The 58,155-nt window shown below is 37.1% G+C and overlaps 3 protein-coding genes across 6 annotated transcripts in view; 2 read left to right on the top strand and 1 right to left on the bottom strand.

Annotated features, from left to right (window-relative positions):
* Positions 1-1,361: 1,361 nt before the first annotated feature.
* On the bottom strand, positions 1,362-11,862 carry tank (TRAF family member associated NFKB activator). 4 transcript variants are annotated; one of them, XM_015370426.1, is made up of 8 exons: positions 11,681-11,862; positions 10,725-10,841; positions 8,610-8,718; positions 8,418-8,488; positions 5,299-5,357; positions 5,081-5,199; positions 2,368-2,759; positions 1,362-1,812 (listed from the first exon to the last, which is right to left on the bottom strand). In XM_015370426.1, the coding sequence occupies exons 2-8, from the start codon at positions 10,821-10,823 to the stop codon at positions 1,654-1,656; spliced, it is 1,008 nt and encodes a 335-aa protein (XP_015225912.1). In that variant the 5' UTR covers positions 10,824-10,841; positions 11,681-11,862; the 3' UTR covers positions 1,362-1,653. The 4 variants fall into 4 exon arrangements, with proteins under 4 accessions (XP_015225912.1, XP_015225910.1, XP_015225913.1 ...); XM_015370424.1 differs by having other exon boundaries at positions 10,725-10,856; XM_015370427.1 differs by lacking the exon at positions 11,681-11,862 and adding an exon at positions 11,448-11,618.
* Positions 11,863-29,798: 17,936 nt separating this feature from the next.
* LOC107081998 (RNA-binding motif, single-stranded-interacting protein 1-like) lies at positions 29,799-48,943 on the top strand. Its single transcript, XM_015370404.1, has 13 exons — positions 29,799-30,156; positions 33,594-33,757; positions 35,704-35,762; positions 40,049-40,140; positions 42,391-42,548; positions 45,313-45,392; positions 45,931-46,046; positions 46,925-46,974; positions 47,068-47,155; positions 47,362-47,412; positions 47,982-48,092; positions 48,629-48,709; positions 48,791-48,943. Exons 1-13 carry the CDS (start codon positions 30,106-30,108, stop codon positions 48,860-48,862), a joined length of 1,173 nt encoding a protein of 390 aa, XP_015225890.1. The 5' UTR covers positions 29,799-30,105; the 3' UTR covers positions 48,863-48,943.
* Positions 48,944-57,516: 8,573 nt separating this feature from the next.
* The window catches only part of cd302 (CD302 molecule), a 13,298-nt gene continuing 12,659 nt past the window's right edge, over positions 57,517-58,155 (top strand). The window contains exon 1 of the mRNA XM_015370417.1: positions 57,517-57,672. Within this exon, the coding sequence (XP_015225903.1) occupies positions 57,594-57,672 (79 nt within the window). The 5' untranslated portion in view covers positions 57,517-57,593. The remainder of the gene's footprint in view (positions 57,673-58,155) is intronic.

Genomic DNA, 58,155 nt, shown 5'->3' on the forward strand with positions numbered 1-58,155 from the left:
CCTGCCACCAACATACTTTACTAATTATTTCACATTTAAATAAATTTAGGGAAAAACAAATTACATATTTTACACACTTTCAGTCTCTTTATCACAATAACTGTTTCACCCCTCAATACACTCCTTTATCTCCAAATGGGAAAAGTCTTTGGCAAAGCAAGGACTTTCAAATTAAGAGATCTACATGTATTATTTCATGAGATTAATTTTTCTCATGCAAAAAAAAAAGGAGGTCTGCTTTTTCTGGGCATAACTCTTTGAGCTATTCTTTTCCTTTTGAGCAGCTGTATTTTTTCTTATTGTATAAAAAGTGACATTTTTGGTGGGATAAAATCTATGTGACACAGCTTAGATATTAGGAAACAAAAAAACAACCATATACTTCAATAACCTTTGTGATACAGGTTGAGATCCTTACAAAACCCATTTCAATCTATTTTGATTTTTTTTATAACTTCTGTTATATTTTCATTCTTATTTTAAATCAGATCTTCTAGTTTTCTTGCTTTAAACCCTTTAAAGTTTCCTCTTCCTTTAATATCACTTTTAAATGCTTTAAAATAATTCAACTGTTTTATTTCTGTTTAATCATTTCACACTACCTTATACACTTATACTACAACTCTAAATTTTTAGGATGTTTTTTGGTATTGTTCTTAACGTCGTCCTCAGTGTACGTGGTTGTAAAATTAAGATTGATCTACTTCCAGCCATGCCTGACAGTTTCAGTTTTATTTTTTTCAAGGATATGAGCAAGTTCTTGCTGCTTCATGATTAATGAGTAAACACATATATATATACTTTTCTTGCCTTTCCAATTTTGAAGAGCGAGTTAAATAAATGGCTTTCTGAGGCATGTCGTGTATCCCAGGGAAACAGGAAAGCATAGATTATAATGCTACAAATCTTTCTTTAAAGTAAACTTTAAAAAAAATTATACTTTCAGTTACACCTATGTTATAAAAATCGGGGTATTGCTTTAAATCACACATTAACATGTTTTTTTCACTAGATTGCTCAATGACAAAAGCTAAAACGTTCTACTTTTTGCAACAAAGAATTTACCTAATGCTGAAATAAGACTTAATTTTAAACTTTTCTGCTTATTTCTGTCAATGATTAAAAATACATTTTGAAGGCACTGCTTGTACAATTTGCTTAATTAAAAAACGTTTATCTTTAGTGATATTCTCAACATGTTATCATAAACTTGCCTACATTATTTTTATTTCGCAACAACAAAATAACATATATCATGCGTTTCAAAACAAGTATCTGCTCCGTTACAGATTCACTCTTTCCTATTATTTTTTATTTTGCACACATAAATCTTGCTTTAATATATTTAAAAACAAGTCAAAGTATAAAAGCTGGCAAGAGTAAATATATAGTTTATTTGCTCATATATACCATATGCATCACTGTAAATTCTCAGTGTGATATTAGAAAAATCATTATGGACAAGAAAGTGTACCATTAAATTCTTCAGTATTAAATAAATGGATTCAAGTCTTTTAGCAGTGTAATTTTTCCTGTACAGCGCCTTGGACTTCGTGTCAAGCAGGACCACGCCTGTGAAGACCATAAAAACAGTAAAAAGTTCTTGAAGTAAGTGCGGACCTTTGCCTGTCAGTCTCTGGAGTCAGTCCATTGTCATTTCTCTGCTTCCTTATTGGGTGAGAAGTGTAAGTAGAGGTGGCTTGTCATGAGGTTCTGGGGAACTATGTCGGGACAAAAAGCACATTTAATCGGACTGCTGCTCGGAGGCTCCTGGTTGGCTCCGAGGTCAAACAGTTCAGGGGTCCAGAAGGACTGCAGAATGGGATAAATAAAGGAAAATTATTATTTTTATGACTCATTAAAGTACTAACCATCTCAATAAGATATGACTTCATGTTGCATTGGAAAGATAACACAAAGAGCTGCACTGAAGTAAAAGAAAAGCAATTCTCAAGTGTTTAATTATCTCCCTCTTTATCTGCACTAACAAAAAAAAATCTCTGTCTACCATATATGCATTTGTTGGGGTAATATTACATTAAACTAAGGAGCAACTTTTAGAGCTTACAGTACAGCATTCACAATTACGTTTAAGCATTTACACATCAGCAGTGAAACTAAGCAAACATCATATTTTATCTAAACTGCTTCCATCTGGCTCTCAATTCCAAACAAACATGCCAATTATAAGCAGAGCACCCATGCTCAAGTTTTAAAAAAATGGAATCGGCACACATTACACGGTAATATGTTTAGCCAGGGAGATATTTTTGGACTTCACACTGTTTTACTCCTCCATTAGCAGAGACCAATCAGAAACTGATAATTTGCTACTACTTTTCTCAGACCTTCCTCTCTGTTTCTCACCTGCTGGGGTCCCCGCACGCTCTCATGGGAGGGTGAGGAGGACGTAGAGTGGGAGGGGGACGTGGGGTAGACAAAAGGCAAGGGCAGTTCCACGGGCTCCTCCTCTGGCAGCGTGGGGGAGCCGAGGGGCTGCTTTCGAGGCACCGACAGGGCAATGTTCCTCTCCGGAGCACTGTTCAGGAAGTCATATTCACTGTCCGCAGGGGGTGGGAATTTGACACTGAGTTTGGTGAGAGAGTCTACCAAGTCCCTGTCCTCCTGACTGGCGCCGCGGGACGCCAAGGATGCCGGCAGGTGGGGGATGTTTACGGCTGGCCTCTGTGTCGAATGGAAAGGCCTCTCTGCTTCTGCAGTTCGGTCTGTGCACTGGATCGGCATGGAGAAGCGCTGGTCTGGAAGATGATAGGAAAGCAAGAAATCATGAGCCTCTCTCTTATGTCAGCAGGATGATTTCTAAGTATAGAGATAAAATCTAACTAAAAATCATCTGTTTAAAATTTGTGGCATTGGCTCTTTAAAAAAAAAACAAACAAAAAAAAAAAAACACACACATTAAAGACTCCATCAAATCAACTTTTCTCCATTAGTTGGCTCAAAATAAAGATCTTGGAGTAATTCTTTCACTATTATTTAATTGGCTTACCTTGCCAGAACCTCATTACCCTTTTTCCTGGTGTGACTGTACCACATGGTTGAAATATATACGAATCTTGATTTTAAAACTAAATCTTTAAGAAAATGTAAGTTATTTATTTGCTTACCTAATAAATATCTTAATTGCCACGACCTTCGGAAGTCCCTTAACTATAAGTGAAGTAATTTTGTTAATTTTTTACACTGTAGACTTCTTCAAATCTAGACTTGTTAAAGAACACTAGTGAATAAACAGCATCATAAACAGCGTTATGAAACACTTTTCTAAGCTATGATCAATCGATCAATTGTCAGAAAAAGGCTAAAGTATAGTGCAACTGCATTCTTAGCACAACTTCAATATGCATCAAGTATGCCAGTAGCAAGTATTTTCACTCCAAACAGACACAGCAGATCTACAGATCTGCTATCAGGACAACTATTTGTTGTCCACTTCACAGATCTGTCCTTCTTGGAAGAAGAAAAAAACACATTTTTAAAAATCATTCAAAAAATGATCCTGTCTGTAGCCATGAAAAGTACACGGCAAACATTTTGAAGATGACGATTTGATAAGATCAGACCAAAATGCAACTTTTAGGCTGATTCATGCAAAACTATATGTGGAGCAAAACTGCATATTACTCTAACTACAACATCCCTGCAATAAGGCATGGTGGTGGTAGCATCTTGCTGCCAAGGATGGCTTTCTTCGGCAAGGACAAGGGAAGTGATGAAACCAATTTTCATGGATGCAAATCTGGCTAATCTTATTTCACAGAGAATAGGCAACATTTAGTCTCTAAATGAGCAACGCTGGTAGAAAAAAAGATGAGGTTCTAAAAGTATTATGTGTCGGGTTGCAAATTGCACTCCATTGTTATTTGTCAGATATTTTCAAAAGGCATGTATCATCATCCCTCCAATTCACAAGAAACTTTTCGTCTGTGATATAAAGATGTGATAAATCATTAAAGTATATATTTCCATGGCCCTGTACTGGAAACTGTTGAATTTAATCCAAATTTGAGCTTGGAGGGGATTTACTGGGATTTCAGATTCATTAATCATTTATTCAGTTGATAAAAAAAAATAAAAAACATTCCCATTTTTTTTTTCCTGTCGTTATTTTGATAAGGTCATAATCATTTTTTTGAATCTTGCTACTTAAAATAAAAAAAGATTTTAAATTGGAAAATAACTCGCCAACAGCAAATTAAACAGCGACCCTTCCTGTTAGGTCCAAAGCAGAAAGCAAAAGAAAACTTGAAGCATAAATTGGTCCCATTTAAACAAAATGGAGAGCGAGTTATCAGAGGGGAGAGTGAGCCATTGCCTCCCAGCAAAAAGGAGGAGACAAAGCTGGATTTTAACTGTATGAAGGTTGAGGCTTTAAAGAAGAAAAAAATGCTTGTGTTTAAAGTTTTGACTGCTTTTATTAATTTTATTTTTATTTTTTCACTAAACTGTTTTTATGTTTAAAAATTATGTCTCTTTTATTCAAAATAGAAATATCAGTAATGATGCATTATGATTACAATTAACCAAAGAGCCACAATTCAAAGTAAAGTGACATCATTTGTCCATTGGGATGATTAGTTTAATTTTCTACACAGCAAAAATTTGTATATTTCAATAAGTCATTTTTTTCTGTCTTTCTTGAATTGAGAAGGTAAGTGAGACACGTTGCCAATGGAACAAGACAATTTACATTTAAAATAAGAAAAAACAAACACATTGTCTTATTTCAAGTGCATATTATGTAATTATCTTATTTTAAGAGTAAAAATACAAATTCAATTGGCAAATAACCTTATTTACCTCCTCAAATAAAGGGTAAATACACTTAATTTAAGACATTTTTACTCATTTTTAGATTGTTTTTGCAGTGTACAATACCTTCTGGCAATAACAAGCTACTTCTATTTATTGAGTAATTTAATTAAAAAGGAGAGCGAAAGCAAATACACTCATCAGCTGATATGACATTTACAAGCAAAATTATTTTATGACCTATACAACCCAATTAAGATAAAATCATATTTCAGCTCACACTGTGCAAAGCCACTGTCAATACTACCGTTTGAAGCATCGTAACTTCCGTTGAACCTTTTCAGATGATGTTTCTGTTTCGCCGTCAGGTCCTGGATCTGTCGGAATTTGCCCTGAATTGTTTCGAAAGCCACCAGCATGTCCTGACTAAATCCCACCCGAAAAAAAGAGTAGATAAGAAATGTCAAAAAAAGAAAGAAAATAGTAAAAAAAAAAAAAAAAAAATGTTCCAGAGTAGACACGTACTAATCAGTGCTGTTGTTGACTGTCAATTTTGGAGCACCAGTAACAGTGGCCATATTCTCCTAAAAAAAAAAAAAAAAGACACATTTAATTTTTTAGTCATCATTAACAACAATTATCCAAAGGGCAGGCTGTTGATGCATGTGCCGTTTTATTTATGCATCACAAGTGTGGGAAAAAGAAAAAAAAAAAAAAACAGTTTCCTGGCTGGTTGAAGAATCCCAGTAAAGAGGAAACTGCTGCCTCGATATTATCCTCTAGCACCATCTGGTGAAGTAAAACCATACAGACAGGGCCCGAAGCATGCAAACACAGGAAAACAACTAATTTACAGTGCTGTGAAAAAATGTGTCCACGTACAGCCATATTTTATTGTTTCAGACCATCACAAACATTTTAATATCAGAAACGATAATAAGAGTAAATGAAAACAGGCATTTTATTGTTGAGTCTTTCATCTGTCCAAACAAAAACAAAAAAAACACATATATGTATTTGGCTTTTATTTTGCCAATAACCATAATTAACAAGATTTTTTTAAACACTGATGGGAATTACATTAGCGGTACTCAGACTTGATTAATATATTAATATAGATGAAGAAATCCTTTATTCAGCAAATGTCTGACATGATGAAGAAGGCTAAAGGATTTCCAAAAGCAGGCCAAGCCGCCCCAATCTACAAGAATTTTGGGGGTTTTTTTTGAGTTACTAGTGGCTCGTTTTTATGGAAAGTAGACTGACAGGAAAGGGGGTATGAGAGAGGGGAAGAGACATGCGGGAAAGGACCACAGGCCGGATTGGAACCCGGGTCGCCCACGTCGAGGACTAAGGCCTCCATACATGGGTCGTGTGCGCTAACCACTGCACCACCAAAGCATGCCCAATCTACAAGAATTTAAAACAGGTTTAGAAGTTGCTTTGAGAAAATGTAGAACATCTAAAGCAGTGTTGGTTATACTTGGCTGATTCAAGATCAGCACTCCAGGTTTAGCAATAAGAGAAGATTGGACAATAAATTCTGTTTCATATTTGCAACAAAACAAATAAATAATTTTAAATACCTTCGAGAAAATATTTATTTCCTCACAAGACAAAAGTGGAACTTTTTGGAAGGCTTTCACAATTTGACAAAATAAATAATTTAACTATTGTGGTCATATAGCTGCTTTGTAAAGTTTAAGGTTAGACCCAACTGAGATGTTGTAGCATGGCATTAAACAAGAAGTTCATGGTTAAAAAAAAAAGTCAGATATGACCTAATTAAAATAATTCTGCAAAGACGAGTTGGTAAAATGTCACCTAGGGTGAAGTCAGTGGATGGCGCACTGAAATTTACGGGGTAATTACTTTTTCCAGAGGATAGCTCGGGATAGCTTTTGTTTCCCTTCAACTTAAATCATCTTTTGAAGTCTAAATTTTGGATTTTCCTTTATTTATCTTTGTCTGACATTAAAATTATTATATAGTCTGAAACATATAACTACGCCCCCAAAAAGTGTAAGTTATGGATCAAATCTGAAAGGGAGCAATATTTTGTACAGCACTGTAAATATACATGGGCAAATATACATGAGCAAAACAATGTCCTGTTTTTCTTCCAAATATAACAGTTTTTATGTAGGTAATCTCACTAACACAGAGGGGACCAGGCGTCTGCAGCCTGTGGCCTATTAACCTCTCCATAGACGTTCTATTCAATAATAAATAACAAAAAAGGATATTGCTTTATTCTGAACAATGTTTGTCATCATTCTTTATTCAAACGCAATAAGGTAGTTTTAGCTGTTTCTACTCTATGAATCATCGGCATAGAAAACCTACCGAAGAATGGCTCTAATGTTACATGGGTTTTACAGTCATTTTATGGCATTTCAGTCATTTTATACTTAACAGAAATCAGCTAGTTTGAGTTTATGGAAAGACATTGCATGAATTTATTCTTTAACTTGAAAAAAAAAAAAAAAACGTGCAAAAAAAATTATTCTTGTACATATATCTTTTCAAAGTGTCTATGATTTTGAGTCTTGACAATTTTAATTAATGCTGTTTATTACCCACTAAGATCTACATCTGTTGTGAAAGTAATACGAATACTTCAAATTAAGGGTGAAACATTTAGTCGGATTAATCATGATAAATCCTTTATTGAAATAAACATCAACTAATTTAGTAATCGATTAATTGATAACTAGAGTATGAAGACTTGAAAGCTGACAGAGCAACCCACTTAGAGCAGTAATTATATCAAAATTGTAAAAAAATATATAAATATTTTGCATTTCAGATAAAATAAATTTTTTCGTCCGTCAATATGCTCTATCCGTTTTAGTTTAACCTTGCTTAATTCTGTAAAACTTCTTCTTTAAGGAACCTTTTACTTTCCGATTATTACTCGGTTAATTGAAAAAAAAATAATCGACAGATAAAACGATTAGCAAAATAATCGTTAGTTGCAGCCCTACTACAAATATAACAACTTCAGTATTACCAAATAATAATAATAATATCTATTCATTACCTCAACATAACATTTTTAGTATATTGTAATGTTAGTTTAGAGCTCAGAAACACCCAGTATTAACCTGAGTAGCTCATCTCCAACAGCTTTAAAAAGAAAGGTAAAATCCGATAAGATGATGCTTACATGTATCACTTTGGATAATTTGCTGACTGTGTTCTAAACATCTTACTGATGACGCTGCGGTTTGTGTCTCTGAAAAAAATCATACCTGCATGCTGCAAAGCCAATGGCAGAATGAAAGCGATTGTCCACTGTTGCTACATGCTCACCCAGGAGGAGTGAAAACTGCAAGTTAATGACTCAATGCAATCAGCTGCGCTTTCCTTAGATGAAAAAAAATTTATTTTTATTAACAATGTTTGAGCTGATTGAACTCATTCTGTTTAATGCCTTAAGATGACATATTAGGAGGTAAGGCTATATAAATAAACCAAAATGGAATTTTAAATCAGCTCGCATAAAAGCATGGGGAAATTTTAAGCTGAAAACCCTTAATGTTTTTTGTACACAAAAATTGCAGGTGACAGGATGCAAAAAATGAATTTTACAAAGAGAAGATGTAGAAAAAAGGCAATAAACATTGTAACTGTGAACATACCGAGCACTGTATCTTCCTATAAGAGCTGGACGCTTTGGGGAGATGGTTGCAGCGCTCACATTTCATCTCTCCTAAGAATCAAATAAAAATGATCGGTTCCACATAATAAAATAATCAAATGTTAATTTTCTCACAGTGTTTGAATACTTGAAAAAAAAAAACATCCAAAAGTAAATGATGACACATACTAACCTGAGGGATGCCTTGTCGCCGACAACTTAGCTTCGAGATCAGAAATCAAACGCTGCTGGTCTTCTATCTGCTTTATAAGTTCTTGAGTGTATTGCTCATAATGTTCCTTCTGTAAAAGCATATATGTTATTTTCTTAGATTTAAAATAAAAATACACAGGATGTCAGTTATTGCATGAATGAAGCCCTGGATGAACTCATCCTTGGCCAATTGTTAAATGAAATACATGATCCCCATATTCTGATGCTAATGCTACCATGCTTAATACATTCCCTCAGATCAAAATCTCTTTCATTCACTTTGAGAAAAGTCAACTTTTACTAATGTTACTGCTGTTGTATAATCTTCCACCTACTGATAACTGTCTTTGATGTGCCATTGTAAATAAGCTGAGCCCACATCTTTCATACCCCTGGCACATTTAGATTTTAAAATGTTCTAATTACACCAAAGAGATGAAAGATACATTTACTCAAGAACAAGAAAAACAGTTTAGACTAATGAATATGTTTTTTGTTTTTTAATCATCATTGAAATTAATGTGTACCGCTATATATAATTAGTTGAAGAACTGGCATTAGAGTCACAACAATCAAACTCTTACTATCACAGCTAACCATTTTTTTTTTTTTTTTTTTACAGTTTTCCTGTTATATCTGAACAATTGATGTTGGGATAAAGTTGAAACAGGATTCTAACATTGTTATAACTACAAGTTAATAGAAAAAAGTTAGTAAAGTCAAACATATACTTACTAAATCTGCAAAAAGCATAAATATTTTCTGATTAACTATAAGTAATAATGTGGAACTGTTTGCTTTTTTGTTTCCTCTTCCTGACTTAAATCTGTTCACTATATGCTGGGGAAGATTCTCAGTCATCCAGGTCATAGTTACTCCAAAAAAAAAAGTTAAAAACAATCCAAAAACAATAAAACAGTCATAGTCCAGTGGATTATTATTTTTTTTTTTTTTGTATGACCTGTTAACGATGAGAACCTTTTCTTTATTTGAAACCTCTCTGCAAACTATGGCTATAGCTAAAGGGCGCAAATGACTAACTAGGGCAGCATAGCTTTATTTCAGACTCAGCAAAATATAATAGTTTTTGGTAGGAGAAAAAATATAGAAAATAACTCAAACGATACATAAACACGATATTACTTTAAAGATGTACACTTTAACGCAGGTGGATTATTTCAAATTATATTTTTTACACTTTTCCTATCAGATTACCTTAATTTTAAGTTGAATTTTACAGTATGTATCAAATAAAAAGTCGAAAAACAATTTTTAAAAGTCTTGTATACTATCACAACTCCTCAAATTGTTACAAGTTTCCTTTTATATCTGGACAATTGATGTTTGGATAAAGTTAAAACAGGATTCCAACATTGTTATAACTACAAGTTAATAGAATCAAGGTAGTGAAGCCAAACATATACTTACTAAATATTTTCTGATTAACTTTAAGTAATAATGTGGAGCTGTTTGCTTTTTTGTTTCCTCTTCCTGACTAAGATCTGTTCACTATATGCTGGGGAAGATTCTCAGTCATCCAGGTCATATTCACTCCAAAGAAAAAGTTAAAAACAATCCCAAAAAAATCATGTCCAGTGGATTGTTTTTAATTATTATTATTTTTTTTTTTTTTGTAAGACCTGTTAACGATTAGAACCTTTTCTTTATTTGAAACCTCTCTGCAAGCTATGGCTATAGCTAAAGGGCGCAAATGACTAACTAGGGCAGCATAGCTTTATTTCAAACTCAGCAAAATATAATCGTTTTTGGCAGGAGAACAAATATAGAAAATAACTCAAATGATGCATAAACAATATATTACTCTAAAGATGTACACTTTTATGCCGGTGGATTATTTCAGCTTGTATTTTTTACACTTTTCCTATCAGATTCCTTTCATTTTTAGTTGAATTTTACAGTATGCATCAAATAAAAAGTAGAAAAAAGTATCACAATTCTTGTATACAACTCTCCTTTTTTAAACACAAAAACCTGGCAACTAAAAAGAGGTATAAATACTTCTGACATGCTGTTTCACACCACCCTCCTGCTGCAGAGGCAATGACCACTTCATCACATCCAAACATTTGCCTACCATTTTCTTCAATTCCTTTTGAGCATTGTCTTTTTCGATGGAGACCTGGCGATAAGCTTCAAAAGCTTTGTTGAGCTGGTCTCCAATGTTCCTTTCCATGCCTTGTCATCACTGTCACTGCAGACATGAGCCCTACATGAGTGGACACGCAACAACTTTTAACTGCTTTACAAACAATTTCTCAAGTAAAACTTGCAAATGATGTGCCATTTTTCTTGCTTTATACCATTTAATTTGCATCTGTAGGCTATGAAATAACAAAGAATGGGGAAATTAACCTTTATAGTGTTGCCTAATTTCTGACAGGCTGAAATAAGCTAAAGTGTTGCAATAATAAAACGTCTACCAAGACTGATTGTGTAATCTTATTACCTACTAACTACCATGTAATTCTGAAGTTTGCAGGAGTTACATGTTTAAGATGCATGTAACATATAGTGAGTAACAGGAGCCTCAAAGTAATGATAAATAATTGATGCCACTCAAGAGTATGAGTGTGGTGTTGTCCATGAAAAGTGGAAATACATGTTTAACGATATTCCTCACAAGTCCAATCAACTTTGAGAGAAAAAAGGAGCTTTAAGATTAAAAATGCAGCTGGAAAATGACAATAATGTGAGACCTGTGAGAGTTAAAACCTGCCTATCAATGACACTCCATACAAACAGCCCTCAGTAGGAGCACCCACTGCAGCCTAAATGAGAAATAAACAACACAACTTACACTAAAGCAATCCAGGATACATCAGCGACTGGTTACAAAGTGACATTTAAACAGTGCTTTGCATAGTTCCGTATTCTTTGAACTGGATCGGCATTCAGCCGGTGTTTTCAGTAAAGCGACCGAGCCACAGCTCCGCAGATCCCTCCGCCGGTTAGTGCGCGCGCGTCAATGTGTGTGTGTGTGTGTGTGTGTGTGTGTGTGTTTGCCCGCGTGAGAGACAGCGTCCTCCTTACCTTCATTTGAGTCCCTTATTATTAAACTCGCATTTGTTGTTTTGACACCACCGCAGCATCGTCGCCCTAATCTTGAGATGCAAAGTTACGAAGCGCCGGAGAGGATATGGCGCTGTATGTTTTACATAGCCCCAGTTTGAGTTGGGAACTTCCCTCGGGGAATCCCCCTGCTCTGTAGACTTCCGCCTTGCTTCGGTCCGGGCCAATCACAGAGTGGTAAAGTGGCTGAGGGTTCTTCCAGCCTACGCGTCTGCAAACCGACTGTTGTGCATGTGAAAATTGGCCCCAAAGTCGACTTGTGCTTCGTTAACATTACTTAAAAATGCGCCGCTTATAAATGGCCTCAATCGTGCTTAGTTAAACGTTTTTACAACTGTTTTGTCATTGTTGTGAGCAATAGATCTATATTTTACATCTACATTATTTAGGGAGCAACTTGCATAAATGTGCAGGGTATTGGAACTAATAACTGTTCAGTGACTTCACTACCTTTCTCATACATAATCTGGAATGGTTGGGTTGTCCTGATCTATTTCTATATTTGTGCTGTTTTAAGTTTAAGCTGCTGGAGGGCCTAAGGAACACTTTTCCTAATCCTGCTTCATTCTATATATATTTCCCAATTCTGTAGTATTTATTTCCACCCATTGCTTTGTTTTTTTGCCTTTTCTTGTCATGGTAGCTTTGTCTGGTCTCGTCTGTTTCAGTTTAAATATCAGCTGGTCTGCTGCCATCATCACCATCAAATATAGATGTTGGAGTTGGGCCTGTTTTTCGATGTAGTCTTGTTTTATTTTATTTTTTTGTTTTTTTTTTTTACTGAGACTAACTGTATTTGTTCTCTTTTATCCTTAAAGAACTGCCTTGGAGCTTGCCCGACTGTGTCTTTCGTGGACTGGGTCACCTGTCCACGAAAGCTCGACTCTCTAGTCTGGCAAACAACTAGTCTACTGTTAAATTTTGAATATTTGCTTATTTTTGTGTATCTGCTTGTCTCTCCTTTAACCCCAGTCGGCCTCGGCAGATGGCAGCTCACACTGAGCCTGGTTCTGCTTTAGGTTTATTTCTGTTAAAAGGGAGTTTTTCCTCTCCCCTGTTGCTGCATGCATGCTTGGTGTGAGGGACTGCTGAACAGTCGACAACAAAATGCAAGCAAACATTGCCACCACAAGCTAATCCAGGAAGATATGTCTTGCAAGTCAATGATTTTCTTTTACAAAAACCTCCAACCAATCTGATTGTATTGTCTCTGTGAAGTGCCTTGAGATTAAATATGTGAATTGGCACTATATAGATAAACTGCATTGAATTGAATTCACACGAATAATATGTTAATTGTGCAGCTAGCTGGAAATGGGGTGCTCCTTCAATGCCTTGCAAAAAGTGTTAATTGCTCATGACAAACTGTAATGTTGTTTTTTAAGTTTATATGTGATAGACCAGCACAATGTGGTGTATAATTGTGAAGGGTGAAATTTCTAAATAAATAAAAAAAAAAAACATAAAAATCTGTAAAACATGCAGCACAGCCCTCTGACATACAAAAACTATGAGAATTATGTTTTTCTGCAAGATGTATGGCTTTTTGGGGTACGTTCCCAAAATCTAAAGCCTGAAATATTTACCTCTCCGAGGTCTGTACTTTGACCAAGCTATTCAAACAAATGAATATAGTTTGCATGTTCTCCCTGCATGCGTGGGTTCTCTCCAGGTACTCTTCCTCCCACGCTCCAACAACATGACTATTAGGTTAATTGGCTTCTCTAAAATTCTTCTTCGGTGTGTGAATGGATGTTTGTCTGTGTTGCCCTGCGTTGGACTGGTGACCTGTCGAGGGTGAACCCCGCCTCTCTCCTGTAGACAGCTGGAGATAGGCACCAGCACCGCTTGCGACCCCACTTGGGATAAGCGTGACGGAAAATGGATGGATGGATGGATAAGCCTGGCCAGGATAAATCTTCATCAGTGCAAGTATAATCCACCCAGGTCTCTGTATTCCTCCACATCCATATTATCATCAAATCTTACAAACCTCACAATTTCTGGAAAAAAAAAACAAAAACAAAAAAACACCATGTTGCCATCAACATGTTTCACATTTGGGATTGGTGCTTTCAGTGTAATGTGCAGTGTTTTTGTGGCAGCCTTAATTCATCACCACCCTTCCATTTGTGGATATTTTAAAGAGTTCAAACTAATAGTGGAGAATGCATTTGTTCTATACACTATAAGTTTATTTCAACAAGGGACTGAACTGGTGCATTAAACCCTTTTATTTCTTATAGAGGCCATTTTCATTTAGACAGGAGCAGGAACATTTAGGACTTGTCTTTTAAGCAACAACAGGGAAGAAGGCTGTTACTTTTTCATTAAGTAATATCTGTAACTGTAAACCATTTGAGTTTCAAGTGGGTGTCCATTACATAAAGGATTGCTTTGTTGAGTTTTTTTGTATTTCTTGTGCAAAAGCCAACATGGCCTTGACTTAGAGAGTCAGGAAACTAAAGCATAACCAGCAGATGGCAGCTTAGAGTGACTTTTAGAGGTGAAGTAAGAGTAGGGGATGACCTGTGGATTATTTTGCATTCTATCAAAACCTACTATGAAAACACGGTGTAGATGTTTTATTTAAATCAGAAGATACCTTTCTGAAGCATAGCCCTATAGGGGCAACATATGAAACTGACTCTTTTTGGGAAAAACACAGCTTTTGTATTTGATTTTACTAAAGTAAACACATGTTTTACTGTATAAAGTGAAAATGTGTTATTTCTCAGTCTGGTCATCAAATAGTTTTTCTCCAATAGTATGTAGAGCCAATGGAACAGGTGAATAAAGAGATCTTGTCTCAGTCATAGTCCTGAATTACACTCTACATTTCTTGCGATCAGTTCATCTCTATGTTGCTATAGGGAGAGCACTTCTCCAATAGTCCTGTCACTGAATGCTTTTCCAGAGGTTTCCATCTCTGACCCGACCCCAGCTGACATTTCAACTTCAAGGCTTCTCTGCTTTAACTGAGAATGGCTTACAGACCCAGAGCTGCCACAAACATCCCCAACCGTAAGAACTGCGCCCCTGTCCGAGGGAGCCGCGGGACATCTCCAGGGCTTTACTTAAGTTATTCTTGAGGTTGCTTTGAACTTGTGGCAATCTAACATAACCCCAGCCTTGTGGTTCAGTATAGAAAAATGTCACTCAAGTTGTGGTGTACTGATAAGCTGTGATCTTACAGCTCAACAACACTGAGCCAGGCAAATGAGTCATTTCAATGACCACACAATTATTCACGTCGATGATCATTTTTTGTTTTTTTCTCTGTTTAGTTCATAATTGTCTTTTTTTCATATGTCATGAGAAGGAAATTCTTTTATTCAGCTGGCTGCAAGACCTCTTATTTGTTGAAACTGGTAAGAAAAATTGCTTTCTTACTACAACCTTAATAGGTACTTATGGGATTGAGTGAAGACTACTCAAATTAAAAAGTATTGACATGAAGAGATGGGGATCTACGAATAATGCTCCCTTTTATAGAGTGTCTCTCTAAACTAACCATTGAATTTTATCCATATATCAATAAACAGGGGTCTTAAACCTTTTCTATCCACAAGTTGCAATTAAACTCATTTAGAGCTACTTTTAACAAAAGAAAAAATGTATTTCATAAAAGAAATCAACAAGAAAAGCATGTTGTACTTATTAAACAACACTAATTTATTTATTATTTTTAAGTTTTGTGATAAAAGAAGTTATTAACTTTAGCAAAATAGGATGGACATCTTTTCTTCTATGAGATGGTGACGTTTAAGAGGGAAACAGACCCATCTCAAAGCTAAACTTCATCAGTAAGATTACTGATGATTTCAACAGTTAAATGTGTTCGGTGACCTCCTTAAAAATTCAGACTGTGGAAGAACACGTTGCTGGTATTATTGGATCTCTGTGCAGCATTTGACACTGTAGATCACTTTTTTTTTTTTTAGAATGTCCGGAAAACTAGGTCGGCCTATCTGGTACAGATCTTGACTGATTAAAATCCTATTTAGACCGGGAGAGACTCACATGGAGAGAAGGTGCAATGAGAAAAGCTTTTTTCAATTCAATTACTTGCAAGTAACAGTCAGATTGGTTAAGATTTACTATCTAAGGAAAACCAGCTAATTGCATGGACTCATAGACACTCTACAATCTCTCCCACTGAGGAAGCCTGTAGGGACAGTGGAGAGGAAAACTCCTTTTTAACAGGAAGAACCTCCAGCAGAACCAGACTCAGAGAGGGTCCCTCCCAAGATATTTTTTTCAGTGTTTTATTTCCAGTGTTTTATTGTTATCACACTGTCACAAGTGCAGAGCAACGAAATTAGCTCTTTGCATTTAACCCATCCCTTTAGGGAGCAGTGGGCTGCCCGGGGAGCAGTGGGGGGATTAAGGGTCTTGCTCAGGGACCAAGAGTGGCAGTCCGTGGGAGTGGAGCTCTAACTCAGAACCTCAGGATTCCAAGCGCAATGCCCTTACCACTAGGCTGCCACTCCCTAAAGCAGGTATTAGTGGGAAGGGTCTTGCCAAAGGACCCACGCTGGCAGCTCATTCCCCCAATCCTTTTTTGCAGAATGGGTGACTTACCACTTGAGCTAGCCAGCCAACTATGAACCCATCAGAGCCTTTGCTAGATGCTTTGCAGGGGCGGACCGTTGAGCGGTCAACAAACTGTGCGGGCTTTCTAGGGGCTTTAGTCCAGAGACAGTCCAGGTTTGGTAATGGGGTCCAATAAAGCAGCAGAGGTACAAGAGGGTGTAATCCAGCAGATATTTCTGATTCCAGTTCCAGGTCCAATCTCCTGATAAACACAGAAAGTAAAGGGGGCAGGCAGGCTCAGGTACTCACAGGCAGAAAAGGGATCAATAGCACAGGTGGTCAATCCGGGATCCAGTATCAGGACTCACACAGGCAGACAAATCCAGAGAGTGATCAGGCAGGCTCAGAATCAGGGGACAAAGACAGGTCGGTAGTCGGTAGGCAGACAGACAGGTTCACAATGTTAAAGGCTGGAAGGTTCTTACTGAGTTGACTCGATACCATCTGGCACTGGACACTGATCAGGACAGAGCTTATATGCAGGTGGCGACAGGTGAAACCAGATATAATTGCAAAGAGGGTGGAGACTAAACCAGAGAGTTAATTGGAGACAGAATCAGCTCCAGTGCCAGGATCATCACACAGACAGCTACAGCTGATCCAAACACTGCTGCCCTTGTTCTCAATTGAACTAAGAAAGTAGAGCACATCTGCCAAGTTCTTACTTTAAGTCCTTACATTGGCCCCCTGTAGCTCAGAGAAAATATTAAAAAATCCTTCTATTAGTATGTAAATCACTAAAGGGATCAGCATCTCAATACATAAAAGATTGGTTATCAGAGTATCAGCCTCCCAGACCACTCCCTTTTTCTAATTATTATATAGCCTATTCTGTACACCCATAACTGCTGTAAAGCATTTACACTATTAAGATCCTGTATCTCTTTTTTATTCCTTCTTCTGTCTACTGCCAGAGTCTGAGTGACAAAGAATGTTTATTTTCATTTATGTAAAAAAAAAAAAACTCTTTTTGACTCCTTGTGATTCTCTCCAGGTTGAAATTACACTAGCCTGCTATGAGAGAGGGTTCTACATACACTGAACTGAAGCCTGGCTTAGGGCTAAATCTTGAAACAAATGAAGGGTCCATCCATGTTTCCTCCATGTCTAGAAAAATAAACATATCGCTGTAGGTCTGCAGAAACTTTAAATCTGACAGAGGGCAGAGATGAGGGCTCTGGCATGCACATGGGAGGAGGGGAGAGCAAGAATGCAGGGAGAAACACATAGATCAGATTTCAGCAGCCCATAGGGAGGTGAGTCCAAAAAAAAAAAAAAACTGGCTTCCAAAGGTAGAGAAAGTAATTTATTAAGATCAAATATATAGTTATAAGATAGTGAAAATGTTTTCAGAAACAAGCAGATGTAGTTAGGTTTCATTTCGTATTTTTTGTAATTGAAACAGATTTCTCAGTCAAGGAACAAATAATCTTTTGTTTTGTTTTATCTTCGATACCGTGAAGCAGCAGCAGTGAAGCTCATTTGAGGCCAGAGCTTCAGACAATGGTTATAGTAATAGCTCTAACCTCAGGACCCTTTTGAAGAGATTTTATGAGGGATATCTTGGGCAGACGGCTTCTTATACTGAAAACTTCTGACTAGAACCAATAGTAAAGAGAATAGTAAAGCTTGTTTCATTACCACTGCTTAGATTTTCTGTGTCATTGTAACTTCTCCAAAATCAAGAAACCTTTCAATCGAAATTCCAAATGCTAAAGTATGAAATTAATAAGCTAATATTTAAATACATGAAATTATAATTTATTTATTCCAGCATCACATAATCTTCTCTGTATTTACACAGTGTGTACAAAATACTGAAGATAGATTGTATAGTCATGGGGATGTGACTATAAGCCCTTGTAATTGGATTTTAGCTGATTTGATTTTTCTGCTGGATATCATTTTACTTAACATGAATGATCTACATGAGCCAACAGCTTTGTAAGGGTCTCCAGTTCACTAGAGACAAAGAGCACACAGGATCAGAATTTGATAGTCATGGGAAAAAGTACAGTCATGTCAATGTCTCATTCCCTCAAAGTGAAGTCGAGCTAATAAGAATATGATGGGAATGTTTAACTTTACTCTTAAATGTATGGGATTTATTTTAGGAAGAGGTGTTTCCAATCCAATTACCATTTCTAATACCCTCTAAGTACACCTGTATACAGTTGTGCCTTAAATGATTGCTGCAACCTGTTACTGTGGAGAAATAAACCCCTTAGTTTGGAGCATCTGCTGACAGAAGAACTACTTGTCATGTGCTTTGGGAATTTGGCCTTGTTTGAGAACTGGGGAAAAAGGGTGTATCCAAAAGAAAGCCAAGAGGATTTACATGCAAGGTTTTTGACACAAGTCAGACTACTAGCACTTCTCCCCAACCTGAAAACACAATTTCCTACCATACAACATGGCAGCAGCAGCACCTTGCTATGGAAATGCTTTTCTTTAGCAGACAGGGGGAAGCAGGTCAGAACTAATGGGAGAAAAGGTTGCATAAATCTTGACACTTGAGCAGAGATTCTCCATTTTCCAGACAGTGATGTTTCCAGAATTGTTCTGCTCAAGGTGTATTGGAGTAGTTCTGATAGTTTGTTCTGATATAATTTTTTTTAACAGAGCCTAAGTAGATTTTTTTTAGATGTATTGTACCTGTGTTGGATGCTGTGCCGCTGAATTTTTTTATTTATTTATTTTTTTGCCAGTATCTTTCCATTTTTTAGACGTTATGAGGCATAACCACAGCAACCATAACAAGTTGTATTTTAAACCAGGAAGAAGCTTATCAACATTACAAAAGACAAGTAATGCTTCAGCTACAACCGCAAGTCCCAGTTGAGTTGAAAAGGAGGCTTCCAGGATGCAGAGCGGGTTCAAGGTGAAAAGAGGAGGAAATTGAATCCATCTCTTCCATTAATAATTATTGGTTACTGTATGTGAAATATTTAGGAAAGTTAAGAATGTTAGAACTCTAAAGCCTAGAAGGGACCCAGCCTAATACCAGGGATACAGTATTATGTGTTTTAGTGAAACATGGCTGCAGGATCACATCCCCAACTACAGTGTCTCTCTTTGTGCCAGGCTATCTAACTTCATTATTTACCCTTAGAATTCATTTGTGTTGTTTGGCAACTGTTTGCATTTCATCCTATGCTGTTGCTGAAACTGCATCTGATATCATTGGTTCATTTCTGGGACTATAGTAACGAAAATAGGCTTGTTGCCTTGATATCCCATACTATGAAGTTCCTGGAGAGACTATTTTGGTTCTCTTGAGCAAGCAAACAAGCAACTACCTGTACCCCCTGCAGTTTGCTTATCCTCATGAAGTTGGACCTGAAGATGCCATCATATACTGAAAAATGCCCACTGTCATTTAAGCACTATGTGGATCATGCTCTGTTATTTCTCTAGTGCATTAGGAAAATATTCCACATGGTTTCCTTAGTCAGAAACAATAGAAATCTCAGATCGAGGCAATTAAAAATTACATGGATCAAAGACTACCTCACAAACTGCTGTTTGTTAGACTGGAGGGTAAATTGTTCCATCAGGTAGTCAGCAGCACAGGAGCACCAAGGTGGATGGTACTCTCACCATTCCTTTTAACTCTACAAACATCCTACTTCTAGTACAATACAGTCCTATGATCTGCAGTCTTTGGTTGCTTCAGAGATGGAACAAAGCTAAGTACAGGTAACTGGTGAATTGGTTAGGGCTAGGTGTTGAAACAATCATCTGTCATTTAAATCATTAATTATTATTGCTATTGGTGGAGGTGATGGAAGAGTATTAATACCTTCAAGCTTACTCATCTAGACACAACTGTTAAGGGACAGAACCTATTGTACATCTTAAGGAAGTTTAGGTCCACCAGTATTTGCAGCAAGACCATATAACTTATAGGTCTATTGTGGAAAATGATCTGCTTGATCAGAGCAAATGTGTAAAAGATGGTCAGCAAGCTAATAAAGAAGGTGTGTTCTGTTCTCTGGGGATAATGCATAAATCTGGAGATGAGCTGACAAAGGGGAATTCTTCATATAATGAAGAACATTATGGACAATCAAGAGCATCCTCATAAGAAGACTGTTAAATAGCAACAAAGTGTCTTCAGTCAAAGCTTCTACAGAACTGGTGCAAAACAGATGCTTACAGAAGATCCTTCCTGCCTACAGCTATTAACATTTACAACAACTTGTAAAAAAAAAAAAAAAAAAATTATATTATTTACAGCATTCATTTCCCTTTGGGATCAATGTTGTATTCATGAACGGCATTAAATAATGAAGAACAAAAGCTACACTGGAATTAAAGCTATAAGACCTTGTCTTTTTAAGAAAAATTAAAAAGAAGAAATAAATAAATGTGATAGAAATTTTACAAATGACTCAAAGATTATGTGTTTTTTGTGTTGTTCTATCATATAAAATGTAAGAAGAATCAGGGAGTAAATATACCGTACATTGGTAACACACTAAGCAGGAGATATTGCTTGTTTTTTTATTCAGTACAAAAGGTTTACCTAAAAATGTTTACTTATCTTGGCTTATATTAACTTAGATACTTGTTGGTCTAATATAATTTTTGGTCTTGATCATTCCACTTTAATAAGTTTCACCTATTTAGGACATCCTGCAAGATTGAATTTGAAAAAACAGATTTCTGAAACTGTGAAATGATTTAACTTGGCTGTATTTTATTTGTTGGCCCATTGAAATCTTAAACTTCAAAAAACATCTATAAGGTCAGTTTTTGTATTTTGTAACAGGGTTTTAGGCTAGTAAATTCAATCACTGCAAATGCTACAAAGCCAGAAGTGAAGACAGGCTGCAACAGACTTTCTGAGTTTGGAAAGTCCCTTGGTTTATGGTGGAGTACAATTTTAGTTATACAACAGCAGTAAAATTCTATCCATATGATTCTGAGTAAATACGATTCAAACCATTTTACAGACAAAAGCTTGTCTAAAAACCCATGTGTCAGGCCTTGGGGTTTTATTTTAGATGCTGTAACACAAGAGATGCCTGAAAGCTGTGGTGCTGTGAACTGATATGCTGAACAGTATGTTATTGTGATCCCCATAGGTTGTAGTCCTTTTTATATAGGTACATACAGTACCGTATATATGTTTTATACGTTTCTAATTTAGCATACATTTAGCAACTGACAATCGTTATGTACTGGACACAAACTTAAGGACATTTAGGAAGTATGCATTGCAGATTGTTTCCAAGTATAAACATTTATCACAGTTTCATGTCAGATTAATTCATTTCCTGCTGCATGGTCCATGTATGCAAAGGCGGTAAAGGCTAACAACACCATACAGTTCAATGTTTGCAATAAAGTTTGGAGAGTTGCCAGGCGGCAAAATGTACACAATGCGATAAGCTCGGGAGGAAGGGGTGTGATATGGCCCTGAGGACCAGCTTTGTGACTCTATTACCCCTGTGGGACAATTAACATTCACAAAGCAAAAGACCGAGGTATATCATTTTACATGTAACACCACTGTTTGCTGTTGTGGAGTTACGTCTTTTAATAAGTGCCTGAATCACATGTGTATTATAAAACATAAAAGTACAACAGCTTAAAACATTACATTTAAAAAGTCCTTTTATTATTAAACTAGCAGCCTTATGGATACATCCTTACTATATGGTAATTCGAAGTCAAATATAAGCCTTCCAAAGGGTAATCTGTTTTATCTTATTTTCCTAAGATTGTGATTTTAAAATATGTTTATACATTCATGTATAAGGGAAGCAGATATAAAGTCACATTATTCTGGTCTTCTAGATCTGACTGTATATTTCAGCAAGAGAAGAACTATTTCAGCTGGGAGGTATGGTGTGCTTCTTAGCCCTAAAAGATTCCTACATAATTGATCTGCATGGATGAAGGACGCCACTCATTTCCTATTAAATAGCTAAGAAGAATTTTCATGAACCGCTGCTAGGTTTGAGCTAGTACAAGATTCTCTCAGGGACATATCTTTGAGTGTGAATATGCCAGCTGTTATAGATGTAGATATGTTGTAAAAAAAAAAAATTATAGTATATCTGCGTATATTTAAAATATGAAAACAGAAGCTATATTCAGCTCCAACAGATGGCATGCTCACTAAATGTCTCAGACAATAGGGAACCGGAGATGAAATCCTGGAGGTTCCGTCATGGAGAGAAAAGCCCCTAAATGCTGTTTAGTACCACAGAAACATACCTGAAATGGCTGATATCAGGAAATCCTACTAATGGCTAGACAGAGCTGGTCTGAAGGACAGCACAGAGGCACTCATCAGTTCTGCACAGGAGTAGGCCCTGAGCACCAGAGCAATAGAGGCCCATAGCTACCACAACAGACAAGACCCCATGTGTAAACTGTGCAAAAAGGCCCCTGAGACAATCCAGCACATAACTGCAGGGTGTAAGATGCTGGCACGGAAAGCTTACATGGAGCGCCATAACTGAGTGGCTGGCATAGTGTACAGTAACATCTGTGCAGAGTATGGCTGGAAACCCCAAGGTCAAAGTGGGAAACACCTCCAAAAATGGAAGAGAATGACCGAACCAATATGCTGTGGGACTTCCAGATACAGTTGGACAGAATGGAAATGGCGAACAAACCGGGCATTGTGGTGGTGGACAAAGAGCGGAGAAAAGCTGTTGTGGTTGACATTGCAATACCAAGTGACTGCAACATCAGGAAAAAGGAACATGAGAAACTATAGAAATACCAGAGAAGAGCTGGAGAAGACCTGGAAGGTCAAGGTAACATTCGTGCCCGTGGTCGCTGGGGGACTCGGGGCAGTGACCCCCAAACTGGATGTTTGACTACAGCAGATCCCTAGAAATACATCAGACATCTCAGTCCAGAAAAGTGCACTTCTAGGAACAGAACTTTCCCCTAGTAGAGGACTTTATCTTGGGGTTTATTATGGACACAATGGACAAAAAATATGGATTAGCATAGTCAAAATTGTTGAAAATTTTTGTAGGCATAATGCAGATATAAAAGTTGGCTCAGCACTTGTTAAGTTTAATTTTCAAATTCTTTTCATGTCTGTTGTTGCCTAAATATATCTTCAGCTGGCTGGCAATATGCCGAAACAGGTAGTCGAGTGGATGCAACATCACTCTATGCTTGATCACCCTAGCACATTCACTAGCAGGCCAATATTCTAAAAAGGACTTCAAACCGCAGGCACAGTATAAATAACATGTTGACACTTCCCTGAAAACCATAGTGCACTTTGACAGAGCTAACTGTCCTAACCACAACCAACAGACCACAGCACATCCTTACATGAAAGCAGTATTGATGAACATGCCTTTGTTATGGGGGAAACAAATGAGTATCGATTTTGTTTCTGTCGTTTATTCCCTCTTTACAGTTGTTGTAACATGTTTTAAAATTTTCCTTATTGACCTAAAATGCATTTCAATTGCTACAAAAATAACATTGCGACAATATCTAACAAGGTCATCCAAACTCTTTCAGTTATACATGATGCCTTTTTTTTCATGATTCCTGTAACTAGTGCATGTTGCTTGATTTCATCAGAGAGAAGCGAAAGGCCTTATTTCTCATTCTGGACTTACTGGAATATAGAATCAAGCCCAATATTTTTGTTGGTAATTCCTGGAACTCTTTATTTAAAGTCAGTTTCATTTATTGAATGAGTTTATTTTCTAAATTCCTCTTGTGCTTTGTTTAGGTGCAACAAGGGAAATTAAAGAATAATGTATCCTTTGTTTTTGTTTTGTCTACTTTTCATCATTTGACCAACTAATGACATGTCGAAAATTACTCATTCCTTGCTCAATAATCGAGGGAAAATCCTCTATATCTACAGATATCACACACTTCTCATAATGCTGTCTTGATTTTGCGTGTTCCGGCTGCTATTTTTGGCCAATTGTTTTTTGCAATGCACTCAAAACCGTTGCCAAGCTTAGACAGCCTCCTTGACATTACCCTATGCTTTAGCTCCCTCTCTATCATTTTTATGTTATGTCTGTGGCTGAGCAACTCTAAAACTTTAAGACAAAACATGTGGGATGAATCTAAATCTACCAGGAATATGATTCATTTTTGGTCTCATTGTAAAAGCTTGCATAAACTGTGAGAACAGACACTCTTTTCATACAATTGTTTGCTGTTTTATGAGTTCATGGAAGAGTGAGAACAAGTAGAAAAGTAGTGCAGTGTCTTAAAAAAATAACCTTACCCGATTATTTCCCTTGGAAATACCCAGTGTGCGTATGTGAGTGTGAGGTTGTGTATTTGTGTATGCATGATGATCTTGTGAGCTCTGAACTGATGCATGTTTGTGCCTGTTTAAGTAATTATACAGATTCAATCTGAATGTGAAAAGGCAATATGTAAAGATCTCCTTCAGAGCAAAAGAAGTACACTGTATGAATATTGTCCCCTTTGCTGTTTATAATAGCATTATAACACCATTCAGTTTGATTTGGTAAAGTATTCCACTATCCACAACTTTAGTACATCTGTTAAAGTGGTCAGCTTGGGATGTTTTCTTTTAAGGTAGGGTATACTATAGAGCTACAAATGCCTGTTTGAGATAACCTTTTCTTTCACGCTTTCATAAATGGTGGTTCAATCACCTCTCTGTCTTCACCAAACCCCCTGCCAGCCCAGCCCCCTGCATCCTGGACAGAGTGCTGAATCAGAGCTCACTCCCTTTCCGCTAACGCCGACCTAATGACTCCGGTTGGCCTGATTAACTTCTCTTCATGACCTTTTGCTTCCTTTAGGTTGACTTAACACGTAGAAAGTGGCCTAAGGTGTTCATTAAACAGACACTGATGTCATTATCGACTCCTGAGGATTTTTTCTGTGACTCTTTTCTACAGACAATATATATTGTATTTAATTGGTTTAGCAGTGAAACAGAACAGCAAGCACATAATAACACTCAAAAACGGACCTAATTTGAAATCAGGAAGATTAACCTCTTGTTCCCAAAGCATCCTTTTATTAAATCTTCTTAAAAATTACAAGCCCAAAAAGAATTCTCTAAATCTTAGCATGGGAACTACAGGGTTTATTACAATTGTTCTGGTACTTAAATTAAATTAAAACTCCAGGGAATACCTCAGACATCTAAAACCCCACACTTGCTGAGTCAGAGTCAATCAATATGAAATACAGAGAAAATTACTACTAAAAATTCCATTAAAAATGCACTTTGTGAAGTGAATATTTCTTGAAAATATGCGGTTGCAATGCTTATTATCCAGAAAACCATAATTCAGGACCCGAGCAATTGCTCATGTAGAATTGATGTAGAATTGATTTATTTGTTTTTATTCAGCTTTTATTTTTCTTCTATTTCATTATCTAATTCATGTAAAGAACTTTGAATTATCCATGTACTGAATTGTGCAATACAAATAAAATTGCCTTGCCTTGCCATGTGAGCAATTTAAAGTTTCTTTCATTTTTTTCTTTTATTCTGTATTCTGCGCTTTTATCAGACCATAGAGTGTTTGCGCTCAGCTACAAACACTGCAGTTAGCTAAGTCTTGGTTGTTGTTGGGTGGTTAATGTTGTGTCCATCATTTAGCAGAGCCTTGTTTTTCCTTGTATATGAATGTGCCTCATGCATAACTTGGTTGTTGTTTAAGAACCAAGGAATATTATTTTCCAAAATTAGGGTACCCTTGTGTTCAAGGGGTTAAAGAAACTGATTTGGGCCCTTGGACACTTTATCCCCACATGTCTGTGTTCTGTGTGTTTTGTTCTTTATTGGATGGGCAATACCGAAACTTATTTTTGCCCTACTTCTCCAGGCTAGGTGACAAATAAAGTTCTTTGAATCTCTTTGAAGCCAAGAGAAAGATGACCTCCTATTGTGGAAGTGTTCATATGTACCCTATTACCCGCCCATTTGCCTTCTTTGAAAAGGAAACACCTATATTAACCTGTTTTTCTTCTACGGCCATCACTTCTATCAATAAGGTTATGATGGATGCTCTCAAAAGAAGTCACCTCTTCCAAAAAATTTTTTGCGTACAGCAAAAAAAAAAAGGAAATGTAACATTTTTACCAATTTCCTCTATGGTTTTAGCCTGATAAGTGTCTGTTTCCAGGGGTTCAGCTGTTAAAGGCATATTTTTGTCTCCACCCAAGTGATGAGGAAGTCAAGGTTAAAGTCTGGCCAACTGAAGCAACATTGGAGTCATTGGTAATTGAAAAACAACTGGAACATAGTTGCGGATTACCTAGGGTAGACATAGATCATAGGTAATAGATCTAACAGTCTGGTTTCTGCCTTAAGCCTCTGTCACACCTTGATTATTCTGCCAGTGTATGCCTGACCTCCCAGAACCTTCTAAAACTCTGACATACGCTGAACTTTCTATGTATTTTTTTCACTTTTGGGAGTATACATAGAGCATTCATAACGGGTCCAGAACTTATGTCCAACTTCAGCCTAATTTATGCATAATGCATGGCAGCGTAATGCCCATGAAATGTCACAAGCCAGTGTCCTGAGGGGAGTCAGCAATGCGCTAGCTGCTATTTACCGCAAGCCAAAAAAAAAAGAACAAAAAGGAATCAAAAGGAAAAAGAAAGAAGGTTCAGCAGATTCAGCATTATGTCTGCTAGAAAATTTGTTTTTCGTGGCCCTGAACGCAGTGAGCATCCATTACACTCACCTTCTCGCTCACCCTATGATACTCAGGGCTGGTTATACTCCCACAACAGTATGTCGCAGTGAGCTTGTCACAGGCATGACAGATTTATTTTTGATGTATGCCCAATTTTGAAGCATGGTCTGTGCTATGTTATTCCACGCCACAACGCAAGAGGGACAATCACGAACTAGCTGTGGGTCTGCATACGGCCAAGGCAGAGAGGAAGTGGAAAAAGGCAAGGGGCAAGTTTGCGTGACAACGGAAGGACATGCGAGCGAAAAAGAGTGGGAATCCAGGTGGAAAAAGGATCCCAGCGATTTGCACACCTCGTTCTTCTAGCTGGTCCAACTTCACAAGTCGTTTTCCACAGTGGCAGTTATACAAACAAAACAAACCGGTAAGGTACCAAACAGGAAATATGCATAGTGTAGAGTGGATATAGATTTGACCAATCAGAGGCCTCCAATCTGAGGCACTGTCTGCAGTCACCTACAATTTTGAAGAGGTGCACCAGAATGTCTGCGGAAGGGGCGGGGGCGTATCTGCATTGACTGCGATACACATGCAGACGACCTGGTTTGTGAGTATAAACCAGCCTGAAGTCTGGAGGAGAACAAAAGGTTTCCTCCTGTGAACCCCCTTTCATACCAAAACACTGCCAATATGCCATTATACAGTAGCTGTAAGTTACAAACATGTTTAGCAGTCATCTGGAACACATCAAATACTTGGATATTTGCATTGCATTGGAGATAAGTTCTTGATAAGTTACGCATAAGTTATGCACAAGTTTCTCAAAGGTTTTGGATAAACTAGACGGCACAACTTATAAGTAACTTAAAATTAACATATGTCAGCGATCACATAACTTACCTGTAACTAATGGCCCATGTATGAGTATACGCTGGCTCAAAATTTCTTTATGTACTCGCTGTATTTCGACATATGCCAGCGTGCTGCAGCATGCTTATAACTTATACAAAACTGACCCATAATTTATCCAACATATGCCAGTGTTTTTGCCAGGCATATGCTGGCTAAATCGTCAAGGTGTGACAGAGGCTTTAATTTAATTGAACTTTATTGATCTTACACTGGAGAAATTCACCTCTGCATTCAACCCATCCCCTTGCGGAGCAGTGGGCTGCCAATTGCGCGGCGCCCGGGGAAAAGTGTGGGGTTAGGGGTCTTGCTCAGGGACCCAGAGTGGGAGTGGGGCTTGTACTCAGAACCTCTGAATTCCAAGCACAATGCTTAGGATATAATTAATTGCATAAAGTGTTGACACACACACACAAAAAAAATAAAGATTTGCTGCTATGATCTTTAGTAATAATGAGGCACTCAATCCTTATAAAAACTCCATAATGATGAAATCAATAAAAAAGTTCCTTATGCTATGCTGGGTTTTAAGAATAGCTCCAGTTTAGTGAAGAAGACTTGATTGAAACAATCAAGCCTTCTAAATAAACTTTGAAACACTTTTTGTTTGCTTTTCTTATTTCTTTGTTCATTTTCTAAATTATTTTTACAAACTTTTTATCAACACATAATTTTCATGCAATTGACCACACTGTATAATACGTTGTACTGAATTAGACAGAGTGTATTGGACTGAGTGTCTGAACCTGTTTTTTTTACTCGTTTGCATCGCACGAATAATTAACTGTAACCATTTATGAATAAACTAACTTTGGTCATTGATTTTCTTAACCTTAACCCTTAATAGGGCACTCAGTGAAATACTTTGAAAATCAAAACTTCAAGCCAATAGTGTTATTGGAATCCAGGAAAAGATTGTATTACCTTTGTAACATTCAAAAAATATGTATATTTTGATGGCAAAAAATGAATGTCAATGTAATAATAAGGAACGCCAACTTGCCCGAATATATTAAGAAAAATAACAAAAGTGCTTCTATAAGAAATTCATGAAAAACACTCTGAGAGTAAAATATTTTTTTTTTGGTACGACATAACCTTAGAGGTATTAATGCTGGTAATGGCACTTACATTTTTTACTTTATAAACCTAAATATAATTGTTAACCAGGCTTATTAACTTTTTAACTTTACCTTTCAATTAGCTTTTTATCTTTTTTTCATTTTTTTCCAACTTAATTTGCAGTAGGTAATATATCATTCAAGGGCTCATCTAATTGATCAAATGCCAAAATAAGATGTACAGCCATGTAGCAGTATAGATCTTGTGCTTCTAGACCTCACTGAGGGATGGGGGGGAATCCATTTGTAAGGGGTATGCAAGTGATCAAAAATGGTATCTTGCCCCATAATGGGTTAATACAGCTGTTGAATGTACATTTATTGGGATAAACCAGGCTGAAATAGATTTGATCGGTTTAAAATGGATTGGGATCAATGCGCGTTTGTTTTAAAAATTTTGGGATAAAAATAATGTCTGCCATTTCCTCTAGTGCGTTAAGTAGACTTGTGGTGTATATTAGCATAAAACAAAAATTATGAACTTTTAGAAGATCAACGAAAACATTAGCTGCCAGGTGTTCATTACTTATAAAAAGAAATACAAATGAAAAAAAATCAATGGAGGAGTATAGTGGAACGTTTGGTATGAATAAACAAACAGCAGAGGTAGAAGCGTTGCTTCTTGTAAAATGTTTTAGCAAAAACAGAAAGTAAGCTATTATATTTTGATTCTTTATTTTCTGCGTGACATCAAAACTAACCTCATAATGTGGACGCATCATATAGAAGATTAGTTAATATGTTTAGACTACCTTTGAAAAACGTCCCACCCCCTACAGCAAAAACCGAAATGGTTTCTCCCACGGTAGCAGCCGTCGGCCCAGACCAGCGCTCAGCGATGACTGCAAATCAATGAACCCGCCTGAGAGACAAACAGGACGCGGACCGGTCGACCGAAGTTTGGATCATTTTCAGAGGGGTTTTAATAACAACCGGACAGTTGAACCCGGGACATGGATACAGCAAATATGGACAAAAAGCTATTTCCGTCTTCTTTCTCTGACTAAAGAGGTCGCCCTTTTTTCTCAACTAATATTCAACCCACAAGCGAAATTTGATGATTTTTTTTTTTTTGCTGACTTAAAGTTAAAGTAACATTTTGTTCACATTGAGAATGATTTTTGCAAATACAGGAAACCCATTAAGGACTCCGTATCGCAAGCAGGTAAACCTCCTCAGTCTATATTTAAAAACTATAATAAAATAATAATAATAAAAAAGAACTCCCAGCTCCTCTAAGCTGACTATAAAGTCGCAGATCGGGGTCGCAACTTTAGTGCAATAATATAGAGCTTTAAAGTTGCATTAGAGAACCTTTGTTCATTTAAGTCAATTTCTTGATCATAATTTGAGTTGAATTGCGTATAAGAAATATTCATTTTATTTGGCTCTAGTCCAGGATACGGGACTCAGACAGTCGGGACACTTTGTTACATAAACACCAGTCTCAGACTAAGAGTTAGTTCTTATGTTTTGTATCGTTTTAACAACCAACTACCCTTAAAAAGCAAGATTACATATAGGAAATGATACTTTGAAGTAGCTGGTGTTAAAAGTGGGTTTTAGTTGCGTTCAAATGTGCTGTTTCCAGATGTTTTAAGTGAGCAAATCAAACATTATGATTATTATTATGCTGATATTTCCATTTGGGTTTATATTATTCAACCATGCAAAGCTGATAAACTCTTTTTCTACAGTTTCTTGTTGATTTTTTTTTAGATTTATTTATTTTTTTTATGGGACGCATTTCCTCGGCATTGCTCATGGTATTTTATCCTGTGGCTGGAGCTTCATGGGCGAGGCCTGTTACTGGAAACCCTGCGTATATTTCCGGCGAGCCTATGACGGCCCTGCTGGTCTGGTGCTGGCTGATAAGATGCCATCCTATCCCTCCCTCCACCGCCACTATTCCAGCGCTGCTGCTGTTGCTGAGCTTTCTGCCAGCTGTGTTAAAACAACAACAACAAAAAAGAGAGAAAAACTTCCTCGCAGTTTCACAGGAAAAAGGGGATGTTGTAATTCCAAAGGCTGGAGGGAGAGAAAAAATAAGGCTCAGGTTTCTTTGGTTCTTCTTTTTCAACTACTTTGGCATTTGTTATGACCTGCCTGTAAAACTTTTTACTTCCACACATTTTGTTCATTTGTCTTTGCTTCAATGGATTCCTTTACACATTTCCTTTCTTATCTGTACTCCAATATCACATGATGCACACTAATACAATGACTTTGAAATCTATATGATTTATATTTGAGTGAATTTATAGATTCCTGAGTATTGCTAAAAATCAGCTGGAGACAATCACAAGACATCGGTTGGTCAGGCTTGTTTCATGCTCAAAGGCATGTGAGGCACTTGACCGTTCGGTCACAAGAGAAGATCTTCTGGGCCGTAGTCCCGACTTGGGTTGCTCAATCCTGTCACCACCTCATGCTTGGGATTCCATGAGCTTCCTCTCGGCTCAGGATTCCTCAGAGAAGTGGGGGTGGGTTGGAGATAATCAGTATCAGATAGTAAGAAGGAGGACAAATCCCTGAAGGGGAAAAGTTCCACCAGACCAGGACATCTGGGTTTGTTAAACAGAAAGCACAAAGTTGCACAATTACAGCTCTCTCTCACCCACATGGAATAAATACCCAAAATGCATTGCTGAAATGTAGAAAAATCTTAAGATATATGAAACCGGACATACGTGGATAAAAAAAAACACAATGGACTTTTGCTTCTACTTGTGTAACATTAAAAGAGACTAAAGATTTCCTGTTTTTATAATGACTAATTCCGGTAAATGCCAGAATAATAGGCAGAATTGGTTACAGCATTGTTCCTTTTCTTTCTTCAAATTCAGAAGTTTGTTTCAGGCTTCTTTGTGTTCATTATTACTGCTTTTTAAACCCTACCAATCATGTTAGGTAAGTCGGCTCTAAGGTTTCCTTTCCCTTGCTTCTAATCCTCTGGTTGATGTCTTGAAGATGTTGCTTTAGTATTTCCTCATAATGTTCTTTCCCCATGATGCTATTTTAGGAAGCACACCAGTCGCTCCTCCTGCAACCCATAAAAAAAAAAACCCTACTACGTGATACTAATAGTCACTATGCCCAAACACTTCCATTTTCGTTTCGTCAAACCACAAGACATGTCTCCAAAGATAAAGGTGTATCTCTGAGTGTGGTCGGACTCTTTCCTTTGCTTTTGGAGTAATGGAGTAGTGGCTCTTCATGCAATGTCAAAACTTAACAGTTTTTGCTAAAAATTTCACTAGGTATATAGCTTTTCTTCTGTTTTTTTTCTTCTTTTTTTTCCACCCAAACATGTTAATCTCAGGAAGAAAAAAGATGTCTTCTTTTTGAGCAGCATTATGGCTGGAAGATCTCGTGCTCTTCAGACTCGTGTATAAATGAACAGATGCTATCTAAACACATCTCTTGGATTTTCTTCGATGATGTAACACAAGGCGGTATTGTATTTGAAATGTTGCCTTTCAACATATTCATAGGTGTGTGACCCAGGACTGAGTGATCAATTTAATTTGCTGTTTATGAACAGTACAGTCTTTGAATTTTTCTTTTTTTAAACCAATGGACTCTTTTGCTACCTTTGGACAGTGTGATGTCATCACTTTTTGTGCTGATATGTTGACTCATAACTGAGAGACTTGCACATACCTCTAATACCTTTCTATGAAAACATTTTGCACCTCATATTTTCTTTTCCTTTTTAAAAAAAGCATGTGTCACGGTATGTGTTTAGTGGAATTCAGGTCAACTCTATGCAAGGATGATTAAAATAAAAGCAAGTTTTTGGAAGTATTTTCTGTCCATATTAGATTGAATTTGGAATGAAAAAAACAAACCCAAAAAAAGCCCAGTTTTACATTTCACTCAAATATTGTGAAGCTTACAAAGGCCATGAAATCATCATTCAAGATTTTTTTTTGTTATTATAATAAGATCTTTACCACTAAAAAGCTCTGACTTTTAAGACATTATCAAGGTAATAACACTCAGTAATTCTGCCATTTTGTAAATATAAATCATTTAATCCATCCTATCTAGACTAAAAGAGATACAATTTAGTATGATATTATGTTAGACAGTCAGAAAAAGTTGTATTTTATACACATCTGTATACATTTATCTCAGCTTTAAACTGTTAGCTAAATTTAATGCAGGCTAAGTTTAAAAATAATGCCTTGAGAAACAAATGCAACACATCTAAGTATGAAGGAGTTCCCTATATACCTGTGGGACTGGCTATAAAGGGAAGATCGATACTGCTGTCTGCATCAGAATCACTAAATAGAGCTGAACTTCCATGCTATAACTCCATAGTTGCTAACCCCTGTATTTTTATATCTATATTTAAAATGTTCTCTTTTAAGCTATTGCTGCAGGGCTTTCAGATCCCTTTGCACTGAAGAGAAGCTAATCTGGATTTTTGATGCATATTTTTCTTAATCATTTCATTATATGCAACAGTGAGCAAGCAATATTATATTTCGATTCTTATCTTAAATCAAAATGTTACGATGTACATGTTCATTAAAAATTTTACTTAGTTGTATTTTGATTATAAAGATGTTTTTATATGTTTCTACTTGCCAGCCTCCTGTTGCCCAGTTATCCCACCCGATGGCTCCACCCAGCCCAAACACCAACAACAGCGGCAGCAGCTCAGGAGGCTGGGAACCTCTGAGTAAAACGAACCTCTACATCCGAGGTCTGTCCCCTTCAACCACTGACCATGACCTGGTCAAGCTCTGTCAGCCGTGAGTACCACACATCCTCTCCATGTTAGCTCTCATTGATTAGTTATTGATTTCTTTATTCTGCCTTGGCCAGTTTGAGTTTGCAGTGCTTGTCACTTATTGACAAAACTGGTAGAAATACAAGACAGTGAAAAGGCTTAATGATTGATGTATAAGCTTTTTTGTAAGTGTTTTGTTTTTTTTGAAAAGTTTTACTCTTGTTACATTTTTCTGATAATGTCCGTTCACCTTCCTTACCAATAGAGCTGTAATAACCGAGCCAAAATCTATAATATTGGATTACTGTTTCTAAGTTCATACATTTGTTTCTAATTAAAGGCAGACTACTCTGTAGCAGAAATCATTTTAAAATCAGATGGATGATCAGTTATTTGGGTATAATGTTGAAGCTGATGTGCCTCCAATGCACCTAAAAGCCAGAACAAAATCTAGAAGTGGGAACAGGATATACAGCACACCTCGCTTACTCACAGCAGTGTAAGGTTGTGTGCACACCCTTGCAAAACCGACCATCTCTGTTTGGTTTAATCAGAAATTATCTGGGGTGTCCAACAAAAGTGTTGTGTTTTTTAGTTTTTTTTTAGTGGTAAGGTCTAAATGATGTTCTAAAACTGGAACAGACAAAGTTCGATGGAACTGAATGGAAGCTGACAGGAAATGAAATCATATGTATGAGTGACGCCTGAACTGGCCTGCATACCTTAAAAAAATGTTTGGCTGCTTAAGTGCACTTTGATGCACCACTGAATTACCTCTGTTTAGTGCCTGGTTGCTACCAAAGAGGAACAGGGGTACATCTGAAAGGCTCTCTTTTTAATAGCCCTTGAGCCGCATTTAATGCTTGGAAATGGCAAAGATTATATTGGATGGAACTGAAGAGGTAGCAGGAGGTATGTCAGTGCCGAGATGTCTGCAAAACCAAAATATGGGTATTGTATCCAAGAGAACTCTGATGTGCCACTAGACTCTGTTTTATGACTTGAATTTAAGAAGACCTCAAAACGCACCTTGAAAAAGAGTGTGTTTTTTATTTTCAGGATTTTTTTGGGTAACTTTTTAAACTGGTAGATACAAAGCCCCCAAAGAGGTATATGCTCTAGAAGTAAATGTATTGCAGTGCTCTGTTTGAGGCACATTTAGTGTAAACATTGCACCTGTTGATTGTTCAAGATGAGAATTTAGAAATAAAAGGAAGGTCAGCAGTTCAAGCCTTTTCACCTGGTTCAGTATCCACCTTAATCCTTAGCTAAAGTGTTCCTCTGACTGATTGGCACAGTGCATAGTGGTATGTGTCTGCAGCAGCTGCAGCTGTTTTAAAACACAACAGACTCCCTTTAGATTGCCATGATCCTGTTTTGACATGACAATATGCGTTAAAAATGTGCATTTTCTATTCAGATTACAGCCTTTTTAAATACTGTTATCTCAGAAATGATGTCATTGTACAAAGTAAATTTTAAAAGTATTACTTAAATGAGTAAAATTAAAAGAAATGCTAACCAGTTGCTGCATTATGCACAAAGAATAGTTAAAAATGGCATTGCTGCTCCTTTAGATGTTATCAATGCTTTCCTTTGTTCTACGTGCAGTAAGTAACCCTTTTGAGACTGCAATATAAAATAGTTTCTAGTAACCTTAAAGTGTGGGGGCTGTAGTAAGATTTTACCATGGTAAGCCAGTTCTGACTGATAGAGGTTTTGTGTGATAAAAGTTGATAGGATCTGTGTAGTTTGGCTTGAGAAAAAAGGGACAACTTGAGATTAGTGTTTTGCACACATACTGGGGTTTTCAGCACCACATGGAAACCACTTCCTGTTTCTCATATTTTTGCAGTGATGTTATGGATTGTTGCTCAATCCTCCCTCTGTGTGAGTTTTATATAACTGTCTGCATCTGGTGCATAGGCCTGCTAACGGAAGATCTTCTCTCTATTCCTCCTTCTTTAGGTATGGAAAAATAGTATCAACAAAAGCCATCCTGGACAAAACTACAAACAAATGCAAAGGTGTGTTTAGTCTTTGTTTTTTTTTTTTTGTTTTTTTTCTCTGCCAGTCTTCTGTTTAAATGTATAAAATTACACTTAGCTCCCCTCACTGTCAAATTAAGATAACTTCAGTCTCTTTAAAATCCAGAACATTAAAGATAATCCAGTGGGAATATTTCACCAAAGTATCAGAGCTGTGGTTACAGCTGTTGATGGATCATGTTATTTTAGACCACCACTCTGCTTCCTAGCATTTCCATTTGCCCTGCTGTAAAACTTAGTTGAGTTTGTCCAATTCTGGTAGCCGGTCATGCAAATTAAAAAGGACATATTGGCTTTGTCACTTTGAGGAAGGCGTAGATTTGGTGATACAGATTAAGATATCTTGAATTTTAGTGTGTCTTATAATTTTACTACATTTCCTGGTGTAGTTGCGATAATGTTTTGAAGACTTCTAGTATTAACCATAGCAAAGCTTAAAGTGAAATGTAGAGGAATAGTTTGCACTTGGACTCAGCCGGGAGAACCCGTTGCATTTCTCACAATTGATTTTAATTAATGTTACATAAAACAAGCAGCGGAGGACAAAGTGTGTAGGTGCACCCTGTTTGCACCCCACAGGACAAAGAGCTGACCTGAGCCAGCAGTATCTGCATCCTCAGCTGTTTTTTTTTTCTTTCAGCCAAACAAACACATCACTAACTCACACACGAAGCCCCCACCCCCACCCCACACACACAGAACCGTAACCTGTATGTTAATACGCATTTAAAAGTGTGAGCCGTTTTGAATTTAGCTACCTTAGTAATATCTTACAGAGACACCCTTCATTTCTTGGGGCATCTTTCTGCTAGCATCACACATCTAAAGACAGATCTGGACTAGTCTTCTATAGAGAGTAGTTCAACCAGGATAAAGTCTCTGTAAATGGAAATTTATAGAGGATTTGCAACATAATCTCTTTTGAATTTTGATCTTACTTTCAGTGGGCCATTCTTATTCATGAATATGTCCTTCCACTGCTGTTCTGCCTGTGTCTTTAGGATTGTTGCCTTACTGGAAGGGGAACCTCCACCCCTTCCCTCAACTCCTCTGCAGTCACTATCCTGTATTTAACTCTATTAACCATCTCATCAACTCTAGACAGCTTCCTTTTTTCACTGTGTGGGCGGTGAGTTTTCAGGTTGATCTCATCTGACCACAGTGACTTCTTCGGTAATTTCTCCTAGAGTTCATTGTAACCCAAAAGGTTGTGGTGTTAGGATAATGAATAAAAGAGACCTGGTATTGTCAAAATAGCTCAATCTGCACATTCACATTCAAAATATAAGAAACTATTAGCAAAAATAATTAAACTCCAAGTTAAATTTATTTCAATTCTCAAATCTTAACTTGGCTAGATAAACTCAACAAAAGCTATACAGCAAAAATAGATATGATGCAAGAAACTAATGAGCTTTGTACAAATAGTTCCATAGCTATAACCAAAGCTATATCTAAGAGATAATGCAGACATTATACTGTCTGGCAATGCCTGAGCTCAGACTCACAAGAATATAATCTACTATTCCTAATAATGCAGAATCGTTTTGTATCAACTTATTCATCATAACCAGTTGTAAAATGTACATATTTTGTATCCATCAAAATGAATAAAAAATTATTTTTATATTATATATTTTTCTTTGATTCTGCTTCCGTTTCTGGGGATTTGTTTTGATTATTTTTAATTAATCATTTTGATGAAAAAAATGTAGCTATAGCATTTAAAGCTAATCTAGACTTTAGATTGGATCTAGAAGAATCTAGAACTAATCTAGACTTAATAGAGTCTAATTTTGCAGGATGCCTAATCAGAAACCATTGATTACCGTATTTAAATGATTGATTCTAAATGCTTTTAGCAATAGCGGCTATTGGAACACAAGGGAGCTATTTTAAGATGACTATCTTTTGTCATAGTTTAGCATTTTATTAATTCAGTAATTAAAAACTTATTGAAATAAAGATGTCATACTTTTACAAACCTAAGCCAAAATATTAACATCAGGTTTAACCCTTTGAAACCAAGGGGTACCTTTTAAGATACCGCATCATTGTTACTCATCAACAATAGTGATAAACGATGCATTAATGACAACCAATATAGCAATGTATCATATCAAATTAAACTGTAGAATCTAGGCTACAAGCCAGCACAAGCCTTTGTAAAACTTGCAAAGCTAAACAAACATTATACTGAAATTAATTAAGTGTAAAGAACAGTACATGGCACATTAGCAACCCATGAACTACATTTCTGTCTCCACAGCCACAACCCACAATAAAACCATTCAAAAAATGCACATCAATTGAAATAAGAGACTTCGTAGAGTCGAGTCATGTTCTCCAATCTCCTATGAACCAAAGCATTGCAGAGATACAAGCCAATAAGCAGCAAGAGATTAAAACCGCTTAGCCAGAAACTAGTTTTATAAAATTATTTAAAATATCTCTTAACTTTGCTGTTTCTCTGCAAAAACAAAGTTTTACTGGTGAATCCACACATGCTTCGTTGAAAGCGATCTCTATTGCAACAGAAAAACAAACTTATGGCATATCCACATGTCTTGAGCATTCAGTAGTCTTTGCAAGCCACCAATCCAGGTGCCTGATAAAGCTAACAGGCTGCCTTCGCTTGGCTCTGATTGGCTGAAACTTTTGTCAATCTTACCCACTTTAGTCTAGATACAGTCTACTGGCTCTAAAGATTGGATTGACGTATGATTCTTCCAACTCAACCAATCTGTGGCAGAGTTATCCCCCTGGAACCATACACAGCATGGTAGTATGAAAATGCGAGGGCGCAGATGTGTTTGTGTGGTTGAATGTTTAAATAGTTGGCCAAAATGTTTGTATTCAACTCTATTCAACATTATTAGTGATCTAAAAATAAAAAATAACATTTTCTTCATGAGAAAATGCAGATGGCACAGATGGTGCCAACTGTGCCAAATGGCCATTTTGGCAACCTTACCTGAACTTTTTTTGTGAAAAACACCTCTGTAATTCTGTTTAGCTTCACTTTAGAATTGGAGATCTTTGCAAAACCAGTGTTAACATGTTTGTACGTTAGTTTGAAAGAGAGTAATAGCTTCCAAAACATCATGTCAGATAGTTCCTGATGCTAAAAATGTGTTTTATTGTTTTCAGGCTAGATTTGAAATTTTGCTGTGCCATCTTTACTTACTCTTCATCATTAACACATATACTAATATTTACACATCACCGTTTAAGAGTTTTCTTAAATTTGACACCAAATTTATTCAAATAGGCCTTGTGGTTGCAAAGATATAGTCACTTTGATCAGAGCATGTCATTTTGTGAAAAATGGGCTTAGGGCTCAATAATTCAAAGGTGTAGCTCAGCTTATTAGGCAGCATTGAAAAAAAAATAATAAAACAGCGAAATAAACTATCTTAACATTGCTTCAATCGAAGCCAGATTTTTCTACTATGACAGTGGTGGTTAGCTGGGGCGTTTGGAAGTGAAGTTAGCAGATTTGGATGTGTTGAGTTGGGGCAGTGGTTGGGGAGATTTTTTGGGGAAACAATGCAGGGTTTGCAGGGCTTGCAGCAGTTTGTTGGTGGCTCATATGACTTCTTCATTTCTGGGGCAGTCCTGAAAGGGGAAAAAACATTGCTTTGAGTGATTTGAGATACCATCTTTGCTTCAACTCTTGTTCAACTCTTTCCTGCAACAAAACAAAGTAAGGCTAACATCTCCCTGTGTTATACTGGTTGCCGCCATGCGAAACGTGAACTATGTTTGCTGTTATTCCACTCTTGTTTCTGGGTCCCCATGACATAACATGCATCCCCATCTATAGTCTTAAATGATCTAATTCTGTTTGCCATCCATCTTTCATCCCATGTTCATGTTTGCCTCATGACTGTGAGGCAAAGCACCAAGCATAATAAATCTGCTGAGAGCAGTCGGTTAAACTCTATTTTCTATTGGGGTATCTGTGTGAAAAGAGCTTAAATAATTTGTGAACTGCATCTTTTACATATTAATTGGATTATCATGGACCCATTTATGTTCTACTTCATTTGAGAATTTTGCATAAATTGCAAAGGAAATTTTTGACTTGATAAAATATTAAAAAGTCAGAGACCAAAGAGGGAATATTAATATAACACACATGTGAGCTATGTATTTGAGATTTCGTTGCTACCAAACACAAAGAGGGGAAACACAGAAGTAGTTCTGCGGTTCAATGTGCAAGATATCAAACGGCATCCTAACTGTCCATCTAATCTCCTCAGGATACGGTTTTGTGGACTTTGATAGTCCTGCTGCAGCCCAGAAAGCCGTGGCAGCCCTAAAGACGTCTGGTGTCCAGGCCCAGATGGCCAAGGTAAGCTTATGACAGATTCATCTGGATATCTGATACATGCGAGCTGCTCAGCAATGCTGCCATCAACTATAGGATGAGGGAGTCTTTGTGGGGAAAATCAGCAACATATGATTTCTTAACTGTATGCTTTATGGACAAATGTCTTCACATATTTAATCAATGCTTTACAGCTGAATCTTGCAGGAGAATGATAAGCTCTGTTTGTGTGTGTGTGTGTGTGTGTGTGTTGCAACTAATGAGCTATATTTAATTTGATGAGGACTACCTTTATTTAGACATGGACAGTCGTCCCTTCACTAACCTGAATAAGTACAGCTGATGTTTCTTTGTGAAGTTCAAGGGTCCATCATTGGCGCCACTGATTAGTGGTAATATTACAAGATGAGCTCATTTAGTCTGAATATGTGTATTAACTGGGATCTAGTTTATTACAAAAAAAGCCTCAGCCTTTTCTGTTTATCTCAAGAAGTTTATTTGTAGAGTTGTTTTCAGGAGAAAAATTGTCCAAATCTGCTCAAGAGCCGATTTAGTTTTATTATGTGTTTTTCAAGTTTTATTAATGACAGTATGGGGTTAGGAGTATGAGAACGGCTCTAACATAACCTTTCTCAAAGGGAAGTAAATATATGTGTGTTGTTATAGCAACAGGAACAAGTAGGGGGAAATCAGCTCCCTTCATAGCATCAACTAAGAAAAAAACACCGGTTACCTCATTTTGTAGTCTCTGTATCTATCAGGCATCGAAAGATAAAAACTTAGCCATTTTGTTGTAATATATGGAATCTATATTACATATTTTAATTTTACTACTGAGAAGTTTGAGCCCTTTATGTTTTGTTTTTGTTTTTGTTTTTTCAATCCACCAAGTCATCACTGTGAGATCAATAAAGACAATCAATCAATCCTTCAGTAGGGTTGTTCATGCATCACTTTTCCAGAGATAAGTGGGGACTCTCTGTGAGACCATTCATATATCTAGAAAGCAGAACTTTCTTTTTAATAGCAGGGTCATCAACAACGTTACAGCTGATTTTAACAAAGATGCACCTAAAGAGTTTATTTGTGATTTTACAGTATTTATCATTTACAAGGAGCATTCATTAAACATATATGTTTTTAGCGTTACTGCTGTAAGCCTTAATTCATTATTTGTAGTGGAAGCAGCAGAAAGCAGAGCAGTTGTTGTAAAACTAACTAAAACATTATTTTTTTGGATCTGTATTAGTGAGCGGCAGGGTATACTGTGATTTCATTCAAACTACTATCATGTCTAGATTCAGCATGTTCCCTGCTACACTGGTTGGAAGTAAAATAGGATAAAAGAGACCAACCTTTGTGTTAAACGTTGAGTTTAGGCTCATTTTGATCCCCTCACCTCTAAACATCTACAAAATAGCACTAGATTGCTTCTTTTTTTCCTAACTAACTTTTAAAAAAGAGCAGAAAATGCTGGAGTTCCCTGTATCGGTTTATTTTAAGACTCTAGACTTTATTAGCAGCCTAATCCATTATGTTCTCATAGAAAAGAAAGTTCTACTTGAAATAACTTTTCATATTTTCTGAACTTTAACCTTTTTTTTTAAGACCTTTGCAATACTGAAAATGGGTAACCTTTACCCTTTTTACCACTACAACACTAAAGAGGAGTGTTGTTAATGTTCCCCAGTAGCTCTTCTGAGAACAGCCAATTTCTTGGCAAAGATGAAAATTCTAAAAGCCATAAATATCTAACTTGCATATCTAACTAAGGTTATGTTTCTATTAACATGCAGGGAAATCATACATGCATTCCTCATAATTCCTTCTATCAAACACTTTTGACTGCTAATTGTTGAATGAGATATTTTTGTTATATTATCTTTTAAAATAAGAACAAAAGTATCTTGTCAAGATCCAAGTGCCTCTAACAACTAGTTAAAAGAGACTACTTCTTTATAAGGACCTATAGCTGTGTCTCATATTTCTGCTGATGGTGTTAAAAAAAATAAAGCAGGAAGTCAGCTGAACCGAAGCTCCATCCACAGTTGGCTGCACGTACAGATCTTTTTATCCCACTGACCTTTCCCACATAAACCCCTAACAATAACAGTGGCAACACTTTTAGATAAGCAATGCATGAAGAAACCCAAAATGGAGAGGTTCTAAATTTAAAAACATTTAAAGTGAAATTCCCTTCTTTTGCACAAGTACCCAAGTTTCTCATTTTCTGTTTCATTAATCTGTCTCTTTCCCCCCTTTTTAATCATGCAGCAACAGGAACAGGATCCAACGAACCTTTACATCTCCAACTTGCCTTTGTCTATGGATGAGCAGGAGCTGGAGAATATGTTGAAGCACTTTGGCCAAGTTATATCCACTCGCATTTTAAGGGACCCCAATGGAGTCAGCAGAGGAGTGGGCTTTGCAAGGTTGTATATCTGCTATTATATATGTTAGATTGAACATAAAACTCTATAAACCTGCTTTTTTGTGTACTGATATTTATTTGGTGCTAGACCCCAAAATAAAAGCCAATGGATGGCCTTCAGAAGTCACAACGTTTATTTGTGTAATCCAGTAGCTCTCTCAATGCCTCAGAGGCTTGTTGGGTAAACAGCATCATGTGGACAATGGAGACCAGAGGTACAATTAGGGAAAACTAAAAAGCTGGGTTAGGTTAAACACATTTTATTTAAAAAAATACTAAAATGACAGGAATTAATCAGAGAAACAGAGAGAAGGCTCATAGTAACCAAAGTCTTTTCTTGCTCTTGGACTTGCCTGACATGAGCAGTATACAGCTGCAGAACATTATTTTATCAACAACTAAGCGTTAAAATTCAGTCTGAATTCAATTGGATCCAATAAAAGTTTTTTTTTAACGTAGAAAATGATAACAGTGCCAGTGATGTCTCTATGGGCTGCCGGTGAGAGGAGAGGGAGAAACCTTTTTCAGTGTTTCTGTTTGAACAGCACAGAGAAAGAACATTCACTAACCGAGTTCAGTTCCTTGCTTGGGCCTCCCCTCACCCTGGCTTCACCTATTGCTAGGTTAGTTAATGTTTAGCCATTTGTATGTTCTCTTCAGATTTGTCTGTTTGACTGCCTTGTCTGATGAGGACTACCTTCATTTAGGCATGTATTTGACTTTCCTCTACCATACAGGTCCTTATACGCATTGTGGCAGTGCACCTAACATTAAAAGCTAAGCTCAAACATTTAGTCTGGAGTTGATAATAATTAGCTTTCTAATGAGATTTTCCATGAGCATTTGCAGCAAGAACCCTATTATTGTTATTTTTACACCAACTTCCTAAAAAATGTTTTCTTTTTGGTTTTATCTTGGCCTTGGTCTTAGTCTCGAGTCAGGTATTCCCGACTACCACACCGACTCACTGGAACTTTTAAGGAGTTAAGGCGAAATTCGATTTTTTTACGTTGCCATTCACATTTCCAAATATATGCGACTTGTATGTGATCTCCTGTGTAGACTGCAGTCATACAATGCAAGTGTCCCACATGCACAGTAGAGGACGCAATGATGTCACAGGCCAGCGTGCTCTTTTTTCAGGAAGTAAACATGGATGGTAGTCCCTGTGTGCATCAGGCGGTCTTTTCCAACCATAAAAACACAATCTTTTCAATATGGTTAAACATAAATACTGCTGTCTGCACCATCATCTGCCATGGTTGTTGTTTTGCTTGTCGCTTCTGCGTAGCAAGACGCATAATAGTGACCACTGTCGGGTATTAATGACGTTCAGGTCGGATGAATCCGACCTGGCTGTTCACACACAGGTCGCATTTGAAAAGATCAGATTCGTATTGGATTCAGGACCACATAGCCAAGTGGCCTGGGTCGCATAGGAAAAAATCGGATATGTGTTGTTCAGAGTGCCATGAAAAGATCAGATTGAGGTCGTATATGGGCAAAAAATCGGATTTGGGTCACTTCAGGCTGCAGTGTGAACGTAGCCTAAAAGACAGGGTTTTAATTTTGCGCTTAACAAATCTGTTCTTTGTTGAAGAGTTGCAAAATTAAACCACCGTTGAACGGAAGCCATAGAGAGACACATTAAATGTGAGAGAAAGCCTTTGACAGAGAGACACTGCAATTAAAGGAAAAAGTCACTTCCTTTCAGGGTGAATCCACCATTTCCTCTTAATAATGCAGCATTGACAGGATCATGAAGTCGGGATGTCTGTCTTCAGTAAAAACCGAGAAGCTGGACAAACTTGACGAAAGCTGAATGAAGTGTTAACTATTTTGCAACACAAGGACAAGCAGTTTCTGCCACTAGATGTGCAAAGCAGGTACAAATGTAACGCAAAAGATTCGCAGCTCTTGTCTCAGCAGAACATGGTGTCACAAGATATTGAACTCAAGTGCGCTATATACAAAAGCAGGCCACACCTTTCAGATTTTTATATAGAAATATTTTTAAAAGATGTATTATTTTTTCCTCTTTAAAGTTATCCCCTTATATGTGTTGCTTTGTCATAAATATTCCCAACAGTATAAACCTCAGTTAGTGATCTGTAAAAGGTACAACTTGGAGGGATTTAAATACTTTAGCTACCTTTGATTACTGAAACTTCTTCCGTCATTCGATCTGCATGTAATAATTTCCACAGAATATATCTGACATTTCTTTAAGGTCAAAAGTTGTTCTTTTTTTTAACCAGTAAACAGGAAGAGCTCATTGCTGCACACACAGTACTAGAACCAGGAAAACAGACAAGTAGGAGTCTCACTTTCACAAGCATTAAACAGAAACAGATTGAGATGTAAATGTATGTACAACTAGAAACTCCCTTTAAAAATAGTTTTAGAGTGATTGTAAGACTTAATTACTGCATATAATTTTTGGCTTTCACCAGTCGTACTTGTACAACCTGACATTTGAATGGCTGGACAGACAAAGCCTAGATCACAATTTTAAAAGCAAAACTTATTGTGCTTTTGTTGGAATTGTTGTAGCTGGGTGTGTTCCTGTAGGTGTGTTTGGATAAAATGCCCTTAAGACTACGCACTTTTGCACTCCATAAGTCATGATTTTAGCTGTATTTAATGGTACAGCAGCACTTCCACCAAGCTGCACAGGAAACTGTTTTAGGAAAGCACCTGAGCTGCTCTTGTTACTCGAGTTATTTGCTAATATGGTATACTTCGTTTGCTTTCTCTGTGTGCAGGTTGGAGTCAACTGAAAAATGTGAAGCAGTAATTTCTCACTTTAATGGAAAGTTTATCAAAACACCTGCAGGTGTTCCAGGTAAGAGAATAGTGAAGGATTGTTACAAGGCCCACACCGCTGTTACAATGTTAGTTATTCTACCTTGCTGTTCTATATATCTATAAGATTGAAATAGGTTTCATATTTTATGGCTGTAGCCTCTCTTTACTGGGTGGAGCTTTATCTGTGGCAAGTCACATGATTAATGCATCCAGAAGGAGTCAGTCTGTCTGGTGGTAAGCAGCTTGTAAGCACTCAGCTCAGAGTGCAGAGCAAAGACAAAAGTGAAAGCAGCTACCACTACCTCTCCAAGCTTTTTAATTGGATTATTAGACTGAAATAGTCTTTGCTAGCCAAGCCTCCTTCAGGAAGGGTAGGAGATTACATCTCCACACCTGCTAAATTATATGTCTCAGTTCCCAGGCTACTTAATAAACCTATAATCCCTCCCTTCATGGGTTAAAAGGCTGGATAGAAAGGATTGACATACACCAGAATATGATATGTGTTGTGGCAGTGCTATGTAATAAAAAAGGGTCCTTTATTACACAGTCCTTACAACTCCCTCCTTCTTTAGGACCATCTGAGCCACTGTTGTGCAAGTTTGCTGATGGAGGACAGAAAAAGAGACAAAGTCATCATAAATTTGGCCAGAATGGTCGAGCCTGGGGAAGAGACTTGGATTCCAGATTGGTGAGTCGGGGCTCAGGAAACATAACTAGCAAAGTTCAAGTCCTGATCAGTTGTTTTTTAATTCATAGATAATGTAGCAGTGAGCTTGAAAAGGCATATTCACTTATTAAAGCCTTTCTGACTTTAAAGGGATTTTAAAAATACAATAAAATATATTTTGCAAGCCTTCTAATGAATTTTGATGAGAATGTGAATTTGTTTCACATTTGCTGTAATTATCATTTACCTCAATGCAATGAGTCTATGAATAGTCTCCTGGTAACCGAATTTTCCATTTGGCCTTGTTATTTAACCTGCAGATACAGTATATGATAAGTCTGATTAACCAAAGGCATGCAGTCAAACAAGTCACGTTTCCGGTTATGTGGGTTCAGTCCAGTCAGCAGGTGTTTCTGAGAACAGCTTTTACTGTCCCCAGTCCTGCTTGACTGCCTTGCTCAGGACATTCCTTCAACATGATTTGATCAAATTGCTTTGCTGTTGTTTCCCTTTTATTAGATGCTAATACCTAAACCAACAGGCTAATGTCAGTTCAGCTGTCTGGACTGATGATAAGTTACTTCTGATAAACTTTGAGTTGGACTCTGAAGTGTTTTCCTGTTTCGATAGATATTTAGAAAGAAAACAAAAGTATGACAATTATTTATTGTACTTAATTCCCTATGCAATTTTCCCGAAGTATATTGGTCCATGTGTCAGTCCATTACTCGTTTCTTCCATTTATCCGTCCATCCAGTTTTCCATGGGTTTATCTATGAACCTGTTTGTCCATCCAACTATCTATTCATCCATTAATCCATCCACCGTACCCTCATTTGTCTTGCTGGAGGCTACTAGCTTAGTTGAAGATGCTAATCTTGTGACTTCTTTTGTGTCAGGCTGGAATGACGCTGACATACGACCCCAACACAGCTGCTATGCAAAATGGGTAAGCATAGATTAAAGCGCATAGTTGCAATGACTGCACCTAACTGAAGTCAACCATTTCCATTTCCAAATGCATGTGCTTCTCTGTTCATAGCTTTTTTCCAGCTCCATACAGTATTTCTAGCCGAATGATCGCTCAAACGTCCATGTCTCCATACATGTCTCCAGTTTCAACATATCAGGTTTGTTTTGTCTTTGCAGCTCTTTATAGAAGTTCACATTTCAGTGTGCTATATCAGGAGAAAGACAGAGGGCAACGTGACCTTTTATCCTTCCGCATTGTTGGCAATAGCATGTAATCATTAGATATAGCATATTTACTGTGGTAATGAAAGAAAAAAAATGTGTTTATTATTTTGTTTTATTCATATTTATATATTTTTTTCAGGTGCAGAACCCTTCCTGGATGTCCCATCAACCCTACATCATGCAGCATCCTGTAAGAGCATTTATATCCCGGTTTCCCCCGATCACTCCTCTAATGCATTTCCCTCTGTTGTTGTAACAAAACCGGAACATTTTTCTGAAAACATACGTGGAAGATTAGGCAAAAGGTGAAGCTAAAATGGTAAACCGTCTGTGCAGGAATGTGAAAACAACTTCCTTTGGAGAGTCTTTATAGATAAGTGCATTTAATGACAGATGCTTAATATTTTACAACAGATGGCTCTAAATTGAGAGAAGAGCTGTTTTTTTTTTTCCAGGTTTGGTAATTAGCCAGCAGATGAGAAAACACTGTCTGAGGAATCAGGCCAGCCAAGATGCTCACAGACAGCTCTGTCAGCTGTGAGCACAGGCATACTCAGATTTCACTTTTACATATTCACTCCCTACAAAGCTCTGATGTAACGTTCATCTAGAAAAACAGGTTAATGTATTTTTATTTGCATAACTGTCATTATCATCAAAAAAGGATTCTCTAAGCATCTAAGATGCAGAGTAAAATGTATTTATTAGACATTTTGGGACTAAAAAATGCTTTTCTCTGCCATCCTCCTGTTTCTGCAGGGTGCGGTGATATCGCCATCTATAGACCCATCTGTGTCACTGCAGCCTACTTCAATGATGAGCCCTCTTACTCAGCAGATGGGTCACCTGTCTCTAGGCGGTTCAGGAGCGGTAAGAGATGGGTTCAGAGATGAGCTTGCACTTATTTAATAGAAAAAGCTTTGAAAAAGTATGTGATTCATTTCTAAAAAGTAATAGATCAGTGGACCTCAAACTTAGAGCTAAAAGGTGTGAAACTGATTTTTAAGGTTTGTGTAATTCCCTCTTTTTCGTGACTGGTTTATAATTCAATTGAAAATGCTGCAACTAATTGTGTGCAGTCAAAGCTTACAGCAGGTGTTGTTCTCCTGTTAGTTTTGTATGTACACAATGTTTAATGCTTTGTTTTAAATAGCCTAATAATTGATGATTATGGGCTTTTTCATCAGGAACATAAATTTACATCAGTATTTCAATTTTTGGAGGATCCAATCCATGAACGACCGTATTTTTTTTTATTTCATTGTAAAGATATGTCCAGTTCCACAGTTTCAGCCTCATTTTTCAGATCATAGACATAAAAGGACCCAAAAAGATAGTTTGTTGACTTACTGTTAGCTCTTATTAACCATGAAAATATTCTACGTGTTTGTTTCTCATATTTGCAGTTCATGGCTGCCAACACAGCTATGCAAGGAACTTATATCCAACAGTACACACACATGCAGCCAGCAGCTGTCCCTGCTGAGGTGGGTGAATTTGAGACGATGCAGTTTTCTCTTGTAAGACAAAAACCTCAAGGCTAAAGTTGATCTCATGGTGTGTTCCAGGAAAATGGTGTCCAGACTCAAGTGGACTCATCCGACAGTCACTCCCCGTATTCCTACCAGCAGACCAAGTAGTGCTTTGGTAACATTTTGACGTGAGCAGAAGCAATCATATCTCTAAACCCAGTGGACGCTAAAGATTTTATTTTTTTCCTGTTTCTTTTTTTTTTTTTTTTTCTCTTCCTATACCTTCAGAGTTTATCTGAAATTATCAAAAGATTCATATTTTATTGAGAGTTTTATTTTCATATAAGATTGTGTTGTTGTTTTTTTTATGTTTTTACTGGGGTTTCTCACAGGATGCAAAAGACTCTCGTTTCCATTCATGTAAATTCCAAGATTGTAAATACTTTTTATTTTAACTTTTTTTTTCCTGGGTTTCTCTAAAAGACATTTTGAAAATGCGTTGTGCATGCTGTGTGTGTGTTGCTAAACTGAAGTGTTTAGTGTTGTTTTCTCTTTCAAGCAACTTCTCTTTGAATTTTCCTCCATTGCTTTGACATGGCTGCCCAGAGTCAGAAGTAGTAGTAAATTGGAGACAAAAGGAAAATACAGAGACTGGCTCTCCCCTCCTAGGCCCAATGTAAAGGTATAAAAATATCCGAACAAATGGCTTGAATCAACTGACTACATGTAATTATTTTTTTGAAAGTAATATTTATTTTATAGCTTAAGGCCTTAAATTGCATGGATGTTAAAACTCTCTTGTGACATTTTCTAGCTTTTTATCATGGTATATTTTTGGTAGTTTAAATTAAACTTGGCAGGGTAAAGAATTTGGACCGAATAAATGTATTTTTTTAGGTGATAGTTGTCATTCTTAACGGCAAAAGTATAATTTCCGTTCTTTTTTTAATGAAAAGAAAACAGACATTATAGTGAAAGAACAATCAAAGCCTTACAAAAAAACCACTAAAATGAGTTGGCTGGATATTCTGATTTATAACGCCTTGCTCTTTGTTAGGAAACAAACTAAATCATTTTATGTTTTGTTTCTTCAATCAATGACTGTAAGATTTGTCTTTTTAACCAGGGTTTGAGGGATTCAAACTAGACTACAGTTTGGACACTGTGCCTTTCATAAAGATTAGAATTGAGGAAAGAAAAAAAAATTGCATCGTCTTATTTCAAGTGCAAATTATCTAATTATCTTATTTTAAATCTCATTCCATTGGCAAATCATCTTTTAACCTGACTAAATTAAGGGTAAAAACACTTAATTTAAGAAATCTTTACTTATTTCTAGATCGTTTTTACAGTGTATGAACACAAACACATGCGGTGGTGTGCCAGCAGATTTTTATTACAGAAACAAATGGAAAATGTTTAATTAAAATAAAAAATGCTCCAACAAATAAACAAATACAACACTGTATTTTAAAAGGAAATAGTTGTATTTAAAGTCAGTGGATGTAAGCAAGTGTTCTGCTTAAAGTTTGATCCTCAAAGCCTGTGATTTGAACTGGTCGCCAGCCGGACCAGTGATCTACCTCAGAGTTTGCTTTCTCCTCTGCATCCGGTCGGGTTAGCAGGTCCAGCCCGTCCTTCCAGACCAAACTCCAAACTCAGGAGCTGGCTGCATACAGGTGTTTACTTTTCCTGTTATTTGTGTATGACTGCATAGTTAGAATCAAATAAGAGGACAGCTGCATTTTATTTTTAGAGCCTTCTTATACGTATAAGATTCCAGGGATTGAGTTAGAGCAATCTCAACAGATATTGCTGCCCTTCTTAAAAATCTATTAATCTTTTTAATAAGTTTTTGCAGTGCTTCTGACACTGATTCTGTCTTTTGGGGAGCAGTTGAGTCAGCGGCCCAAGACAAAGTTGTTGTTTTTGTTTTTTGCCACTGCCACAATTATTGACTCCCCCCAATGTATACAAGAACTTTTAATGAGTACATGGTGTCTCTTTTAGGCACATTTCCAAATATGATAGATGCTTAACTTTTTTTTTTTGTGTGTGTAACTTTTAATCAATAAAAACAAAAATCAGAAAGGAACTCCTAAAAAGGAAAATGGCTTCCCAATTCAACTTTCCCATATAAAAAGTAAGAAATTATTAAGACTTTAAAACGGCTAGAAGTAAGAAAAGCAAGGGCGATGATGTTCCAAAAAAAATGACTTGGTGGGAACTGCAGGAGAGCGACAGCTTGGGGTCACTAGTTTTCTAAAGCGATGATTTCACGGCTCATGTTGGCATCTTTATTATGGCAACTTGGAACTCTGGAGTGCAACAGAAATTGTTTTAGACCAAAAAATAAAAAATTGCATTGTTGTGAAAAAACAAAAACAGGTTTAGTCTTTTAATATAAAGTATTGCCCCTGTAATTTGCCTGGATCTGAAACAAATGTCAAGGGCCAACTATGGTAATACTTGAGATTTTCTATGTAATGCCTGAGACTGATGAAAAATACTGTCTTAGTGAGGTTTATGCTGCTAGTGGTGTCTGAACCAAGTGCCATAGTATGGGTCAAGAGCTAAAAAGGTGCTTAAGGGAAAAAAAGCTCATAATAGTAACCACCATATTAAACATCCATTAAGTTATATGAAATTGTTCTAACTTATGAAGAGTTTTGTATAGACAGATTGAGGAAATACGAGATTTTCACAGAGCTGTACAAAGGTTGCTTTTTTATTTCTGCCAAAGGTAACATATATGTACAGTTCAATGAACTTTTTTTCTGTGTTTCTGTTTTACTAAATGTGTCTTGTGGCTAAAATTTATTTTCTTCTCTACATCTGTTGCTCATGGTTTATTCTGTTATTTTTTTTGGACATTTTTTTGAATAAAAGCAATTTGGTTTAAAGGTTGTGTGCTTTAAGTATTTCTATAGAACTGATAAGCAAAACTATGTTGCCAAAAATATTTGCTCTGCTGTCTTCTCTCATTTAAATAACTTCCTAATCCATAGCGGTTCTACCACCCTTTGCTGGTAGAACAGCTTCAACTCAATTAAGCCCAAAGGTCAGAGCTCTGTGCAGACCAGTCAAGTTCATCCACACCAGACTCTGCTATCGATTGACCTTACGTTGTGGTCTTATGCACAGTCATGTTAGAAGAGGAAGGGACCAGCTCCAAACTGTTCCCACAAAGTTGAGATCGCAGTATGGGCTCTATGCACAACTCCTTTACTTCCTGAACTACAGGGGGCTTTTTATTTTCTCTACTTGATGAACTGATCAATCCAGGTGTGCCTGGTCTCAGTAACCATGACAAAAATGGCTAGAGACACCTGGATTAATCAATCAGTAATGAAAGACGAGGAAACAAAGAAGCTGCTTTAGGTTCAGGAATTAGTGGAGATGCCTATTGTCCAAAATGCCTTGGTATCCTGAAGCATTCAGTGTTCCTTTCACTGGAAGTGAGGGGCCAAACCCTGCTCCTGAAAAACAACCCCACGCCATATTCCCGCCTCCACCAAACTTTACACTTGGTACAAAGCAGTCAGACAAGTACTATTCTCCTGGCAACCGCCAAACCCGCTAGATTTCCAGAGTGAGAAACTTCTAGCACTCTGAATTCCAGCGGAGACATGCTTTATACCACTGCATCCAACGCTTTCTATCGAATTTGGTGATGTATGGCTTGGATGAAGCTGCAGTGCTCAACCATGGAGACTTTCCATTAAGATCTCTGCACACTATTATTTTTCTTGAGCTAATCTGAACACCACATAACATTTCAAAGTGTGTAGTGATTCACTCTACAGAGAGTTGCCGACCTCTTCGCAATATGTGCTTCAGCATCCACTGTCTTGTCGGTTTTGTTAGCGGAGGCTATTGACATAACATTCCCACAGGATTAAAGCAACAGCAACCCAAATTATACCTACAAAAAGAAATTCAAGCAAATTAGTCCTCTAATTAAGTTTGAATGACTTGGGATAAATATAAAAATATTGCAAGAAACTCGGAAATCTGTCAGTATTTAAAAAGAAAAAAACTTTCCTGCTGCTGCATGAAAAAATTGCCTTTTTGTACAAATACTTTTTACACCAACCTGATCATTTTTTGAATACCACTTATTTTCTTTTTTATTGTGTAAGATTTCAGCAGTGTTACTCTAATATTTACAATTTTCGGCTTCTCTCCCGATGCTCGGTGTTCTTTCAAATTTCTGCTGGTGGAGATAAATAAAGGCTCCAAAGAGTTATTCAAAAGCAAAGAAGTGCTCACAGAGAAAGGGTCAGTTTTTCCCATGTTAAAGTGAGTGTTTTAAAAATGTAATGCATTCAACTGCAATCCCCTTTATGTACTCACTTTCAAAACAGCTGTTAAAAAAAGAAAAGGTTTCATGGAAAATTGTTGGTGCATAAGATTTGGTCAAAGCAGTTGTATTCTGCCTACACCGTGTTTCTGCTAAAAATGGGTTTACACATCTTCCCATAAAGACTATTCAGAGAAAAGTTTGCAGCTGAGTGGAAAGAAGAGATTCCAAGAACTTATGTCGATTGTGCAAGCAAATCTATTTAGCTGAGAATAACATTGAGATATTCAGATTAAAAACCAAGTCACATAAAGCCAACATAGGAAGCATAAAACTACCACAAAAAAAGACCCACTTAACTGAAAAAGTTACACAACTCAAACACATGATGTTCTCTCATAGATGATGTTCATGATGAGGCAACAGTGGAGTCGGATTAAGGAGTTTGCCCTGCAACCGGAGAAATGTCAGTTCAAACCATGGCTCCGGCTCCCAGTGGACATGATTGATCTAGCAGAAGCCAAGACGTTCATCGATTAGCTCTTTTGGGCTTAAAATGGCTCTTACTTTGGGATGCTATTGCGCGAAACACTTCACCCACATTGCCTACTGATGGTGGTCAGAGGACCCGGGACTCTACCAGTGTACAGCTGCCTTGCTTCTGTCAGTGAGCCCCAGGGCAGCTGTGGCTACAATGTATTGTGCCACTATCAATGTGTGCATGAATGGGTGAATGACTGAATGTAGTTTAAAGCGCTTTGGTCAAGTCCCCTGACTTTAAAAAACACTATATAAGTACAGGCCATTTACCATTCTATTATCATGTAGTCTTTACATATTAAATCAAAGGTAGAATTTAGCTTTGTCTCGATGAGTCTACCACCCTGTTATTTCAGCAAAATCCATACCGGCTTGCACGTTTAAAATAGATGTTCATGATCCCATTTGCTTTTCACCCACAAGGTGAAGATCTGGTAAATCCTCTATCAACACTGTCACATTTGATTGGTGACAAAATGTATGGCCTGTGCAGGGTGGGTTTGGGTATAAGGGGGGTGCAGCATTTGTGGGTGCACAGAGGCACTCTAATTGCTTGGACATACCGGACTGTGAGCAGGACTCTCCATGGCAGATGGGTCCCCCCCACAGTAGCCCGCAGAGTGTTGTGCCACCCTACGGGAAGCCACAAGCTCCAGACGAGGAGCAAAACTCACGCTCCAGCTGTCTATGTTTGTGCCACATGCGCCTGCAGGCAGCGAAGTTGAAACCTGTTTTTTTTTTTCACTTCATTAGCAAGCCTCCCTGCCCCTATTATCCACTCCTTAAGAAGACAGCCGGCATACTCTTTACAGTCAAATCTATTATGCTCTTTATATACAAATTGTTCTTGTGCAATAAATCACACATTTCATAAAAGAGATGAGCAAATAAACACATTCAAACTCACATAAACTGATCTTACTTTATTTAGTTATGATAATAGAAAAGGCAGAAGTCACATAAACTGCAAATAACAAGCAGCAGGAAAGTTTAAATCCTTTTTATTTGATAGAGTCAAATAACAGTCATTAACTTTGCAGTATTCAATCTACCTGGATTAATATTATAGCAACAAGGGCAGTTGCTTGCATTTTGTTTTTGACATTGCGACAATCTGTCCTGCTAATCATGCATGTAGCTAAAGTAGGGATGAAAAGTTCCCTGTAACAAGAAGAGGCCTCCAGCAGAAACAGGCTTAGTGCAAAGGGCCTTCTGCTACGATCGACTGGGGGATTGAATAGACAGAGCACACACACAAAAGGAACTCAGAAACATTTATTAGGTAGGTCAGGAGCAACCACTGCAAGGTCGGTTGCAGTGGGCCAGAATTCAGATCTGGAATATGAAATAAGCACATATACAGTCAGTCAGAGTAAACACTCCCCAATAGCTTGGTATCACAGAGAGACAGAGTAGAAATGCAAAATATTATTGCCATGCTCTAAGCATTTTCCAATACCGGCTTTAAAACTAAATATTGGACACTGACAATTCCATAATTCACCAATATATGGCTCTTGTCAATAGAAATAATCTGTGAGAATAGCAAATTTTTAAACACAAATTTTCTCTAGAACATTTTATGGGTTCATTAAAAAAACGACAAGCAGATTATCACAATATTTGGTGAGAAAATGTGATATTTATATAAACATTTATGCATAACCTATGCACCTTCCTTGGGCATAAGGGCATAACACATACACATAAACATAGACATATAAACAGATTTTTTTGGCACTAATGGAACCCAATAGTGTATCTTTAGCAAATAAAGAGCAAATGTTTTCACATTCATAGGACCATATTTGGGGGAATAACCACTGTTAAATATACTGTATTTATCCCCATGTTATGGAGGGGAAGAGAGCATTTCAGCCCTCTGAAATATTTGGTTCCCCCATGTAACGCATGCAAAAAAAGAGCAAATGTTTTCATATTCACAAGACCTGTAGTCCACAATGGGATGAATTAACACAATAAACGACTTGCAAGCAAAAATAATTAGTTACCATGTTATGGAGGGGGAACAGAGTATTTTAATGGGTTAAAATATTGAAAAGCCTGTTAGTGAATAGTCGAATAGATAAAAAACAAACAAAAAAAAAAAAAACAGCTACAGCGTGTACCAAATTCCTGTATTCAAAATAAAAGTGTAGGCCTAATTTTTGAAGCACAGAAGCCATCAAGTTACAGTAGTATGTTAATATTTATCCTTTGTACAAATATTGATTACAAATATTTAGAGATCTAATATGAAAAATTAAAAATGGTATCTCATGAAACCAGTGGACTACCATGATCCTACATTGATTTTGAATCAATCCATCACAAAACCTGCAAACTATTGAGCAACACTGCCCACATTCAGACATAAATATTGAAAAAAAAACTTTAAAGAGACTTAAAATCTGAAAAATAAAAGATGATACCCTGGAAGCAAATGGAGAATTACGATCCAGTACTGATTTTGAGTCAACTGATTCCATGACCTGGAAGCTATTGAGCTAAAAGGCAATTTTTTTGTTAGAAAATTACTTTAAAATATTTTGAATTGAAATCCAAAAATAATATGCATTACATTTGAAGCCAGCTATGATCCAAGACTTTTCAAGTCCAATTAATCCTATGACCTATGATATAAATTGTAATCTTACTCAGATTAGAGAAGGTGCTAGGAATGTACAGAAGGCAGCTGCTCACCTCTGGGCTCACCTCTCAGGAAGTGGCCCCCGATAAACAGTTAAATAGGCATTTTATACATCTCCAGTCTGCCACATCTTCTTATTTTACATAATACACGTTAGCATATGATTAGAAATCCATGGTTCCAGCCCTATCAAAATATTACAGTTCGTTCTTAGATGGAGGACACCGCCTTCATTCATTTCCAAATCTTTGCCACGTACCGAATGAAGATTATAACTGTATATCCAGGGCCAGAGCTAGATGGGGGGCCAGGGGTGGACATGGCCACCCTCAGCCAATCATTGGCCACCCCTGTGGCCACCCCTACCATTTATTTCCTTCTAAACCAGACAGTGGCAACAGTAATATTCTCAAGTGAATGATATTAAATATTTAAATTTTTCAATTACTTGACAACAAAAACACTTTGGTATATTATGCACATCAATATGCTAACATTAAAGGTGATAAGTACAGAGTTCGTGCTCTTTTCAGAAATAGATTTTGTGTTTTATGGGGTAAAGAAAAAATGTCTATCTACTTTCGGCCACCGCTCATTGTACACTGGTTATTGCCTGGCCACCAGGGGCGGAGCTAGATGGGGGGCCAGGGGTGGCTATGGCCACCCTTAGCCAATCATTGGCCTCTCCTGTCACCACCCCTACCATTTTTCCCTCTAATACAGACAGTGGCAACAGTTATACTCAAAAGTGGAATATTCAAAACATTTTAATTTTTCATACATTAACATTTACTTGATGACAAAAACATTTTGGTTAAATATGCACATCAATATACTGACATTATAGATGATAAGTACAGAATACCTGCTCTTTTCAGAACTAGATTTTGTGTTTTATGGGGTAAAGAGAAAAATGATTTGTCTCTGCAAGTCGAGTATTCAGTGAAATCATAGATAACTATTTTAATAAAAATGTATTAAATTATCTATTTATGTAGATATTAGTACTTGTAAATATATATATTTTTTCCTGAATGACTGATAAATGTAACTAATGACAAAGGAAAAGATGTTCGCCCCAGAACTCAAACCTGAAAGAATTGTATCCACTATACCTTTTATCTAGGAAGATGTTTAAATATGTCTCTTTTTTTTAATTTATTTATTTATTTATTTTTTTTAGCTAAGGCTGCAGGAAAGCATATTGTGTCTTTATTTAGAAAATGTGGATCTTCACATCTTCAATGATATTAATCCTAACAATATTTTTGGCACTAATTGAACTCCATATTTGCGGACCGCCCGTGTGGAGGTGGGTGGGAATTCAGCTCACGCGGTTGGCGACGCTGTGAATTAGGAACACATAAGAAAAGCTGTGGAGCTGCTGCTACAGGAATTCTACCGTCATGGAGCCGCGGAAGACGCTGTTCTTCTTCTGCTCGGTGTTTGCTCTAAGTGTCCACCTGAAGAGGGCTTCAGCAGGAGGTGAGAGGGGAAAATCACAGTTTATAGTTTAAAAACAAGAAACGCCTCTCTTTCTGATAGACATTGTTGAATTTGTTACCGACCAGGCCTGTTTGTTAAAGGGTGTTTTACTTTCTTTCCTGTTCTTGGGGGGGGGGGGGTTGAGTCGATAAAAAGCGTCTCTAAACATTATCGCAGGAGGGTTTGTCAATAGTCTCCAACTGTCCTGAATGTCCCTAAATCTGACCCTGCACCGAATGAGGACGCTCACTGTTGTTTGTGTTGTGTTGCGAAACGCTTTGAAGCTAATCTAAAGGAACTTGTTTATTTACGAGTGTTTCAAAGCCGAATTAGTCAAAAACGTTAACAAAAACCTCACAAACGAACCGTTTTTAATTAGTGACGGTGTTTCTAGACCTTAAAAGTGTAAAGGGGAACAAGCGTCTGGAGAAGAAACTGCAACCTAAAGTTGAGTTTTAGCTTTCTGTACATATGCCTGTCTAA

Source organism: Cyprinodon variegatus, unplaced genomic scaffold (assembly GCF_000732505.1).
Source record: "Cyprinodon variegatus isolate N-32 unplaced genomic scaffold, C_variegatus-1.0 Scaffold46, whole genome shotgun sequence".
Taxonomy (NCBI): Eukaryota; Metazoa; Chordata; class Actinopteri; order Cyprinodontiformes; family Cyprinodontidae; genus Cyprinodon; species Cyprinodon variegatus.

Coding starts and splice junctions, on each gene's coding strand:
- tank (XM_015370426.1), bottom strand. CDS start 10,823: ATGGAAAGGAACATTGGAGACCAGCTCAACAAAGCTTTTGAAGCTTAT. Junction 8,719..10,724: donor AAAAGGAATTGAAGAAAATG/GTAGGCAAATGT, acceptor ATGCTTTTACAG/AAGGAACATTATGAGCAATA. Junction 5,200..5,298: donor GTCAACAACAGCACTGATTA/GTACGTGTCTAC, acceptor GGTGGGATTTAG/TCAGGACATGCTGGTGGCTT.
- LOC107081998 (XM_015370404.1), top strand. CDS start 30,106: ATGATTTTTGCAAATACAGGAAACCCATTAAGGACTCCGTATCGCAAG. Junction 33,758..35,703: donor CTGGTCAAGCTCTGTCAGCC/GTGAGTACCACA, acceptor CTCCTTCTTTAG/GTATGGAAAAATAGTATCAA. Junction 48,710..48,790: donor CAGCAGCTGTCCCTGCTGAG/GTGGGTGAATTT, acceptor GGTGTGTTCCAG/GAAAATGGTGTCCAGACTCA.